The 64,353-nt window shown below is 42.9% G+C and overlaps 2 protein-coding genes across 7 annotated transcripts in view; one reads left to right on the top strand and one right to left on the bottom strand.

Moving 5' to 3' along the window:
• Positions 1-7,521, top strand: part of ptprz1a (protein tyrosine phosphatase receptor type Z1a) — a 94,039-nt gene extending 86,518 nt beyond the window's left edge. For all 5 annotated transcript variants that reach the window (XM_084017762.1, XM_084017763.1, XM_084017765.1 and 2 more), the window contains 11 exons: positions 619-753; positions 1,237-1,400; positions 1,496-1,631; positions 2,739-2,885; positions 3,416-3,509; positions 3,644-3,717; positions 3,938-4,069; positions 4,744-4,890; positions 6,004-6,146; positions 6,251-6,386; positions 6,583-7,521. In XM_084017762.1, coding sequence (XP_083873888.1) covers positions 619-753; positions 1,237-1,400; positions 1,496-1,631; positions 2,739-2,885; positions 3,416-3,509; positions 3,644-3,717; positions 3,938-4,069; positions 4,744-4,890; positions 6,004-6,146; positions 6,251-6,386; positions 6,583-6,726 — 1,452 coding nt within the window. In that variant the 3' untranslated portion in view covers positions 6,727-7,521. The remainder of the gene's footprint in view (positions 1-618; positions 754-1,236; positions 1,401-1,495; positions 1,632-2,738; positions 2,886-3,415; positions 3,510-3,643; positions 3,718-3,937; positions 4,070-4,743; positions 4,891-6,003; positions 6,147-6,250; positions 6,387-6,582) is intronic.
• A 4,869-nt stretch (positions 7,522-12,390) lies between these two features.
• aass (aminoadipate-semialdehyde synthase) lies at positions 12,391-56,055 on the bottom strand. 2 transcript variants are annotated; one of them, XM_084018142.1, is made up of 24 exons: positions 55,919-56,055; positions 51,509-51,740; positions 48,963-49,139; positions 48,630-48,714; positions 47,161-47,228; positions 46,921-47,067; positions 46,748-46,826; positions 45,975-46,102; positions 45,302-45,450; positions 40,673-40,795; positions 39,493-39,604; positions 39,335-39,394; positions 37,611-37,678; positions 23,267-23,388; positions 21,085-21,214; positions 20,341-20,451; positions 19,686-19,794; positions 18,777-18,917; positions 18,536-18,703; positions 17,866-17,961; positions 17,091-17,206; positions 15,164-15,252; positions 14,897-15,073; positions 12,391-14,815 (listed from the first exon to the last, which is right to left on the bottom strand). In XM_084018142.1, the coding sequence occupies exons 2-24, from the start codon at positions 51,725-51,727 to the stop codon at positions 14,697-14,699; spliced, it is 2,793 nt and encodes a 930-aa protein (XP_083874268.1). In that variant the 5' UTR covers positions 51,728-51,740; positions 55,919-56,055; the 3' UTR covers positions 12,391-14,696. The 2 variants fall into 2 exon arrangements, with proteins under 2 accessions (XP_083874268.1, XP_083874269.1); XM_084018143.1 differs by having other exon boundaries at positions 51,509-51,743; positions 55,919-56,023.
• Positions 56,056-64,353: the final 8,298 nt, after the last annotated feature.

Here is a 64,353-nt window from a genome sequence, read left to right on the forward strand (position 1 = left end):
TGCTGATGTATGGCTTGGATGCAGCTGATCGCCATGGAAACCCATTCCATGAAGCTCTCTACACTGTTCTTGAGCTAATCTGATGGCCACATGAAGTATGGAGGTCTGCAGAAAGTCGGTGAACTCTGTGCACTATGTGCCTCAGCATCTGCTGACCTCACTCTGTCATTTTACGTGGCCTACCACTTTGGCTGAGTAACTGTCGTTCTCAATCACTTCCACTTTGTTATAACCCCACTGACAGTTGACTGTGGATTATTTAGGAGTGAGGAAGTTTCACAACTTGTTGCACAGGTCGCATCCTGGAATTCACTGAGCTCCTGAGAGCGACCCATTCTTTCACACATGTTTGTAGAAACAGTCTGCATGTCTAGGTGCTTGCTTTTATACACCTGTGGCCATGGAAGTGATTGGAACACCTGATTTCAATTATTTGGATGGGTGAGTGAATACTTTTGGCAATATAGTGTATGTAATAAATAAAACGGGTGCAACCATTGCATGCTGGCAGACAGTTTGTTTAACCTGAAAAAACAGAAACTATTTTTTATTTACAGGGAATAAAGACAGGAATCTTGTAATGGTTTATAATTGGTGGTATGTGCCTTGTGTCCTCAGAGGAAGTGTGATCAGTACTGGCCGGCGGAGCTGCAGGAGGAGTACGGAGGCTTCCTGGTGACGGTGAAGAGCAGCAGGGTGCTGGCTTACTACACCCAGAGGACCTTCACCGTCAGGAACACCCACACCAAGAAGGTCAGCCAACAGCCAATCAGCTCACAGAGTCACTGCAGTAATATTATCATCTGTGAGGTCATTCTGCCCCTCAGATAGAACCACTAATGCAGATTACTTCAATGGGAACATGGTTTGCTTCACCAAAATGATTGATTGATTAGTCGTCAACTATTAAAATTAGCCAAAGCTTCTTCCAGCTTCTTAAATGTGAATATTTAATTTATATTTCAGAACGTCATCTTGATCATCGGGAAACACTGGTCAACATTTTTCACCATTTTCTGACATTAATAGACCAAACAACAAATCAATTAATTTCAATTAATTAAAACGTTTTATTCAACAAACAATTGTAAGTTCTTATTATAAAGACACATATGACATATTATAAAGACACATGACATATTATAAAGACACATACAACATTTTATAAAGTATTAAACATATTATAACTTAGGACAGTTTATTTGCATCACTTCCTGTGTGCTCGTCCCCCTGCAGGGCTCCCAGAAGGGGCGGAGCAGCGAGCGGACGGTGACCCAGTTCCATTATACCCAGTGGCCCGACATGGGCGTCCCAGAGTTCGCGCTGCCGCTGCTCAGCTTCGTCCGCAAGTCATCCAAAGCCCAGACGGACGTCATGGGACCGATGGTGGTGCACTGCAGGTAAGATCTGATCAGACTCTACAGCGAGGGTTCGTTTCAGTAAACTCTTCACTTCATTCTTTCCTGTCATTCTTCCTCATCAACCTTTCTCACAGCGCCGGCGTGGGTCGCACCGGCACCTACGTGGTCCTGGACAGCATGCTGAAGCAGATGGGAGAGGAAGGCACCGTCAACATCACTGGTTTCCTCAAACACATCCGCACGCAGAGAAACTACCTGGTTCAGACAGAGGTCAGAGGTCAACTTGTGTCACACCTACATACACTTCTTCACTTCACTCATTTCAGCTGAACCCAGCAGGCGAAACATGGCTTGTTCAAAACTTGGATCCTTAGAGTTGAACAGTGAAGTTTAACTACATGTTGAAATATAATTATTTATTTTCAGTTCTTTTCAGCCACACTAGAAGTGTAGTTCTATTGATGGTCCATCTACCATTTTGGTCACCAGAACATTTTGTACAGGCATTTGTGGTTCCCAGAGGACGTTTCCTCATGACTTTGATCAGTGTTGGAGTTAGGTGGGAGCCAGTGGGAGCTGAGCTCCCAGAGAGTGAGGACTGGCTCCCATGAACACAGCTCAAATATGTGTGGCAGCCCTGAAAATACAGCAGCATAATAAGCTTGACATGACGAGTAATAAGAGTAGCCTAAACTTGTAGTAAAGCATCGTGAATGCAGCATGACTGCACTACACCACCACGGCACTACCCGTACTATCAATTTGAGAGCTTTTCAACAAAAAATAAAAAGATCAGTTTGTATGCATATACCCCCACAGAGATGAAATCATTACTCCAACCCCGACTTCGATGATTCCCTGACTTTTCCTGCAGCACGATACATTGTAGTAGTGTTGGTGATCTGTTTGCATGCTACCAAGCTGAACACGTGATTGTGAGCGCCAAGGGGCCATGAGGCAGCAGGAGACACAAAAGCTTATTATTACAAAGTAAATAACAAGTGTTTTTTTTCTCCTGCTGCTTCTTGATGTGTGAATGTGTCCAAGGGAGAAATCTGCCCGTTTTTAATGGTTGCCACTTTGCACCATTTTGTTCTTTTAATCCTCAAGTTTAACGGCCAGCGTTTCCTTACTTTCATTTAAAGCCTCATCCAACCTTGAAAAAAAGAAAGTTACAAACTGAAACCTCAACACAACAGTGAGGGAAAAAACTTTGTCAAGCTGGATTTTACTTAAAACCCTCGAGGTTTGAAATGTTTGTAGGAGTTGAAAAAAATTAAGAGCAAATGGTTAAAAATAACATACCGGTATCACACATAAGTGACACCAGTATTATTTTTATTTTTACATTAATGTTAAATTACTGGTTATATGCAGGAACAGTACGTCTTCATCCACGACGCCTTGGTGGAAGCCATCTTGTCCGGAGACACGGAGGTGATGGCGGCTCAGCTGCACCGCTACGTGGACGAGCTGCTGATCCCGGGTCCGGCTGGGAGGACGCGCCTCGACAAGCAGTTCAAGGTGAGCAGCTCATCCTACGTTTCCCACTGTGTTCGTCTAACGGCTCATTTAGACCAACGTCTCAGAAACGTGGCTGTATTCATTTTTACTGAATAAAACCACAAATAATCTGTTATAGAATATACATTTTTAATTGTTTTATGACATTTTTCAAAACCAATTTGGCTTATTTGCAACATTGGCTATGGTATATTTTCACCAGCTAACCGCTGTTCAACAGGAAATAGTTCCCTCCCCAAAACATACTCAACATCACCAAAATAATTTAAGACTAAGGAAACAATTATAGAATAAACACTCGATAAAATTGTTTGTGTGAATAAAAAAGTAAAACAAGTTCTGGTTGTTTAAGTGGAAAGAACTGGGACGATTTAAAAGGTTCTGGAAAGAAAGGATTTGATGTTTTCTGTTTTTATCGTTACCCGGACGAAAGTACTTTTAAAAACACCCAAATAAAGAACCAAGAAATTAAGTTAACATTCAGTGGAGGGTTTGGCAGCTCTGACAGATGTTTTGGTGTTTCCCCACAGCTGGTTGCTCACCCTGGAGTGAAGCAGTGCGACTTCTCTGCAGCTCTGCAGGACGACAACCGCAGCAAGAACCGGAGCTGCTCCATGGTTCCCGGTGAGGCGGCCATGTTGGAGCTGCACCGCTCATAATGAAGACGTTAATGTTTAATTTGTCTCTTCAGCTACAGTTTGCAAACGTTAGATGATGAAAGACGATGTTGACACTTTTTCTTCCATCTGTGTTTGCAGTCGAGAGGTCGCGAGTTCGCCTGTCCGAAATGGCAGGGGAAACGTCGGACTATATCAACGCGTCGTACATCACAGTAAGATCATCCTGTCCAGGTTTACATGAGGAGACGGTCCAGGTGCAGGGCCAGCCGAGACAATGGCTTCCTGCACCGTTAGCATCCTGTTAGCGACTAGCTAACTCTACAGCTGTAATTTGATTGTGAACAAAAGGGAAATGTATCATCTTAATGTGCATTTGTAATCAGCCTCATGTGGAAGTGAAACAAAAAATGGAACCCCGTTGTGTTCTTGCAGGGTTACAGACAGAGCAGCGAGTTCATCATTACCCAGAGTCCTTTGCCCGGCACTGTAAAGGACTTCTGGAGGATGATATGGGACCACAACGCCCAGGTCATTGTTTCGCTGCCGGGGACACCTTCAGGCGAGGTGAGGAATTTTAGTTTCTTACCTGTAAAATCTGGACTCCGACCTTAAAAGAATGAACGAGACTTTTTGGGACATGGACTTGTTTTTGTGTCAGAGAGTGAGACGCTCCGGTGGAGGTCAATGTCATGTCTGTGTGGTAAATACAGAGCTGGAGACTGGAAGGCTAGCTGTTTCCCCCTGCTTCCAGTCTTTGTGCTAAGCTAGGCTAACCCCAACCTAACTCCAGCTGTGTTTAGTTCAGCCTCTGGGTTTTATTACAATTTGGAAAATTCTGACCGACATGTAAAGAACTACAGGAATTGTAAACAGATGGTAAAATAGCAACAATATCCACCATTGCTGGTTGCCAAAATAAAATCCACTTGAAAACACTTGAATAATAAATTCAGTTGGTTGACTTTGTATCTGGTTTCACTTGTTGACAAAATGCTCCGGAAAGATAAAACAGTGAGAGCAGCTAATTTTGCAGGTGACCATGTGGCTACTAACGAGGCTGACCATTTTTATGCCATTTTTATTAAATACTGAACTATAATTTTACCTGGTTTTACTCAATGATGACATTTCATGGCATAATATACTATTATCATATACTATACTACCACATCTTCATGATTTTACTGGCAAAACTATACTATGCCTTTTTAATACTTTTTTATTCCATATTCCACTAGGGGGAGGAGCTGTGTCTCGCCTGGCCCCGTAAAGGTCAGCCAATCAGCTATGAGATGTTCACAGTGACCCAGAGGAGTGAGAACCACATCTGTCTGGCCAATGAGGACATGCTGGTGGTCCAGGACTACGTACTGGAGGCCACACAGGTGAGTGCAGCCGGGAACATGACAGCTTCACATATTTCTCAACGTGTGTGATGATTTTTTTATGGTATCGGCGTTTTCATGACGTTTTAATGTCATTATGACATTTTTCAAAGCAATTCACAATTTCTATTATTGTAAATACTATACTTTCATTCTTTTTTGTGACTTTTTTTCGACGTACTATGCTATGACATTTTTTAACCCCTTTTTATAATATTTAACAAAACATACTGTAGCTTTTTTTTAAGATTTCATTACATTTGACTATTTTCGACATGCACAACACAACAAACATATATATATATATATATATATATATATATATATATATATATATTACGTTTGACTATTTTCGACATGCACAACACAACAAACAAAATATCTCATTTGATGTAAAAAGATGCCTTTTCCCCTTTTTTCCCCATTTGGCTCGGTGCCAATAAATACAAAGGTTTAGGAAAGTTTTGTTAGTTGAGTGAAACATCTCAGGGCAGTACAGCGTTATATATATATATATTATATATATACACAATTACTTTTTTCATCAAACTATAATATGGATTTTTAACATACTTTACGAGGACTTTTAAATTACGTTTTCATACATTTTTTTTTACATCCTGCAACTTTTTTCAACATACTACACTTATTTCATGACATCCTAGCCAACATTTTAAAATCATCTACAACACAACAAAGTGTACGAAACAGTGTCTGTATTGTGTTAAGGGGTAAGAGTAGTCTGGTTTTCACCATACTAAGGTCAATCTTTTAAGATTGAACATTAGTCTGGGGAAGCTGCGCTTTGTTTCTACTGCTCAAGAGGCGGGATCAATGGGCATCGTTCAAATGACTCCGTACGCAATTGGATAGTCCTACAACCAATCAGAGCGTGCCAGGAGAGAATGGCCGTTTCTGATTGGAGCCAAAGATTCTGGCAATGTAACAGCGAAAGTAAGCCTGAGGGTGTCCAGCCTAAACTGCCGAGCGAAATCCAAATTTCCCGGAAGTTCAGGCAGGGTTCACCCAGCCTAGGGTAAGAGGTAAAAAAAAAAAAAAACTCACTGATTTTTTGTGACGGATGTCGAATCTCTTCCATCCTTATCTCAACAGGACGACTATGTTCTGGAGGTGAAACACTATCGCGCCCCCCGCTGGCCAAATCCTGACAGTCCCATCAGCAACACCTTTGAGCTCCTCAACTTGGTGAAGGAGGAGAGTACCCCCAACGACAGCCCCATTGTGGTCCACGATGAGTAAGACCTTCACCGAGTAGTGAACATGAACCATTAGAATATAAAAATTTGTTCTGAATATTTTACAGTGAAAATCAGCAAGGGTTTGAATTTTCTTTCACTAGTGTGGGTGGAGCCACGGCCGGAACATTCTGTGCTCTATCATCTCTGACTCGTCAGCTGGAGGCCGAAGGATCAGTCGATGTCTTCCAAGTGGCCAAGCTGACAAACCTCATGAGACCAGGAACCTTCAGTGACATCGTAAGGCTGTTTTCTGTCTCACAATATGCTGATGATAACATACTGTCTGTCACACAGCTTGTCACTTATACTATTAATAATTTCCCTCTGTTACAACATGGGTGTTATTTTGTATTCACCAAGTTCCATGTCAGACAAACATATTTACTTTACACCATGCAATATCAATCAATCAGTTACTCGCGTTGCTTCACAGGAGCAGTACCAGTTCCTGTACAAAGCCATGCTGAGTCTCATCGGGACACAAGAAGATGAGAAAACCTTCCAGTCTTCTGACAACAATGGTTCCATTGTGGTGGGAACTGCCAGCACTGCCGAGAGCCTTGAATCCCTGGTGTAACTGCCCCCCCCCCCCCCCCAAACAACACAAAGAACTCTTTTTTAACTTTTACAACAACAAAAAAAGCAACAGCATTTTGTCCTCCGACTTCAATAAGAACAGAACTTCTCCTGATTCCAGACTCATCTACTAAATAAAAAACTTCGGCGTTTGTGCCCCGTACACACTGAACAAGTTTCTTCTTCACTGGATCTGGACTGCCTGCGGTTTTGTAATGTGTGCCTTTTTGTATTTTTCATCCTGTACTTTTAACGTTGATACAAGGTGTAGACTAATTGTCTGATGTTTTAACGCTGTACTGCCCTGAGATGTTTCACTCAACTTACAAAACTTTCCTAAACCTTTGTATTTATTGGCACCGAGCCAAATGGGGAAAAAAGGGGAAAAGGCATCTTTTTACATCAAATGAGATATTTTGTTAGCTTGTCTTTTTTAGAGCTCCTGCACTGAACTCTTTTCTGTAAATACCATCTCAATGGTAGCAGCGTTGTGCTATTGAATTCAATTACAAAATAAGGGCCTGGAATAATAAATAATAATAATCTAATGTATATAATATAACTTGATGGACCAAATTTCTATTTATACTTTTAGATTTTTATATTTTACCATTTTTAGTGCATTCAAATTGTATGGGTTATTTCTAATTGCTTAGTTGGAGAACATTAATGCTTTTATATTCTGGATTTTGTAACAGACTAAATGTGATGCATGGGGTACTGACATGTTTGTTTTTTAGCTGGACACAAAACACTGCTGGATTATTAGCTAGGGGATTAAATAAGTGAATACCAAAGAAAAGGCCTGTTGGAGTGTTTTGTTACTGTGTGTTAACATTACCAACAAAAAGATTCATGTTACTAAATGACAAATACTTAGGTCTCTCTGTGTGTTAGGTACCAGGATGTAACGTTACTCACACTAACAACAGGTCTCTCTCTGTGTTCAGTACCAGAATGTAACGTTACTCACACTAACAACAGGTCTCTCTGTGTGTTCGGTACCAGGATGTAATGTTACTATCACAATAGGTCTCTCTGTGTGTTGGGTACCAGGATGTAACGTTACTATAACAACAGGTCTTCTGTACATTTACATTTAGGTCATTTAGCAGACGCTTTTGTCCAAAGCGACTTACAATAAGTACATTTGTCAAAAGAAGGAAACAAGGAAACCACAACGTATCATTGCCGATAAAGTAAGAGCTAAAAATAGAACAAGTGTTAGGTCCTCATCTGAGTAAACTAGTACTTCAAGAGCAACAGTGCTACGATCAGAGTGCTATAGGTAAGGTTTTTTTTTGTTAGTGGGTCATGCTAGTCGAGGTGAAGTCTGAACAGGTGAGTCTTGAGCCTTTTTCGGAACCTGACATTAGTCGGGAGTTCGTTCCACCACTGAGGCGCCAGAACAGAGAAGAGTCTGGACTTTGCTGAGCGACATTTGTTTGATTTCAGCGATGGTGGTACCAGCCGGCCAGCTGAAGTAGAGGAGCGAAGTGCTCGCTTCGGGGCATGAGGTTTGACCAGTGTTTGAAGGTAGATGGGTGCTGTTCCATTGATGGCCCTGAAGGCCAGTGTCATCGTCTTGAATTGGATGCGTGCTGCAACAGGGAGCCAGTGGAGGTCACGGAGGAGGGGGGTCACATGGGAGAATTTGGGTAGATTGAAGATAAGGCGTGTTGCAGCGTTCTGGATATGCTGCAATGGTTTAATCGCAGAGGCCGGGAGTCCGACCAGGAGAGAGTTGCAGTAGTCAAGGCGGGAGATGACCAGTGCTTGGACCAAGAGTTGCGTTGCATCCTTTGTGAGGAAGGTCCGAATCCTGCGGATGTTGTAGAGGGCAAATCTGCAGGATCGGGCCACAGCAGTGATGTTGGGGGTGCAGGACAGTTGGTCATCGAGGATTACACCCAGGTTCCTCGCAGTTGACGACGGCAATACTGTGATGCCCTCGACAGTGACCGACAGGTCCATGCGAGGGCAGTCTTTCCCTGGGATGAAGAGGAGTTCGGTTTTATTCAGGTTAAGCTTGAGGTGATGTGCAGTTGTCCAGACAGAGATGTCAGCCAGACAGTCCGAGATGCGAGTTGCAATGTGAGTGTCAGAGGACGGGGGAAAAGAGAGGAACAGCTGGGTGTCATCTGCGTAGCAATGGTAGGAGAATCCATGCGATGTGATAACAGAACCTAGTGATCTGGTGTATAGTGAGAACAGAAGCGGTCCTAATACTGAGCCTTGAGGGACACCCGTGTCCAGAGAACAGGGTTTGGACATAGAGCCATTCCATGTGACCTGAAAGGTGCGATTTGTCAGGTATAATGTAAACCAGGTGAGAGCAGAGTCAGTTATGCCAAGTTCAGCCAGAGTGGAGAGGAGGATTTGGTGGTTGACTGTGTCGAACGCAGCAGATAGGTCGAGGAGAACGAGAACGGAGGAGTGGGACGAGGCTCTGGCGTCTCGCAGGGACTCGGTCACTGTGAGGAGGGCCGTCTCAGTGGAGTGAGCAGTCCTGAATCCTGATTGATTAGGGTCTAGGAGGTTGTTCAGCGAGAGATAGGATGACAGTTGGTTGTAGGCGGCACGTTCCAAGGTTTTAGAGAGGAATGAAAGAAGAGATACAGGTCTGTAGCTTTGGATGTCAGTAGCGTCTAGGGTGGGTTTTTTAAGGAGAGACTTCACGGTAGCTGTCTTAAAATCCGCTGGAATGACACCTGAGGTGAGGGAGGAGTTGATCAGGGTGGTGAGGAATGGCAAGATGTCGTGTGAGATGTCTTGGAGAAGAGAGGAGGGAATAGGGTCGAGGGAGCAGGTGGTGGCACGGTTAGATGTAACAAGTGCGTGAACGTCTTCAGAGGTGAGGGGGTAAAGCTGGTAAGACCATCCGAGTTGAGAGTTGGGGGAGATGTCTTCTGGGAGGGAATAGGTGTGAATGAGGAGCTGATGTCATTTACTTTCTTGGTAAAGTAAGTAGCAAAGTCATCGGCAGTAAGGAAGGAAGGAAGGGGGGGAGGGGTAGGAGGGGTGAGGAGGGAGGAGAACACGGAGAAGAGTTTCCTGGGGTTGGAGGCAGAAGAGTTGATCTTTGCCAGGTAGAAGGCAGATTTAGCTGCCGAAACAGTTGAGGTGAAGTCAGAGAGGAGGTGGTGGTAGTGAGCAAGTCCTCGTGCTGGCCCGATTTCTTCCATTTTCTCTCTGACGCTCGCAACAATGATCTGTTGGTTCGCAGAGGTTCAGACAGCCAGGGAGGGGAGGGAGATGATCGCGCAGGTCGTGAGATTGGGGGACAGAGAGTGTCCAAAGAAAAGGAGAGTGATGTAACGATGTAACGTTACTCACACTAACAACAGGTCTCTGTGTGTGTTGGGTACCAGGATGTAACGTTACTCACACTAACAACAGGTCTCTGTGTGTGTTCGGTACCAGGATGTAACATTACTCACACTAACAACAGGTCTCTCTGTGTGTTCGGTACCAGGATGTTACATTACTCACACTAACAACAGGTCTCTGTGTGCACACAAAACTTACTACGACAAACTGAAAACTTTCGTGATGTGAAAAATTATCTTTTAAATTGACAAATGGAATCAAACAATTATTTTGTCTCTAATTATTGACTACCGTACATATTTTTTCCAAAATAAGGTTGGGACACAGGAAGGGGTGCAACTTAGCCTATCTATATGTAACTTACCATGTTTCATGGATGCAGGCCAAAGCAACTAACGAGGTTACACAATCTTTGCGCACACATCACCGAGGCTAATGTGGTCGACAATAAGGCCACTAGCTGAACTACACAGCAGCTACACCAGCAACAGAATCTGTCCGTCTCTCTTTCTCAAATGCAATGTTCAACTGACGCCCGACACCTGTCGCTGCGTCTTTTTACAATGAAGCGACCGGTCATTTCCACCTTAAATAAAAATGCCGTTGAATGCAGAGAAAGCAGGTTACACATATTTCCTTTAGCTGGTATATTGATTCAGAGTGACTCACGGCAGCAGAATGAGCCTGAGCTCCTCCATCGTCGGCCTCACAGACGCCAACAGGAAGGTCAGAGGTCACAACGGCAAGTCTTGTGCGCCTGACAGGAGAGAGGTTTTGATGACAAACACAACATTAGAGAAAATACGTGCTCTGGTGAAAACCAAGTGCTGTCCCGAATTGTGGATTATATATTTTCCCTTTATGGAGTCATGCTTTAATCCCTGCACTGAACCGGTTATTCAAATTGATTTCCCATGTGTTAATCCGGGCTAAGACTCTGCAAGAAACGCGCCTTTTCAGGACAGAAACTAGGTCAAGTGTCCCAGACGTCATCTTGACCTGCCCCGTATCCACACCTTCATTTGCATTTTTGACTTTTTACAATTACATGCCCAATTATCCTCTGCTTGGTGGCCTAGTTTGCATGGCTGCCTCCAAGTTGCGAGGAAGGAAACAGGCTGATTGTCTTCTTTTTTTTTTTTTTTTTTTGGAGCAGATGAGCTGGCGGCCAAGAAAATCCAGGGTTCCAGGGTCTGGTTCACAAAACCTTTGACTAATCACTTGAATCTGAGAGTCAGATTTTAGATAGTCAGAAGATAAGGATTTGGATACTACAACTGTGTACTCAATTACAAGTTAAAGTTACATGTATATTTTAACTTTGATTAAGTACTTGTATACTTTTGGGCAGTTTCATTTACAAATTTTCCTGTTTAATATATCCACCTTAAGTAACAACAGTTGTCACACAAATTAAGCGGGAAAAAGGACAAATGAACAAATCAAAATTCTCAGGTATCTCAGCACTGAACTTTATTATTTCATTATTTACAAAATAGCAGGCAGCATAAGAACTGAAACACAGACAGGAGCTTCAGAGATGATTAGAAATTAGTAAAAATAAAAAATAAAAAAAATAAAAAAAAAAATCTAAAAAAGAAGTTCACACAAAAAGCATCAGAAAAAAGAAGCAACTTACCTCCACTGGGTTGCCATCATGCAGATAGTTTAGATATAATTTGTAGGTTTAAAATGAGATGAGCTGCAGCTGGAATCAGGTTTATTCTGCTTAAATCTTTAAAAAAAAAGGCCAATTACCACATGAAATGTATCCTATCTCATGAGGTAAATACACCTATATGGAAGCTCTGATGTGCCAACAGACTAATGAAAGATTGTGGCTGTGTCTGAAATCAACCACCATCCAGTGAGTTCTATGTAGAGGGCTGTATAGTAAGTTCATCTGTCACATGAAAAAACACTTTCAGACACTAGTTGAGTCGTTTTCGCTCATATGTTGTTGTATTATACATATTTTAAGTTAATTTGTTGTCATTTTAGTTCGCCTGGTAAACAGTGATGCTGCATGTCTAAGGCTTTTATTGTGAAAGGTAGGAATGAAAGGAGTGCTGTCGAGGCAACAAGCATATTTTTCTCAATGAATGCAAAGTTATTTGTGACCATCTGTGTTGCAACGCCTTTCTCACATTAAATATATTATTTTCATGGCAAAGAGATTTTGAATTAATTATATTGAATCAATACATAAAAAATACTTCTTTAAAAAAAATGTAAATCAGATTTGCATTGAAGAGATACATTAATAAACATTGTGATTAAAAATGCAGATTTGCAAATCAACAATGTTTTGTGATGAATTGATGAAAGCAGAAAGAACTTGACAGATTTTTTAAATTCTTTTCTTATACATATTTTTAGACAGCAAAAATCAAGTGTTGTGTACAAACAAATGCGTGTTTAGTAATCATGAATGCAATAAACATGAAGCTGAAACAAAAGAGAAAACAATGGCTCCACCAAAGATTAATCAAACCTAATCAAGATCACGAACATGCTACATGTGAAGTTTCACCTGAATTTATAAAAATGTGATTCTTTTTTAATATGATGAGGGTCAAATCTACCAAGACATCAAACAGCATAATGCTGTTTAAACCCATGAATAAACTAACTCTTGTCTACATATGGATATTATTAAAAAATAGATCTCAGGCATGTATAAAATAACTTTGTAGATAGATATTTTTTTTAAACTTTCAAACTTATTAAAACACGTAACAAACCGTTGAAAAGGTCACCACATTGCCCCACAATAAGTCAAATAAATATTGCTCAGGTGTTAGACCATAAATACTCTGGGAAACTTTACACAAATACAGAACCTCTTAAAACATTCTTTAAAATGTCTCAATTCTAAATATCCACCTTTGAGTTCAACATAAGCGGTAATTGATCATGTTTCATTTAATGTATCAAGATTGTGAGTTAATGACACATATTCTGAGGATAACACATTTTAGTGGTTATTTTAGGTGAAATGATCTGAGAATTTTTTTTTGACATTTCTATTTAATATTGCAATTTAAATTGAACTCCTGGGATGAAAAACAATATCAACGATGTTGAACTATATACGTTTGAAATTATTTGTCATTTATTTAATTGTTGTTTTTGACGTTAGCTTCACAGACGGAGAGGAAAAGCTAATGTTAGCTTCACAGACTGACAGGACAAGCTAACAATAGTTTCGCTCTCACAAACTGACAGGTCACGCTTATGTTAGCTTCACAGACCGACAGGACAAGCTAACGATAGTTTCGCTCAAAGTGACAGGACACGCTAATGTAAGCTTCACAGACTGACAGGACAAGGTAACATTAGCTTCAGAAATTTACAGGACAAGCTAACGTTAGCTTCACAGACTGACTGACCGAACAAACTAACGTTAGCATCACAGACTGACAGGAGAAGCTAATGTTAGCTTCACAGACTGACGGAACAAGCAAACTTTAGCTTCACAGACTGACAGGACAAGCTAACAATAGTTTCGCTTCACAAACTGACAGGACAAGCTAATGTTAGCTTCACAGACTGACAGGACAAGCTAATGTTAGCTTCACAGACTGACAGAACAAGGCAACATTAGCTTCACAGACTGACAGGACCAGCTAACATTATCTTCGCAGACCAACAGAAAAAACTAACATTAGCTGCAGCGTACATGTTGATACAATCACGATGGTGTTTCAGAGCAAATAATGTTCAAATCCGCCACAAGGGGGCTCCAATGTATATGAATTAATGCTAAAGCTCTTAATGTAACATGTGATCATAAGATAATGAACTGTTGTACTTTGAGTTGTTAATTTCAACAGAAAACACTTACAAATCAAGTGTTTTAACATTATTATTAATACTTGAGATATTGAGGCCGAGAGACAGAAACATGAACCTGGATCAAAAAAATAAAACGATTAACTCATGATCTTGTACAAACCAGCTGAGGACTCATCATCACCAGCCAACAACATCTCATGATATAACGACTCAAGGTCGCTGCAGTGTTGAGCTGGTTCGTGAGATTTTAATCAATACAGAAATCAGATGCTGTTTGAGGTGATGAAGGGGAAAAAAAGGTTCAGCATGATGTTGATTTGTAACCAAACGACACTTTGTGGTGAATAAAAACATGCAGATTTATGTTTGCGTGAAGCATTAAACTCGTCTGCAGTGAGCGTCGCTCTGATGGCTGATTGAACACTTGGATCAGGATGCGTTTTTAGACTTGATCCTAAGGTCTCCAGGAACTGTCTCCAGGTGTCTCCACCTGGTTTCTACAGTAGTTTTACCTCATTAGTGACATGTTTTCTCTGAAGAATAGTGATCAGTGGAGCTTCGACTCATCTTCACAGAAGAACTTTCTCTGGTTGACACCAGTGAAACGATTCCAGTTCAGCAGCAGAAGAGCTAAATAAGCAAAAGTCAGGATGCTAACATTCATATGCATATGACCACCAGCTGCCTTTTCCTCTTTTTGCCATTAAATTTACAAACGGGTACAAAACAGTTTGAAAATAAATTGTTCAGAATTTCATTCCGCAGTAGCTTCTTGGAATCCCGGTTTTGTTCCTTTATTTACTTCCATATACTTATTTGAGAAACTGCTGTGAGGGCTGGGCTCTACTCCTGCAGGGTGCTCTTGGACATGAAGTGAAGCCCCTCCTCCTTCAGCCGGGCCAACGCCGGCCCGTAAAAGTCCTTCGTCACCGGAACCACAAGGCCTTTTGTGCTGATTTCACCTGCAGACAGGAAGTGCACAGATTTAGGGTTTTATTTTATTTGACTTAACAGAGACAATCTTCCTGACCGTCGCAACTTACCGTCGAGGACCATGCGGGCAGCAATGGCTGCTGGATATCCTACGGTCTTGGCCATGGCGGAGAAGCCGCTGGGGTCGCCGTACACCGCCAGACTAATGTGTTTGGTCTCCAGCTCGCCAGTCGGGTGGCGAAGCCCAATGTCATTCCTCATGATGATCATGTCTCGCTCACCCTTACCTGACCAACAGAAGGGAAGTCATTAGTACTTGATGTACTAGTACTACATCTGGTACTGATGTGTGGTACTAATAGGAGACAACGTCTTACCGAAGGAGAGTTTGACTTCCAGGTGTTTCGCCAGAGATGCCAGCACGCTGACAGCGTGAGGTGCCGACTCGTCGCTCAGCATCCCAAACCTGAAGAACACACGGGGAGAGAGAAAGAGAGAGAGCAAAAGCGAGAGCGATAAAGACTTTTCCTCACAATAGAATAACCTTCACAAAGCTGTTTCAAAAGGTTTCAAAGAGAATGACTGTGCTTTAATAACCCGACAGCCAGCGGCGCTGGCCCACACATCCTTGGCTAAATCTAAAGAGATGAGCAGTTGCTTTTTGTCGCTGCTTTGCTGGTGAATTGAATAAATGAACAACAAGTCATTCAATTGGAGCTGCGAGCGCGTTGGCTTTTTACTCTTTTAACTGCATGGATGGAATTTTTCCAACAGTTCACTTTTTAGCGGTGGAGGAATTCACGTTTCAATGCCAACACGGGCCAGCAGCAGCAGAAGAACAATGGCGGCACAGAGCCTTGGTCTGAAGAGACCTTTGGAAAAGTTTATTTAAATTGAAGAGCGTGCGCGCTACACCACTTCAAGCATCCTCATTAAGGAGAGAAGTGAAAATTGTGCAGAAGAGGAGCAGCCTCGGCCTTGTTCTCAGGCTGCCATCCATACCGCCGACGCCGCCGAAGAGCAGCAGATGCCTGCTGGGAGCCGAGGAGAACCTCACACATGGTGAACTTCCTCACAACCAGAGGGGAAGGAGGATGTGGGCCATTTATTAGCAGCAAACAACCACAGTGCTTCCCCCAGGCTGACTGTTTTGGGTGGGTGTGGGGGGGCTAGACAACTTAAACTAGGTGTGACTGCAAATTCATTCATGTGATTTCATGTGGATACTCTACCTTAAAATAACATTTTAATGATTTGCTTTCTAGATTCACACTATAATAATTTACTATAAGAAATATAATAATTCTTATGAAGTATGGGCTTTAAAGCAACACTTAAGAACTTTTCCTCTTCGGTCCCCCTACAGGTTGGAAGGGAACTGCTGTTGTAAATAATTTAGCCTACCGCAGCCTACCGTCGCACGCACGTAACTTGTTTGTATGCAGAACTGGCTCTGGAAACGATGAAAGATTTAAACGATGTCCAGTGACAAGGTAGACTAGCTAAGGCCTTAGCTAAGATTAGCTAACATGAGCCAATAAAATAATCGACAATGTATTGTACACAGATGCACACTGTTGGAAAAAAAAATGATTACTGGTATTATTTACAAGTCCAGCAGCAACAAAGCCAAGTCACCATCCGTCTTGCATTTTGTAGCTTCCTTCAGCTCTCGCAAACAAGAGTGAGCCGGTATGATATTCACTCTCGTACGTGCTCGTTCTTTGTCATGCTCCCGGTTTCTTTTCTTTGCCTCATCGGGCATTATACTCCTCCTTTTCTTTGCAGGCTCTGCCATGACGCCAATTTAAAAACTACCTAGCTGCAAGGTATCTTCCACGCACCTGCCGGGTGTTCTCCCACTGATCTCTATGCAGAGCCTCCACCTACCGGCTTTTGTAACGCTTGCTGTGAAGCAGGTCAAATTGGTAGTCTCATTAGAACTAAAAAAACCACTACCCGACGAGGCAAAGTTACATAGTGCGGTTACAGCCGATAGAGGGCTGCAGAGTAAATGCTGAAGTGCCGTTCACCGGTTTTGAGGTGATGAACCACTGAAACTATTTTGGAAACATTATTTTAAGGCACTAAATACTCTTTAGTGTTGCTTTAATGATCTTTGTTGGAGCTGCGAAACTGCGTTTCAATCAACCTGAAAACCCTTTTTATTTGCTATAATTACTGCACTCTGCTATTGGTCATGTTCCCAGGTATCCCTGACGTTCTACGAAGCTTCAGCTTCAGAGATAAACTGTTTACATTTCCCGGTGCAGCAGGAATCCCGACCAGTGTTTCCAGTCTCACCATCTCAGGGTGTCCATCGTGAAGTCGTCCTGTCCTATTCGTTCGTACACGGCTTCTTCAAAGGCATCGTGAGAGACGGAAGAGGACAATCCCATCTGCTTACAGAGGAGAGTTTTCTGTGGAGAGAAGACGGACCACACTCTAGTTTTACCACAGGTCCTTCATCCTCCTAACACCATCCATTCAAAACACTCTCAATGGTGAGCTGATTCCTCCTATACCCAAGATGTCTCCTCCTAGGTCTGTTTCCTCTCCTAGCTCCTCTTTAGCTCCTAGACTGTCTCCTAGCTCCTCTTAGCTCCTAGACTGTCTCCTAGCTCCTAGACTGTCTCCTAGCTCCTCTTTAGCTCCTAGCCCATCTCCTAGCTCCTCTTTTCATGCACATTAGACATGTTGAGAGACGTTTTGCAGATGCATCTCGTTCCCACACAAAGAAAGACAAGTGGCAGGTTTAACTGTGTTAATCGTGCTTTCATTTCTGATGAACGTATCGTGAACATGCAGCTTGTTGTGCTGAAAGGGATAAAGAGGGCAAACATCGCTTGCTGTAAACTCTCATCATCTCAACAGCCTTGGCTCACTGCAGCCTTGATGTTGACAAGCAGCTATTGACAGCAATCAACTCTTAAGCAAAGCCACTTCCACGGATGCGTCGAGAGGAAGAGCTGCAAAACAACTTGTTTTCTGAAGCTGAATGACAGACGGGGACAGAAGGCTGCTGCCTCTCAGCCATCGTCCCTGTTGCACCGAAGGGATCCTCGGGGGAGCTACTTACCCAGGAAACAGGAGAGGAAGTGGGCTGCAGGACGGGACAGGACTCGCTGTCGATCAGACCCAGTTTGACGAACCCACTCATGGCCTTGGTGAAGCCCTGTGGGACGAGACCAGAATCACAGAGAACGCGTTTACAGACAGGAAACCAGGAAGTCAGAGGTGGAATGCAAACGAGTATAGACTTGAAGTATTTTGAACTCTGAGTGTTTCCATTTAACGTGACATTACACTTCTACTCCACTTTATTTATCTGACATACACCTCATAGAATATGAAGCATCGCTCTAGACAAGCCAACAGTAAAAGTATAAAATATGCAGCAGTATTATTCATCTAGAAGCATTAGATATTTTACTGCATAATGAGTGAATTTAGCTGATGAATCTCGATAAAAGTTTTAGTAATTTTCCAAACATGACATTGACTCTGTCTCAATTATATGATGATGTATATTATTATTATTATTATTATTATTATTATTATTATTATTACTGTTTCCTGATGCACATTTCTCACTACAGCAAAAACAATTGAATATTGATTGATCATAACTCATTCATTGAGAAAATGAATCGGCACTTTTAAGGCTATAATTCTTAAGCAACACTGTGTGTGTGTGTGTGTGTGTGTGTGTGTGTGTGTGTGTGTGTGTGTGTGTGTGTGTGTGGTACCTTGAAACGCAGCGTTCCTCTGATCAGTGTGTGTGCCGTCTGGATGCCGTAAGACTCCGCGTACTTGGTGCTGTCGCGGTTTGGGAACCCCTCTAGGTTGAAACCAGGAAAGAAGTCCATGGGGGCGCTGGACTCCATCAGAGATCCGCCGGCCGGGATGCTCACCACCTGCACACGCACACCGAAGTTCAGGTTTCCCTCTGGATCTAAGGTGGTAATAATATCGATAATAACGTCGTACCTGGTGGTCTCGGAGGAAGATGGCGGGGCTGATGGTGTTGAGGAGGACACCGTATGGACTCCAGCTGAACTTGTAGCGAAGGGGATTGTCTGAGCATTCAGGAGCAGGGAGACCGCCACAGAATGAGCTGTAGGACTCCACCTGGACAACACATCATTCATATCGTCAAATCACAGAATAATACACTCACTGTTTTCTACAGTGTTCATCATTCATTTGTAGTTTTCAGAGATCAAATCTCGAAAACAGACCCAGCTCTAGGTCTGATAGCTGGACTAAGACCTTCTTTTAAGTGTGCTGCTCATTGAGATGTGAGTTGGAGCTGAGAGACGACGTCTAAGTGGCCAGCAAACAAGCTGCTTTTAAACCACTGAAAATCCAGACCATCATCAGATGATAGCCAGAGGGTTCAGACTTTACCTGCACAAGACTGCAACAACGTGATTGGTCGACGGAAACCACAACGCTGAGCCAAGATCTGGAGCTGGAGATTTATTTTTTAAACTTGTAATATTAAAATTTTTAAACAAGTCATTTGTTCACCTACTTAACAATAAACACCAAATAATATGAAAAAAAATAAAATAAATGTCTTCGTATTTTTAATAACAAAATCAAGATATATGTAGGGCTCTACAAACACTATTTTTAGGATACTGAAATACATTTAAAACACACTTAGTGGGTTTTCATCTACCCATTTAAATGTCATTTCTGCAATTCATGCAATGAGTGAAATTTAAAAACAGAATTTTTTTTTTTTTAAATTGTGTGTCCAGCCAGATAAATGAGCTAAACATGTTTAAAATAAGTTCTTCAGCAGGTTGGGCTGAACTTCGGTCGCCACATTAAGCGATGTGAACATGTGGACTCTCTTTAATGGATCAATGACACACAGTGCTGACTCACGGTGCAGCCGTCGGCTTTGGCCTGGTCAATACACTCCATGGCCAGCATGTGATCGATACCCGGGTCCAGTCCCATCTCATTCACTATGGTGATGCCTGCCTCCTCCGCACTGTGTGAGAGAGAGAGAGAGAGAGAGAGAGAGAGAGAGAGAGAGAGAGAGAGAGAGAGACAGAGACACACACACACACACACACACACACACAATGCAGCATTTTAACTCAGCATTTTAATTTTCTTACGAGGTTACACTCGGTGGTTAATTAAATAATATATCATTAATGTGGAAAATATAATTACATTCTGTAATATGTGAACATAATAGAGAGCATAGCTGCACGAGGAACAGCAGCATAACTGTTTTTATTATTTATCATTTCAGAGAGTGAAGGTTAGTTGAGTACTAAGTAAGTACATGCACATGCTATAAAAAGAAACATAGCACACAGGGACTAGTAGAGGGGGAGTGAAATGTCTAGTTCTCTAAATTAGAGAACATGATTAATCCAGGTGGGTGGCGTGTGGAAAAACTGTGTTTAATCTTCCATGTTTTTTCACAGACCTCCTCTAGATGAATTTACAGAAATGAGGAAAGACTTTGCTTTAAACAATGAGTTGTTTCTGACTATTTACATCGTTAAACATTCTTCAAACTAACCTGCTCTGCAGCTCCTTCATGGCCGGACTTGTGTAGCTGGCCGTCACCATGTTCACCTTCCTCCTGATGCAGTGTTTGGCGATGAGTGGGTGAAGAGAGTATGGCAGCAGGCTGAGGAGGAGACAGGTCAGGACACGCTTTTAGTGCCACAGGGAAACTGAAGATTTTCATTAGTATAATTGATCATAACGAAAATTGGGAGCAGTTCTTGGCTGCTGAAGTCACTACAGCCATGTCTTTTTTTTTTTTTACACAAATGCCTCTTCTCCACTGCCCAGCACGGCTCAACTCAACTCTAAACTTTATTTAATAACATAGACAAACTGAAGACAGCTATCTGATGCCAGTACCACAGCGATTATAGCAGAAGCTCATTTGCAACAATTGTTTGGTACCATCTCAGTCTAGGGGGGTGAGCAGCTACTAGAAGGTGGGGTTAAAATACTGCAGAACGCCGATTGGGCAAAGACAAATGTCACTTGCATGAGTTGCAACTTTTTTCATTCACTCAACCCAGATTTTTTAAAATGTCTGCCAGCAAAACAGCACCATGCATTATGTACACTACGGCGTACCCTGAGGGGGGAGGCTACAATCTGAAACAAACAGAAAAGGACCTGGTACCAAAAGTAAGTTGAGTCTAGCAGTATAGCTTTAAATACTAGTAGTCAACTAGAAGCCTATCCATCCACATATTTAACAGTACAATACTCTGGTGTACAGTGTGACTGGTCCATGCTGCACCTGAGAACCAGGTCGTGATCTTTGATGAGCGAGTCCAGGTGTCCCTCCTGGCTGCTGGCGTCCAGCATCACAGGGATGGTGTTGGGATACGTGGCTGCCAGCTCCTCCGCCTGCTTCAGCACCATCGAGGCTGAGAGACCAAGAAACACAGGAAACAGTCAGGAGACACAGGAAACAGTCAGGAGAAGGCCATACATATACATTCTGTAAAGTGCCTTTGTCTCCAAAAAAGCACCATTTAATTCCTATTATTATTATTACATATTTAGCTAGCTATTTCTTTGGATGTACTGATGGGTAAGGACAGAGATTTTATATCTGATCCTGAGTGAAACAGGAAGCCAGTGAAGTGAATGAAGGATGGGTGTTATGTGATCAGAATCCTAGCGGCATTGTTTTTGAAGGCTCTTGCTAGGAATCCCAATGAGGAGAGCGTTGCAGTCGTCCAGTCTTGAGGAGATAAAGGCATGGATGAGTTTCTCAGCATCTGATGGACTGAGTGTGGGACGGAGTTTAGCAAAGTTTTTGAGGTGGAAAAAGGAGGTCTTGCAAAGATATTTAATGTGGGTGTCAAATGTGAGATTGGTGTCAAATTTTACACCCAGGTTAGGAGAAGGTGATGTAGGTTATGGGGACGCGGGACCTATTTGCGGCGCTCCGCGTCTGGTATGAACTACACTATCGCTTAACAAGGGCGCCGAAAGGAAGCGGGCTCCGCTACGTGCCTATTCGCGGCGCTTCCGCGGCCGGTGTGAACGCTGTACTCACTCCGGTCGCATTATTGTAATGGTTTGGTCTAGTGCGGCCCCCGTCCATACAGCGCGAATCACACGAGGGTGTCGGTCACAGCGCCCCCACTGGCCAGGGGCTTGAATCGATTCAGAAGATTGCTGAATCGATATTGAATTGCGGGGAAAAGAATCGCAATGCATTGCTGAATCGATATTTTTACCCATCCCTATCAGCGTAGCAATGGAATGCTATTCCATGCTGGCTGATGATGTGGCCAAAGGGAAGAGTGTAGAGGGTGAACAGGGTGGGGCCGAGAACCGACCCTTGACACCACAGATGACGATGTGTGTCTTGGACTTTGCACCTCCCAAGGAGACGTATTCTGTTCTTCCACACAGGTAGAACTGGAACCAGCTCAGGGTGGAGTCAGAGAGTCCGATGGCGTTATGGAGGCGATGGAGGAGGATTTTATGGTTAAGCGTGTTGAAAGCTGCAGACAGATCCAGGACGATGAGGAGTGATGGTGATCCGGTGTCAGCCGTCATCAGCACGTCATTGGTGACTCTGACCAGTGCGTTTCGGTGCTGTGGGCGGAGCGGAACCCAGACTGGAATTTTTCAAAGAGGGAGTGTGAGTTTAGTACTCTGGACAGGAATGAGATGTTGGAGATGGGCCTGTAGTTGCAGAGGACTTCTGGATATAAGGTTGGGTTCTTGAGGTGGGGTCTGATGACAGCAGTTTGAGTGCAGATGGAACATAACCAGCCTGGAGTGAGTGGTTGATGACTTGGGTGATTAGGGGCCTTAAAGTGCAGAGGTTTGATTTTACCAGGGCTGAGGGAAAGGGGTCCAGGGCACAGGTGGAATGTTTCATCCTGGTGATGATGTCCTCAGTCTGTTGCTGCGATATGTCTGTGAAGCAGCTGAGAGGCTGAAGAATCTCAGTTTCAGATCACTGCGGTGTGTAACAGCCACCATGACCACCATGACCACCATGACCAGTGCGGCGGGCTCTCTTCAGATAATTATAGCCAGGGGGACAGGCTTCATTTAAAACAAAACAAGTGAGCTTTTAAAAGAGTATTTCTACATAGTATAGCTACTTTTACAAAAGCAAAACATGAGTACTTCGCCCATCAGACAGGACAGGAAAAGGCTGCAAAACTGTCATCTGCAACTAACTAAAGCAAGTAGTGGAGTAAAAAGTACAATATTTACCTCTGAGATGTAGTGAGAAGTATAAAGTACAAGTACCTCAAATGTGTACTTAAGTAAGTTGTCTGAGTAAATGTACTTAGTTACATAACAATGACCAAACATAACAGATCTTTGGCATTTCAATGAGAATGTGACTGAATTGTATGAGACTCAGGGAATCAAAGTGGACCTTTGAACTACGATCACGTTGTTTTATATATACACACATACACACTTTGATATGGCAGACTCACCCACAGTGACCTGGGTCCTCTCGTCGCGGGTTAGATACTCCACCACGGGTCCAGAGACGTATCCTGAACCCAGCAGCAGGACCCGCTTCATCCCAGACTTCTTCATGATCTGAGCCTTCTCCCTGCAGGATTAGACCACGCCGACTCAGAACCACGTCACAATAAAACCTTCATAACATATATGGACAGGCTCAGAGCTACGCAGATTTACAAAACACGGACAAACAATGTGTGGTTTTACAGATGGAAACACCAAAGAAAGCTGTGATTTGAATTGTATGATCGGCTCGAAATGTTATCAAAATGTGGTGCTTAAAAACAGATGATTCCAGATGACATACCATTTTATTTTTGATTCAAGCTTTCTCTTAATTAATGAATGAATTTGGACTGTAAAGAAAATGTTTAATTACGCATGACTTCAGTGGAAAATAAAAAAATAGAAAATGGAGACGCTGATACGGTACAAATGGAAAATGGACCTGCATTTATACAGCGCCTTTCTAGTTAACTAGCTACCCAAGGCGTTTTACACTACATTAAGTCAGTTTTACCCGTGCACACACACACACACATTCATGATTCGCTGATGGCAGAGGAGCCACCTGCACATCAGGATGCAACACATTCATACACATTCACACGCTGATGGCCCCACACGTACTACCTGTGAAATATGAAGTTCAATAACAGAGAAAAATAAATTTTGCCCAAAAAGCATATCCATCTGTTTTACACACACATTACTGAAATACAATTTAAAATGACTCTTATTAAAAGAATATACGGTGAAGAACAGGAGATTTATGAATGAATTTGCTAATATTTTAGCTCTCTAACAACACTGTTGTAACAATGCATTATGTACAGTCTGGCACTCTCATTTCAAACCCAGACTGCATTTGGGCCTTTACGTCCCCACACAAACTGTTACATTCAGCCAAAGCTGCTCAAACGTTATAGGTGAACACTCGTTCATTTTCATTTAGGCCGACTAGAACCATCCATCCATCGTCTACCGCTTATCCTGTATTCAGGGTTGTGGGGGGGCTGGAGCCGATCCCAGGACACCCAGTACACCCTGGACAGGTAACCTATCACAGAGACAGACAACCATTCACACCAACGGGACATTTCGACTCATCAATGAACCTATCCCCATCCTACATGTCTTTGGACTGTGGGAGGAAGCCAGAGAACCTGGAGAGAACCTACGCTTACACGGGGAGAACATGCGAACACACAGAAGGAACCCGAACCCAACTCGGGAATCGAACCCAGGACCCTCTCGCTGCCCACTACACCACCGTGGCCCTAGGCTGACTAGAAATGTTTTTCTCATGATGAATGTAGCCTAAATACTGAATAGCCTATAGAAACAAGTTGCATCATATTATACTAAACAATGTATCAATTTCAATGCTAGCATTTTCGCCCAACCGCCCGATCAATAAAACCCCCATAAGATGACAATTTGACCCATATCAATAAAATCAACAATAACCATTAACAGTTTTTATCCTACGGACATTAACGAGGCGTTGTCACACGTGATATTGTAATTAGAAAAATAAATGTGTAGATACTTGGGGTGACAATGCTAGCATAAATGCCGGTTGTTAGCATCATATTTTACTGTATAAAACACGAACGTTAATAAATTGACAAAGCAAAATAATTTAAACAGAAGAATATCGACTATTATACACATCATACACGGCCAGTGAGTTTTATTCTCTCATAAATATATTTCTTTATAATATTGTTTATTTCGATTTTATAATCTCGTAAATTTGCAACTTTTCTCTTAGAATATTGCCCCCCTCTGCTCAATTCTGTTCCCTTTTTTTTTGCCTACAATGGGCTTAATACACTGTCGTATTAATAATATGCTGTCATATGAATAGATATATATTATACACGTCATACTATACATATATATTAACCCCTCCCCCCAAATCAGACATCTATGTTACTGTCAGGACTGTGTATTAATATAATTAATGTATATTCATGAGAAATTACGGTATTCACAGATGAAATGAAAAGAAATGTACCTGAATGATGTTTCACATGTGACATCTTATGTTTCATATGTGAAATATTATCAATAGTTAATATTGATGTTACAATTTTGTTAAATATGTACTGTTAGTAAAAATGTACTTGTTCTCCACCTTTTCTCAGCAGACAGCCAAGAACTCAACCTACAAATATTAAATATATTTTAAACTGAACTGAGTGGCATTAAATTAAATATTACAGAATAAACAGGTTGGAATCTGACTGAGCATTCACTGCTGGTTTCAGTTAGCTGCCTGTGTTACAGACACATATATATATGTATATACTCATATACTTATGTAAATATACTTATATACCTAATGATAAGACCATATGTAACCAGAGTGATAAAGAAAGCCATGTGAGGCCTCCAAACAACTGGATTTAGTTTTTCTTTTCTTTTTTTAAAAGTCTGTGATTTTGCATGCTGGATTATCTTAACACCATAATAACAATAGCAACTATAATGGGGGCATCGCCACGAGTGACCCTGTGGTATTAATATCCCCACCACCAACCGCCTCAAGCCCCCAGGAGTCAGACCCCCGGACTCGTTAGCTTTGGTCTAATTGGACGCGACACAATGCACGAGTCGCAGCGGGGCTGGCTGGAGGTCCGACTGGCCGTCCGGCGCTGAGCCACCCCTTTTAATTAAAAAGAAGAGAGACGTTCCCTGAGGAGGATTCCTCCCTCCGTTTACATATCTTAAGGAGCCAAACTCAATCAAAAGGATTAAGTTTGGTGGCATGGCTTGTCTGGAAAAATGATACTTAAGATCAATTAGGAGGAAAACTCATCAAGTCTTAGAGGTGGCCTAAATATGATTAACAGACGTCTTCTGTGTGAAAAACACTAAGAAGAGCTGAAATCTGTTTATGAGCCTGAATGTTAATGTGATGAAACAAACAGCATTATGGGTTACGGAGCCAGAAAACATGTGACAAGCTGATTAAAATGCTTTCAACAGCAACATTGACTGAAGCTGCAGATAAACAGCAATGTTAAATAAGCAGTATGCTGATGAGGATTTCGAGTAAATGATAAACATGCAGATGAATAATTTGTTATCCGTCTCATCCAACGTCAGAGGAGAAGATACAGACTGAGGTCAAGGGTAAGGTTAGCCTAGCTTATCACAAAAGTGGAAAAACTAGCTCAATCTAGGGATGCACGATATTGTATTTTTTGCCGATATCCGATATGCCGATATTTTATAACTCATTTGGCCGATAACCGATACCGATATATATATACACAAACTTGTAATGGATGACAGTTCTTCAAATGGACAATAAAAGTGCAGTCTGCAAGTCTGGCAGATCGATTCACATTTTGAATGTTTACAACACTCACGCGCCCCCCCTCTACCACGAGCTCCTCCGCTCCCTCCCATCGAGTGCTTGCGTGTGCACCAGATTCTGTGAACGCGTTGGTGTCTTCTCTCATCGATAAACGGCATGGAGTACACGTACAATTTTTGTAGGTTTTACAGCACACAGCGTCACAGTTTTACTGATATTCTACCAAATAATTAACTAATAATCTATTTAAGATTTTATCTGAACTATTTTAACAGTGCATTTCTATGAATAACATCCCCCGCACGCTCAGCTCAGATCAGCGGAGCAAACCCGTTTCTTGGCCGCTTCTTCATGAAGCGTCCGTCGACTCAGCGTGCGCACACAAAAGGTGCGTGTCCACAGGCAGCGGTGTTTCCCCGCGTCCCATTCATTGTCTATGTGAAAAGCTGTGCAATAAAGTAGATTTGACTTCAACTTTATGCAAATGAGAAGCGGCCAACTCGCGCGCCGTCTCTCGACATTCGCCGCGACGCTAACAGAATGCATTGCACAGCTTTTCACATAGACAATGAATGGGACGCGGGGAAACACCGCTGACTGTGGACACGCACCTTTATCACGCCGACGAGAGCTGCAGGTGTCTGAGGGGGCGGGCTCTAAAAGAGACGGCAGCCAAACGCCGTCAAGTCGGACAACAAAGTCAACGTGACTATGGTGCTCAAGCGATAGAACGGCAGCAAACCAAAGAGGATATGTTATATATACACTCAACAAAAATATAAACGCAACACTTTTGTTTTTGCTCCCATTTTTCATGAGATGGACTTAAAGATCTAAAATTCATTCCAGATACACAATATTACCATTTCTCTCAAACATTGTTCACAAATCTGTCTAAATGTGTGATAGTGAGCACTTCTGCTTTGCTGAGATAATCCATCCCACCTCACAGGTGTGCCACATTAAGATGCTGATCTGACATCATGATTAGTGCACAGGTGTACCTTATACTGCCCACAATAAAAGGCCACTCTAAAATGTGCAGTTTTGTCTCACAGCAAAATGCCACAGATGCCACAAGCATTGAGGGAGCGTGCAATTGGCATGCTGACAGCAGGAATGTCAACCAGATCTGTTGCTCGTGCATTGAATGTTCATTTCTCCACCATAAGCCGTCTCCAAAGGCGTTTCAGAGAATATGGCAGTACATCCAACCGGCCTCACAACCGCAGACCACGTGTAACCACACCAGCCCAGGACCTCCACATCCAGCAGGTTCACCTCCAAGATCGTCTGAGACCAGCCACTCAGACAGCTGCTGAAACAATTGGTTTGCATAACCAAACAATTTCTGCACAAACTGTCAGAAACCGTCTCAGGGAAGCTCAACTGCATGCTCGTCGTCCTCATAGGGGTCTTGACCTGACTCCAGCTCGTCGCCGTAACAGACTTGAGTGGGCAAATGCTCACATTCGATGGCGTCTGGCACGTTGGAGAGGTGTTCTCTTCACGGATGAATCTCGGTTAACATTGTTGTGACGCCGCAGCTCGTGTCCGCGTCGGCGCACGTCCGTAGTTGGCCGCACCAAACTTTTTATATGCAGGTTTAATCATTAATGGACGTGTGTTCATAATTTGCATGTTTCCCCCCCATCAATATACATTCTCATGGACGGTGTTAAAGTGTGGGGTTTGCGTGTGTTTAAACAGATGGGTGCACACATTTTGTGAAACCATGCCAAACTTTTCACCCACATTTTATTCATTCTTTCAATCATTCAATCGAGATATAATTCCGTTTTGTTACTATGAAATATTGATCACACCTGGAAGTTTAAGGTTTGTACATAATGGGGCGTAAGAAAATTTGTGATTGTTGTACTAGCTGTGTTTATTCATTGTGTTAAAAGCACAACACGCCTTACCGTTGTATGAGTCGTTCTCTTCCTGCTGTGTTAGGAAGCGGGCGCCCGTGCTGGGACGGCTTTATGGTTCGGGCGCGTTCATGACTGAAGCACGCGCATCGGCGCTAAATCAATTATCGGTATTTAAATATGAACTGTGCATGTAGTGGCATGTGTCCATGCATAAATATTAATTGTAAGGCCTGATCTAGGGATATTTATTGTAGGTACCTTTTTAACTCTGTTTAACGCATATTGGTGTGATAAAACGTAAACACCCCTGTCTGATATGAGGGCAATGGTATGAACCAATTGGGAATGTTCTGTCTACCTTTATAAAAGGGATGTGTTTTAGTGGTGGAGGGGGGCTCTCTTGATGGAGGAAGCAAAGCTATGCTTACCTGTACCCTCAGCGAAATGAGGTGTTTTGTCACTTAAAGCGGAAGTGATAGAAGTGCTTTGATTTAGCTCATCATAGCTCTAGTCTTTGTATAAAAAGTATTTTTTTTTTTTCTTGTTATTTTCTTTTTTCTCTTTTTTCCCATTTTTGCATTATTTTCCGTATGGATATCCTAAAACACCTGGTGGTAAAAAATAAATTGCAGAATAAAACATAACTTTTGCCTCACTGCTGATTTTTGTGCCAACCCTTGAGACCGTCGACACACCACCTTTTAACATTTGGTGGCAGTGGTGGGATTCAGTGGTCCATAAGGGTTAGGCACTGAAGAGCAACAATGTCACTACAGACACATCAAACAACTGCTGCGGCACCAAGAGGAGCCACCGGTGGTACAACGTCGGAAGCCGCTTCCGCCCCAGACGACACCGCCCAGCCGAGGCCGCAGTCAGCGCCCCCAGATGACCGCGTATACAGGCTCGAGTCTGCAGTAAGGTCCTTCATCCAGTCCCAGCTAACTAGGGAGGAGCGATGGGAGCGGGAGGCACAACAGCAAAACCAGAGATGGCAGACACTGCATCACCAGTTCCATCAACTGCAGTCGCTGGTGAGCACCCAAAGCCTCGATCGTCAGTCCCCAGAGGAGGAGGAAGACGCACGCCACCCGCCAGGCTTCGCTCCATTGCCAAACCCTCATCTTGACACACGGCAGACGGCATCACTTCCCGCTAGCAACGCGCCCAGACCAGACAACGTGTCACATTCGTCTAGCCCTCACTCAGACGCTCTAGGGCCCTACCTACCAACAGCACCGTTCCGATGGAGTCCACCCAAGATGACCCCATACAAGGAAGATGAGGACGTGGAACATTATTTGACCACGTTCGAGAGGATTGCTTTCGCGAATGAGTGGCCAATGGACAGTTGGGCCCTGTATCTTGTCCCCCTGCTGTCAGGGAAGGCCCGTGCTGCCTATGTGGCAATGGACATCCTAGATGCCAGAGACTATGTCAAAGTAAAACAAGCGATACTGACAAAATATGAAATTGACCCAGAGGCCTATCGCCACAGATTCCGTTCCATGACTGTCCTGGGCGATGAAACGGCGAAGGAGCTTCAATCAAGGCTTGCTGACCTCTACCAAAAGTGGATATGCCCCTCGGAGAAGACTAAAGAGCAGATAGGAGATACTATTGTCCTGGAGCAGTTTCTCCGTATGCTGAACCCGGAGCTGAGGGTGTGGGTTAAGGAACATAATCCACAGTCATCCAAGCAAGCCGCTGACCTGGCGGAGGCCTTCATCGCTGCCCGACGTCACAGGAAAGGCTACCAGCTCGGGAATCAAGAGGCATCCAACCGACGCACCCAAGGCGCTCCGCGGGACTTTGACAGAAAGCCTTCTGGTAAGTCTGTGGGTGGTGGTCGTGAGTTCAGGAGATCTAGTAGCCCCAATAGCAAGCCCAGCCAGCCTTATCAGCCATCTAAGCCTAAATATAAAAGATAATAGGGGGAAAAGATAAGAAACCCAAGTCAGCTAAAAGGAGGGAAAAGGTTTTAGGAACTCCAGTCCAGGAGCAGCTTCCCCTACCGCCACTAGATGTTGATGTGGTTGACATTACTGACTTTGGACAGGTTCAGAAAGATGACACTTCATTGAGTGCCTATTTCAATAGAGTGAGGAGTGAAGAGGACATCTCTAGGGCTGCTTTGTGTGGGAAAGAGTGCTTTGTGTTGAGAGAGGGAAAGCTTGTGCGTGTAAGTGCTGAGGGAGAGCAACTAGTACTCCCTAAGTCCTTGCGTACAAAAGTATTGAACCTAGCTCACAGCATCCCCTGGTCAGGCCACTTAGGACAACAGAAAACCCTAGATAGGATTGCTAGGCGTTTTTATTGGCCTGGTGTATACCAGGAAGTTGTAGCTTTCTGTAAATCCTGCCCAACCTGCCAGCTCACTTCCCGTTCAAAGAGAGGCATGAAGGCTCCCCTTATTAACCTGCCCATTATTGAAGTCCCCTTCACTAGGATTGCCATGGATGTTGTAGGCCCCCTAGACAAGAGTAGGGCTGGCCACAGGTACATCTTGGTGATATGCGACTACGCTACTCGGTATCCTGAGGCTTTCCCCTTGAGAAACACCAAGGCTGGACAGGTAGCGAATAGCCTAATCCAGCTATGTTCACGGGTGGGGGTCCCTAGAGAGATCATAACAGATCAGGGCACAAACTTCAACTCCCGGTTTATGAAGCAAGTGTACTCCCTGTTAGGGATCAGAGGCATTAGGACTACGCCTTACCACCCACAGACTGATGGAATGGTGGAACGCTTCAACCAAACTCTCAAGGCAATGCTGCGGAAGTTTGTGAGTGACACTGGAGCTGACTGGGACCAGTGGCTGCCCTATCTCCTCTTCGCTTACAGAGAAGTCCTGCAAGCATCCACCGGCTTCTCTCCCTTCGAGCTGCTCTACGGACGTCAGGTGAGGGGTCCGCTAGATGTCCTGAGAGAGTCCTGGATGGGAGGGAGTCCTCAGTCGCCGACTAACATCGTGAGCTACGTACTCAAGATGAGAGACAAGCTGGAGGAGCTGAGCAGTCTAGCCCACGACAACCTGGCGCAGGCCCAGTTGAACCAAAAGACCTGGTACGACAAGACTGCCCGCAGTCGTACTTTCAACCCAGGCCAAAAGGTACTCCTGCTGCTCCCTTCCTCAGAAAGCAGCCTGCTTGCTAAGTGGCAGGGTCCCTTTGAAGTGCTACGCAAGATGGGTCCGGTGACCTACCAGGTTGCCATGCCGGATCGACGAAAGACAACGCAGGTGTTCCACATTAACCTGCTCAAGGAGTGGAAATCCAGACCAGGAGCCGCTAGTGACCTGATGTGGGCCCGCAGAGTTGAGGAGGAGGAGGAGCTGAAGGAGCAGTACTTCCCTACCGCCGGAGGCGAGGACTCGCTTCCCTCTGTGGATCACCTTTCCCACCATCAGCAGGGGGAGCTCCTGCAGATTGTTCCTGAGGGTCTATTCCGGGAGGAGCCCGGGCGGACGACGCTAATGAACCACAACATCAAGCTGACGTCTCCAGGCCCAATCCGCCAGACTTCGCTGAGGGTCCCTGCAAAGCTGATTCCAGCGTTGAAGCAGGAGGCTCTGTCAATGTTGGAGATGGGTGTCATTGTGCCATCACGCAGCGAATGGTGTAGTCCTGTGGTGCTCGTCCCAAAGAAGGATGGAGGGCTGCGCTTCTGCGTGGATTTCTCAAAGCTCAACGCCATCTCTGCCTTTGACCCTTACCCTATGCCGAGGGTAGACGAGCTGGTGGAACGGCTCGGCAAAGCCCCGTATCTAAGCACACTGGACCTGTGCAAAGGATACTGGCAGGTTCCACTAACACCTGAAGCCCAGGAGCTAACCGCCTTCAGGACTCCAACCGGGCTGTTCCACTTCACTACCATGCCGTTCGGATTACATGGCGCTGCGGCAACCTTTCAGCGTCTAATGGACCAGGTGCTGAGGGGGGCTGAAGACTACGCTGCTGCCTACATCGATGATGTGGTCATCCATAGCTCATCATGGACTGAGCATTTGACCCACCTGGCTGACGTGTTCCAGAGGATCAAGGCTGCCGGGCTGGTGGTCAATGCCAGCAAGTGTCAGCTGGCCAGACCTGAGGTCTGCTACCTGGGGTATGTTCTTGGAGGTGGGAACATTAAACCTCAGGTGGGCAAGGTAGATGCTGTCCGGAGCTGCCCGGCACCCACAACCAAGAAGGGAGTGCGTTCCTTCCTGGGCTTGGTGGGGTGGTACCGGCGGTTCGTACCCAACTTCTCCACCAGGGCTGCTGTGCTGACCAACCTTACCCGCAAATCAAGTGCCAACAAGGTGACTTGGACAGAGGAATGCGAACAGGCTTTTCAGGACCTAAAAGGCAGCCTTTGTCATGGTCCAGTTCTGCAGAGCCCCAACTTTGACCTTCCCTTCACTGTCCAGACGGATGCCTCAGGGGTGGGCCTGGGGGCCGTCCTGTTGCAGGGCGAGGGTGAGGAAAGGAGGCCAATCCAGTACATTAGCCGTAAACTCTTCCCCAGAGAGACCAGGTATTCCAAGGTAGAGAAGGAGTGTCTAGCCATCAAGTGGGCGCTAGACACTCTGAAGTACTACTTGATGGGGAAAGACTTTGTGCTGGAGACTGACCACCGGGCACTGCAATGGATGCACCGCATGAGAGACAATAATGCCCGGATTACACGGTGGTACTTGTCATTGCAGCCGTATAAGTTTACTGTCAGGTACAAAGCTGGAAAGGACAATGTAACGGCCGACTTCTTGTCCCGCCTCTACGAGGAGGGCCAAGCTTAAGGAGGGGGATGTGTGACGCCGCAGCTCGTGTCCACGTCGGCGCGCGTCCGTAGTTGGCCGCACCAAACTTTTTATATGCAGGTTTAATCATTAATGGACGTGTGTTCATAATTTGCATGTTTCCCCCCCATCAATATACATTCTCATGGACGGTGTTAAAGTGTGGGGTTTGCGTGTGTTTAAACAGATGGGTGCACACATTTTGTGAAACCATGCCAAACTTTTAACCCACATTTTATTCATTCTTTCAATCATTCAATCGAGATATAATTCCGTTTTGTTACTATGAAATATTGATCACACCTGGAAGTTTAAGGTTTGTACATAATGGGGCGTAAGAAAATTTGTGATTGTTGTACTAGCTGTGTTTATTCATTGTGTTAAAAGCACAACACGCCTTACCGTTGTATGAGTCGTTCTCTTCCTGCTGTGTTAGGAAGCGGGCGCCCGTGCTGGGACGGCTTTATGGTTCGGGCGCGTTCATGACTGAAGCACGCGCATCGGCGCTAAATCAATTATCGGTATTTAAATATGAACTGTGAATGTAGTGGCATGTGTCCATGCATAAATATTAATTGTAAGGCCTGATCTAGGGATATTTATTGTAGGTACCTTTTTAACTCTGTTTAACGCATATTGGTGTGATAAAATGTAAACACCCCTGTCTGATATGAGGGCAATGGTATGAACCAATTGGGAATGTTCTGTCTACCTTTATAAAAGGGATGTGTTTTAGTGGTGGAGGGGGGCTCTCTTGATGGAGGAAGCAAAGCTATGCTTACCTGTACCCTCAGCGAAATGAGGTGTTTTGTCACTTAATGCGGAAGTGATAGAAGTGCTTTGATTTAGCTTATCATAGCTCTAGTCTTTGTATAAAAAGTATTTTTTTTCTTGTTATTTTCTTTTTTCTCTTTTTTTCCCATTTTTGCATTATTTTCCGTATGGATATCCTAAAACACCTGGTGGTAAAAAATAAATTGCAGCATAAAACATAACTTTTGCCTCACTGCTGATTTTTGTGCCAACCCTTGAGACCGTCGACACACCACCTTTTAACAATTGTTCAGGGCAGATGGCAGACAGCGTGTGTGGCGTCGTGTGGGTGAGCGCTTTGCTGATGTCAATGTTGTGGATCGAGTGGCCCATGGTGGTGGTGGGGTTATGGTATGGGCAGGCATCTGTTATGGACGAAGAACACAGGTGCATTTTATTGATGGCATTTTGAATGCACAGAGATACCGTGATGAGATCCTGAGGCCCATTGTTGTGCCATACATCCATGAACATCACCTCATGTTTCAGCAAGATAATGCACGGCCCCATGTTGCAAGGATCTGTACACAATTCTTGGAAGCTGAAAATGTCCCAGTTCTTGCATGGCCAGCATACTCACAGGACATGTCACCCATTGAGCATGTTTGGGATGTGCTTGACCGGCGTATACGACAGCGTGTACCAGTTCCCACTAATATCCAGCAACTTCGCACAGCCATTGAAGAGGAGTGGACCAACATTCCACAGGCCACAATTGACAATCTGATAAACTCTATGCGAAGAAGATGTGTTGCACTGCATGAGGCAAATGGTGGTCACACCAGATACTGACTGGTTCTGAGTCCCCAGACCCCCAATAAAGCAAAAAAATGCACATTTCAGGGTGGCCTTTTATTGTGGACAGTCTAAGGCACATCTGTGCACTAATCATGATGTCAGATCAGCATCTTGATGTGGCACACCTGTGAGGTGGGATGGATTATCTCAGCAAAGCAGAAGTGCTCACTATCACACATTTAGACAGATTTGTGAACAATGTTTGAGAGAAATGGTAATATTGTGTATCTGGAATTAATTTTAGATCTTTAAGTCCATCTCATGAAAAATGGGAGCAAAAACAAAAGTGTTGCGTTTATATTTTTGTTGAGTGTATATATATATATTACACACACACACACACACACACACACACACACACACACACACACACACACACACACACACACACACACACACACACACACACACACACACACACACACACACACACACGGCAACATGTGGAAGGCATTCTTTTTTTTCCAGTATATTTGTATTATCATTCTATGTTTGTATTAACCAGACCTCACAAATAAATAGGCCTACTCACAGCACAATGCACAGAACTTAAGATCAAGCCATGAGATCAATGCGACCAAAATAAAAAGGCAAATCATTAAATCTTTTCACCACAAGGTGGCCGCCGAGTGCGGACCTGAACACACGTCATTGAACTTTTAACCAATGAGAACCATTCCGCTGTAGCGGAGGTGTGGACAAGCCAGTTGCAGCCACCGTAGACCGCGCTGCCAAGCGCTGCAAGAAGCGGCTCTTAAAAACTTGTTCCCGCGATGTTTTGGGCCACGTGATATGGTCGCGACCCTGTGACGTCTTTGCAGTCGGCTGCTAAGTCGGACACAATTCTAGCCATCATGCATCGCTTTCAACCCACAATACATCACGTTAGGTAGCGCGCTGCAGGCGGCTACATCAAGTCGAATTCGCCTAATGAATGGGACGCGGGGAAACACCGCTGCCTGTGGACACGCACCTTGACTCGCCGCATAGTGTCGGCTTCAGTGAATATGATCAAACAAATGTTGCCGACTGCGACTTACGTGTTGAAAGAATGCGTGTTGGCTCCTCCTCGCATCACCGACGCTGAACAATCGTTGCAAATACAAACTTGGCTATCCGTTTCCGACACCTTAAAAAACGTACACACAGCTGACATTTTAAAGTTCTCCCTCGCTCTGCTGCAAGTTGAAGTAGGTGATGTGTCGCGTCGCGATGCGCACGCAATCCTCGCGCCCTCGGGCATTAAATCAAGGAAGCAGCCGTCTTTATTTATCGGTTTAATATATCGGCGTGTTAGCCGATAACCGATAATACGTTTTAACGTCAATATCGGCCGATACCGATACCTTGCCGATAATATCGTGCATCCCTAGCTCAATCCAAAATAAAAAGCACGGCATTGGGTGTTTCTTTTCATGCTCGATTTAAGTGCTCTTGTGTCATATTGTAGCAGCTAGTCATGCTGCCTAACTGGTTACTTGTTAGCTAACAAGCTAACTCCAATCCACCATACCCTGCTGCCAGATTGGACTGGTTTGGGCTACTTTTGATGACATTGGGTTGGGAGATGAAATTTGTGCTGCTTTTATCAACATTTATCAACATGAAAGTAACTGCAAAAAAGCAGTCCTGGCAGCAGTATTGCTCTTTTTAATTAGCTGAATCAACGGCATTCCTGTTAATATAAGATGAATTCAGACTTTGCAGCCATTTTGCAGAGTCATGGCACGAGAGTAGATTTTTGTTCTCTTTGTGCTAAACTAGGCTAACCAAGTATTGGACGTTTCTCTGGATGTTCTCCCGTTCTCCTCTGACTCCGGTAAAACTTATGAATTGAATGTGTAAATTAGGCGAAAACAAGACAGACTGAAGTGACAGAAAAGGGTGACGGGATTCGTTTTTTTGCATAAAGTGAGAGGAAAATATGTTTCTACCCCTTGATACCCGGGGGTCCAGCGTCTGACGTTGGCTAGCAGCTTCAGCTTATTAGCGTGCTAGCCATGCAAGGTATTAATGCAGATGCGGGTTGGCAGAGCGAACACCAGAGGGCAGCGCTGTGCAGGAACAACCACAAGGTGACATTAGTCGCTACAAGCTTACTAAAACATCACAAACTGCAGCCCTGAAGGAGGAACACCGCAAACAGGAGGCTACAGAGCACAAACATGACTAAGCTTCTATTAGCTGCTATCAAGTGTGTCTCAATACAGTTTAGACAGTTAGCAGAGCTGAGCTACGTTAAAACACGACACACACACTTTACCTGGCTTGTAATCTTTACACATTTCATCCATAGATCGGTTGCATTAACTCAAAGATGAAACAGGCACATGCCAAAGTATTTTTTTTTTTTTTAAGAATAGTTCAAATGAGAATCATCTCCACACACAAATATAACACTACTAATTTTACAAAAACATCATTTTAAAAACATAGCCTCCTCTATGCAACAAATACAGCACATGAAAGGGAAAATTCGCCACCTTTTATGCTGATGTGCAATCAGTGTTGATGCTAAATGTAGTCGATTTAAGAAATAAATCCTGATGCACGCAATGCATCCTGGTACATGTTGGCACTGCCGGCACGGCTCTGTCAATAAAGCAGTGCTGAGGAATTTATTGCTGAAACTACATTTCCCATCAACACTGATGGGACATCCACATAAACAGATAAACAGGAGGCCCTGCTTTACGTGAAATCATTCTTACCTTCTTTCTCGAAGTTTTTCAATGTACTCAAACTTTGGGGTGAGGACTCCGTTCGAGGTGATGATGGCCTTCAGGTAAAAAAATATGACATTAAATCTTAAAATATTGAGTATTTTTAATCATTTGCACAAAGCCTTGTCAAATAAATAAATACAGATGGTAGGTAATACATGCTACTTCCTGGCTGTATTTAAAGAAATAAAACACCCAAGTGCTTAATGAGCTGTACCTTTAAAATCACTTCACTTTTGATCTGGGTTAATTTGAGTGAAACCTAGAAGAATGGCCTCATGTTCTGTTTACAATTCTGAATTTAACACCTGGGGCCTGTACTACGAAGCAGGATTTGTGCTTAGCGAGGTAACTTAAGCGTTAACTCTGGGTTTTCCGTCCTACGACGCTGGTTCACTTCTTACCGGGGTAGATCGCCATGGTAACTAACGCCGTGGAGCTAACCTGCAGGTTATGTTCCTGATAAGAGATCAACATGGAGAATCACACCGCCTACTGACCAATCAGCTGTCTTGGAGCGCGGATAAAAAAAAGAAGCTCGGTGGATCGTGAGAGGTTCTCGTAGGAGAACTATAGAGAGACCGGCAGAGACCCTTTTTCTGTCCCTGACGATGTTTTATATGAGAGATACAGATTCTCATCGGAGGGAAAGACTTTTCTGTGTCAGCGTACAGCTTACTTACCACTTTGAATTATGTTTTTATATTTATTTGATTTGCTCCCAAGTCCGTTTTACTGCAACGCTGCAAGGAGCTTCGTAACATGGGGCGGTAACTCTACCACTAAGCTATCAGCGAAGTGGGGCAGTCATATTATACTACTTATACTATTAATACGACTTCCGCATTCACACCGTCTGTGAGTTTTTGCCAGCTGTCCTGCCTGCATTTGGCAGATGAAACTGTTGCCTTTTGCCTGTATTATATGTTTAACTTCTTCGTATTTCTGTAAGATTATGGTTCGCTCCTCGTACGTGAAATACGCCGCTCCGCTGCCGTAGACTGATCCATGTATGTGATTGTTCAAATGCTGCAAACGCCTCTTTCATGTGCACGCGCTCATAGCTGGACAGGTAAACCCTGGGTTGACTTAACGAGTTGATAACCAGCTTCGTGTGACCGCTTATCTCCGATTGCCTTTGTTAGGGTTACTTAAGCTGGATCTCTGAAAGATACCCTGGGTATGTTGAACTTGCTTCGTAGTACAGGTCCCTGGTTCATGTGTCTGGTGTGCTTCTCCATGGCAGCGGATACAAAGGCTCATGGGTATTGTAGTATGCAGAGGTGTCACCAAAATGACGATTCCTCAGAAATGAAGTTGAAAATATTAAAACTGTTGATCAAAGCAGAAACCTGTGGGATTGTTAATTTAAGAGTACTGAATTTTGACTGTATGTTAACACTGAGGACAAAACAAACAAACCTATCTGTCCCAGATGACCTCTGGACCCCTTGGCTGACGGTGAAGGGACCCCCTAATAAATATCGTATAAATATTCTAAGTCGCTTTGGCTAAAAGCGTCTCCTGAATCCCCTAAATGTAAATGTAATACAGACGTGGCTTTCGCCGCAAATTTATGTAAAACCTTTGATCTGAATTCTCTTGCAGAGTTATGGTATCCCCTAAAGTTAAGAATTAACAGATCTAAAAACAACAGCAACCTGCTGCTGTAGAAAACAGACATTCTGCACCACTAAAATCTCATGACTTACGTCTCTGACTTGTGGGCTAAAGTCTTCTTCGTCCAGCGGTCTGGTGGCGTCTGAAGGCAGCTGGTGATGACACAACACTATATTTAAACTGCAGTCTGTCAGAGAAAGGGGGGGGCAAATGAAGCCGGTTGCAGGCAGGAAGCAGGAGGTCGTCTTACCATCTCCCAGAGGTAGGGGAAGAGGCGATCTCCAAAGTACTCTGTGGCTCCGATGGGAAGCTGAGCTGGAAGGTTGTCGATGGAGCACATGAGGATCCCGGTTCCTTCCACACTGCCGGACCACAACCATTTATCTTTTATATATATATATATATATATACATATATATACACACATACACATAAATATATATACACACACACAGTGTTGTGCCTGAATGCGTTCATTGAACTATAGTTCATGAACTTTTTCACATTTTGGGCGAACGTGAACTGAACGTACTGTATTTCTGCCTGATGAACGTTACTGTGAACACGTTCATTCTGGTGTCTGTGAACAGCACACTCTCTCAGTTTAACTTCATTCAATAGGGTGCCAGATTTGTATAGAGCCTTCCAGGCAAAACACACCATAAACAGGCCTTAATATGTTGCATAAAAAAACACCCAATCTGGCAACACCAGCCGCCAGTGTCGCACCGCCGCATACGTCATCAAAACAAAACAGCAGAGAGGCGACAGCAACGTGAAGGGGACAAAGTACCAAGGAGGCGTCGTATTCTCGTTTAAACGATTCTCATGACAAGGTCGGTGAGGATGGGAACAATCTTAGATTTCTCTGCAAACTTTGCCCGCTGGCTTTCAAAAAAAAAAAAATCTGCACTTCAGTTGCATCAACAGCAAACGAAGATGAAATCCGACGCATAGTTCAGTGTTAGAACTGATAAAATAATTGCTGCCTGTGGTTCTATATAGGCTGTGGCAATAATTTTGAAAAATAATAGCTTGCAGCAACATACTGAAAAAAAGAACTATGAACTAGTTTATTTATGGACCTATAGATAACAATAAAAACTTAAAAAGATGACGTTTAGAATTTTTGATAGTTAACACTTCGACACGGTTGAAATGACGAAAGTGCCCCGGTGAGGGCGGAGTCTTGCTGTCAATTCAAGTTCTGAGATAGAAAATCGGCATCAGCAGATATAAAAGGTCAGACTTTTAAAAATTGGTATCAGCCATGAAAATTGCAACCGGTGCGTCTCTACGCCGATGACTGACAGCAGATCAGCTGAGTGAAGGTCAAAGTGTTAAGTGGAGACTCGCGGATGCTGCTGGTGAGGTCACAGATTTTAGCAGCGTAACAGATGTTAGCACCATCACAGATGTTAGCACCGTACCTGTCGTGATCTATGTGCTGGTCGGCGTCGTACATGCAGAAGGGCTTATCGATGGTGGTGCACTCGTTCATGAAGTCTATGGAGCCGCCGGTGTCTGCAGATATGTCACAGATGGCCAACAGTCTGCAGACGGAGAGGAGAGGCAGCGTTAAAGAAGTCTCACACAGAAACACATTGACCTTTCTGGAGATACAAACAGCTGCCACGCTGCACTTCATTCATGCACCAGTCAATTCAGGAGAATATAACATCCAGCCACCATTGTGTCGGGTCACATCCCATCTACTGTCCGACAGGTTTATTCACCTTTTACTGAGATAAAAACAGATCCTCTCCTGTGAGGATGCAATACTCACTGGGGGGGAAGATCTTTTATTTTATACACTGTTAATATTGCAAAAACTGATTCAACCTTTGGAACAGCTTTTTCAGTCCACAAGATGGTTCGCCAGAGGTTTTTACAAAAGACTTCAAGAGGTTGCCTTTTGGCCTGGAATGTGAAGGGATGTGAAACAGTTCGTAAAATGTTGTTTTGAAATGCCAGCGGCTGAAAGCAGATAACCGAAAATCTGCCGGAAAACTCCAGCAGTCGAAGATAACAAAACCCATTTCTATGTTGTGTGTTGACATCATGGGTCCTTGGTCCACTTTGTCTTGTCTTGGTCTTTGAGGATTATTTCACTCGATGGGTGGAACTTTTCCCTCTCCAAACTGCCACGGCCCAGATCATTGCTCGTATTCTCCAAAAGGAAATCTTCACCAGATGGGGGGTCGCAGACTTAATTTGGTCATTTTGTGTTTCCCAATTTGTTTCAGCTGTCTTCAAGGAGATCTGTAAGCAGTGGATTTGGGGGACTTCTCTTTACCTGATACCCTCAGTGTAAGATTCATAATACATTTACATATTATGAATAGGTTCACATTTAATCTGAGTTATTAAGTGTCTGCTTCTCCAGGCGAGGCAAGGTCACAAACAAGACACTAGCGAGTCTCTCATGACAAACCACACAGTTCTTACCTTTAACCCAGACATAATACTGGCTCACTCTCACGGTTCCTAGTGCACGCTCAGAACTAAGCAAAACTGCAATCCTTTTTTATGCCTAATACCTGTAACGCTCTGCAACAAACACTCAAGTTAGAGGTGCTCCCCTCTGGTCCCGTTTTTAAGCAATTTGTGTCAAATCTCTGCTCATCAAATTGCAACTGTTTTTAGTTATTTGTTTCTATTAGTATTGTTAATGCTTATCCTTTGTAATATAAACTCATCGTCATTGAAAATGAGGGAAACCTCAATGTCTCACGAGTATAAATAAAGGTTTGATGATACAGACGCCGTGGCTTCATCCTCAAGATAACTTAGACTTTGAGGCTTTCCCAGGAGGCAGAATTGGGGACGGCACTGCACTGTTGAGTTCATAGCTGTTGTACTGCTCAAACCTTGATTCTCACGATGATCATCAAGCATCAATAAATATTGCTGCATAAGACACTACCATTTCCAATGGTCTCCTTGCTTCGACCCATAGATATTTCCATCACAGTGGACAGTGACACAAAAACTTACCACTGCCTACCATCCCCAGACAAACATGACAGAATGTATAAATCGTACATTAAAATGCATGATTGCTTCCTTTGTGGAAGATAATCATAGATAAATTCATCATGGACAAATTCATGGCTAAGTTGGCAGCAAAGTTGAAGGGCCCTTACAGAGTTGTTACTCAACTAGGACCCCTGAATTATCAGGTCGTAAGACAAGAGACAGGTGAAGATATTCAAACAGTCAATGGCCGCGTTTCCCAGATTCGTTAAGAAGCTCTTAAGTGCTAAGATCGTCTTTGGAGCGCTCTTAAGAACGCTGTGAAAGAAGGATGTGTTTCCCAGAGTCGCTCTTAGCCTAAGAAGATCTTTCACTAAGAAGGAAACGTAAGATCGAGCTGACCCACTCTTAACAGCCTTCTTAGCGACGAAATGCTCAGTGATCAAGCCGCGTCAGGGAAATTTATATTCTCCACTTTTCGAAATAATAAACAAACAATGCTCAATGTTGTAATGCGCTAAAAAAAAAAGAAAACTTTTCATTGAATTACACGTTTAAGTTTTCCACACACATCTGCATATATGAGTTTATAGTACTACACATAAAAACATCAACAACCCTGTGGCATCAGATATCAAGGAAACAGATGTAATTGAACTCAGCTGAACCTCATCCAGAGAGGCTCCACCTGCTACTCTATATAAAGGCGTTGCCAAAGTCCGCGCGTGTGAGAAACCATGGCTGCAATACAGCACATTCTCGCTGCGAACCAACAGCGTCGCCGTGCGCGAAGCCAGACGGTTTACATAAATGCTTACGTGCGTCAGCACTTCTCGCCACTGGACGTGCTGTCAGACCGGGCTGTCCAGACAAAGTACCGGCTGCCCCGTGCGGAGATCCAACAGCTGATCACTTTGGTGTCTCCACACATCCAGAGAGCAACCCGCTGCAATTTTGCCCTCAGCCCGGAGGTGCAGCTCATGGCTGCGCTGCGCAGTGGGGAGCTTCCTGGAGGTGGTGGGGGACGGCACCGGCCTCAGCAAGGCATCGGTGTCACGGAGTGTGGCAGCTGTGACACCGATTCTCCTGCGCCATGCCCGGACCCACATAAAGATGCCCACCACACGGGACGATGTCCGCCAAGTCCACCAAGGGTTCCACGCAGTGGCTGGGATCCCCCGGGTGATCGGTGTGGTGGATGGCACCCTCATTCCTTTCTCACATGTGTGTGCCTATATTCACGGGGGTATATATGCGCTAATGGGCTTGATTACTACTTGGATACAGCTGTTGGTACAAACACACACACACACACACACAATACATGCGTAGCCTAATTGCACCTGTGTGAGGCGACCACGGGGCGCTGTGTGTGACTTATGCGCTGATAAAGAGGTGGGTGATCGATTAGCCTGGCATCGATTGATTCAGTTTCAGCACCACAGCTCAGTGGACAGTGGACAGCTCCCACTAAGAGCTTCTTAAGAAGCTTCTTTGGCTTGATCTAAGGTTCTCCTAAGAAGGCAGTTAAGAACGCGTCTGGGAAACACCCGTATCTTAGCGCTCCTTCTTAGCCGAACCCTTCTTAAGAGCCTCCTTAAGTCCTTAAGAACGATCGAATCTGGGAAACGCGGCCAATGTCTGTAACCTGAAAACATTTTATCCTAGTGCTGAGGACGTGGAGAACAAGGGGAGACAAATTATTCTGGAAATCTTTCAGGACTCTTCTGGAGATGAGGAATACATGGGCTTCTCTGACTAAACACTGGAAACCAAAACCAAACAAACAAACAGGAAGTGGAAAGGAAGTAGGGCAAGGGAGGTGATTAGTAGAGACCTGCGAGCTGCAGGAGAAGAGGAGTCAAACAAAGCCAGAGTGGAAGAGGATAGACAGAGGAGTCAGAGGAAAAAGAGAGACACCTTTTCTGTGTATCTTTGCTACGATATCGGTTGGCAGTGATTGTTTGATGATAAACATCTACCTCTTGAGTTGATTATTGATGGTGATTTGAGTTATTGAAAAATGAAATGATTTGCAGTCAAATTGATGAATTCTGTTTTTCTAATTGTTTCCTTGCCCCTGTCTGGCACATTATTTTTGAATCTGGGTTTTGAAATTCAAATAAACCTACTACATTGAGGCCATGCCCCCTAAATGCACTGTGCATTCGCCCATTACATGCACAGAAGATTTCTAGAACCCCAGACTATTGAAGCCACACATTTGAGCCCGTGAACATCATAAAGTGAAGTACATTTTGATGATATTATGGGGTAAATATATTTGATGTGTGGTATTGTTTAACTTGCAAATATCACATGAAAATGTATTCATAAGCTATAGCTGGCACCATGTCATTGACCATTTAAAAGGCTATTTTGATTATCTATGATGCTAGCTAACTCAAATGTGATGCTGCTTTTATGCCTCCTGCAAGATCATTTTTGGTATTGTGTTAATTGTAAAATATTTTGAAAACCATTCCAGTTGTTTGGCATAGTTAACTATTTATATATTTAAATTTATTTAAATATTTCCAAAATTCCCCAGCTTAACTTCCCATGGGAAGTTTCCACCCCTTTGCAACCCTAGGCAAAACAGATGTTGACAAACTGATTTAAATAGGAAAAACAAGTGTCACAATAAAGCAGCCTAGAAGAAGCTGGGAGTATAAATGACAGTTAAACTTACACCATTCACCTACATAGGTTTGCTAGGGCTCCTGAATGTGGACATTACTAATTCATTTAGGAGGGTAATGAATTAAATGGTGTATAATTAGATGTATTGACTTGTATTCCCAGTAGCTACTGAATTATCATGCCAGCACTGTGTTTGCCCCTGACATCAGATTCAATGAGCCAACCTCACGTCTCGGACTCCATCAATGAACACAAACATAATGACGAGACAAACATGATGTTAATGGAGGTGAGTGCACTCTCAGTGATTCAAACTGCTGCTTGGAAAAGGAAAGACTCATGGCTTTCTCTGCATGAACAGACCCAACAGGAGAGAAACAGCCAGAGAGTCTGAAAATACCCAGGTGATTGGCGATGTTCCAGCAACGCTGCGCTCTTACTTGTAAGGCAGTCCTGGTGATCCGTCGGTGACCGCGGGCTCCGTTTTGAGTGGTTTCATCAGCTTCTGGGCGTCCAGTCGTCTGAGGAGTCGGGGGGTGTGGGGGTCCCAGTAGATACCGTTGATCAGACAGGTTGTGTAGGGCGCCACCTGTGGTTAAGAGGACACAACATTTTGATGCACTTTGAGCATGAGGTCACAGAAGACAGCTGATGATGTGTATCACGTTGTTGCTAGGAAAACCAAACTCATGACCTTCACTAACAGACACATTACAAAAGCAAAAGTGACACAAATCTCTACACTCAAAGTGGAGATGTAATTAAAACATGTCACCATTTATGTATCTGGGTTTTTGGCTGGATGCGAATCAGTTGTATAAATCTCACATAGAGAACCTTGTGAAAAAGCTGAAACCAAGGTTAGGATTTTATTTCGGAAATAAGGGTTGCTTCACCCCGTACAGGATACTCTAAGATATGTTCGGTACAAGACGATCGGTTGGATATGCGACATCCTTTCGATACACGGTCTGTGATCCCAACAGCTGTTTGTGTTCTACTACCGTTTGTGTTCCAGCAGCATTTTAAACGTCTTATCAAAGTTGAAACATTAATTAAACCGGTCAATGTAAACCGGGACGGTGATGGTGGTCTAGAGGCTGGCAGACTCACGCTGGTCCTGAAGTGCGAGGTGTAAAGCTCCGGGTGGTTCTCGTACTCCATGGGGTCATAGATGCCGTCGCTCTTCCTCATCAGGTGGTGATGTCGGCTCAGAACGGTAGCGTACACTCTGGTCATGTCTAACAGGAAAACAACATCACACTGTAAACCATCATGTAGGCACTTATTTCACCATCTTGTCAATTAAAGTCATATTTTTATAATATATTGATATGTTCCCTATCTGCTGTCTAGCGCAAAATTAACAGAACAGTTTCAGGTGAATCAGTAGAATCAAGTAATCAGATAATAAGGACAATAGTTTGATTTAAATATACTGGAGACCCCACAAACAGAATGTTTATCAATTGACATTAATTCAATTAGTATGTGCTTGTTATTACCAATTCAGACAACATGATTGTGCATTAGCATATCGACCCGCCCTAAATATAAAAGATGAGAGAACTAGAGGATACATCTGATGCTACTCATACACCGACAGGCGGCTAAATACAGCTAAATATAGTACGCACAGTTTACTAAGATCATAAACTTATCAGTTGTGGCTGCAGACCCCGTACTCAAACTTTGAAGCTGCCAGACGCACATCTGTAGAAGTGGATGATTTCAAAAAGCAAACGAGACCTTTGGTGTTTTCAAATGTATCTTCCCTCTGCAGGTCTTCAACAGGCAGTTGGTGAATAACGGAAGAACCCGCCCCTCACATGACATGACATGACATGACATGACATGACAGTATAACAACACTGAACATTTCATACCTCCCGTTTCAGAGACGTCCTTCATCTCATGAGGTTCAACGTATTCAACAGGAAGCTCGTTCAGGATGTCTTGGGCTCCCTGCAGCAACAAACGAGGATAATAAAGTCGAATCCCATAACACTGTGACACCGTTGTATGTATCTTTCTTGTTCTCTGTTGAACCTGGTCGTACCTTGGAGACGTTGCCGGTACCGGTGAAACAAAACGTCACAGGGCCGATCGATTTGGGCATGAGCCCCATGGAGATCTCATACCCACAATCCCTCACTGCCTGGATCGCCTGGCTGACGTTCCTGTAGTTATGAGCCATGCCGATGTGCTGTGAAGAGAAGACGAAGTGACGAGATGAGTATCACATTGAGGCACAATTTTTTCATATTTTATCATATTCATGAAGGAAATGTGATCTTGCCATGAAAGGAGTGTGGTGGCCGAGAGCCAGGAAGCGCAGCCCCAATCCATGCAAGATGTTAATCATTCCTACAAGAACAAACAAAGAAATACATATTTACTCTGAAACACTATTGAAATGAAGAACTTGCTTGAAGCCCAATTTATCAGCGTGTTCCTGGATTAAAGTAACAGGCCGGATGTTTAGAAGTGGGGGTCAAAGTTGAAGTATTTAACCTCCAGTAGATTGCGGAGTAACACCGACTTTTAAGCTTTATGAAGGACTTGGACATCAACAGGTTTTTTTAATATACACAAATATCTCAACTCCAACCTTTTGGTTGAAGGACTGAAACAGGCAGGCTGTGTTCGCACGCTAAAAGAAGTTTGTCTCTGGTGGAAAACTTTAAAAAAAAAAACATAATGATACAAAGTAGCAATGTCGCATGAGCAGCTCCTGGCTTGGCTATATTAGCTTATAGTGACATGGTGGAGGGACATATCGTATAAAATTGTGTTGATTATTAAAGCAGGTATGTATAACAGTGCTTTGTAATGATGTATGTATACAATGCTTAGTCATTCAAATAATTGCTGATTTAAATTATATATTAGCATTTCAACATCACTTTTAACAATTAAGAAACAGGAAGATTTCTACTTGCTTATGATAGGTTGTAGTAGTGTAACGATTCATGCGATGCATCGATGAATCGATTGTCAGTCCTACCGATTCAACTAAATCGATCTGCTAAAATAAATAATAGAATGAATCGTTTTGGCTTCACCAATAATCAATATAAATGCGTTAAATCTTATGAATTGCGATTCCTAATTATGATTAATGTTTTAAGACACTCTCTCCCCTGCCAGCATGTAGCCTATTGAAAAATTTTCAAAATAGCTGAGCAATGTTTAATTACATTTTTGTAGTCCTGCATAAAATATTATGCAGGACTACTTTTTTATAGAATAAATATGTTTAGTAACTAGAACTTCTGTTGTCTGTTTATTTTTTCACCTTTCAGAAGAATACATATAGGCTCACTCACATTACTGCATGTTTATTTCATGGATATAGAATTTGGGTTAAAAGTTACTGAATCGAATCGTGGTTTACAGAATCGAATCGTTCCAAAAACAAATATTTGTCCTTGAATCGAATCGCCAACTTCCTAATCATTAATCGAATCGAAGTGAAGCCAAACATTCACATCCCTAATGGGTTGTATTCATGTTAATGTGTATTTTTGGACATATGGTGCTTACATTTTTGAAAGAAAAAAGGTTTGAGAAATATATAATATAAAATCATTTCGGGGACCCCCTGTAGACCTACAACAAGGTATTCTGGGTAAAATGACTGTTGTCAGTGGAGTCTGGTGGCTTTGAAGAGAGGGTTGTGTGACGGCGAGGAAAGCGGTGCATTGCTTCGCTCCTGTGCTGCTGCCAAATGCCACAACAACAGTTTTAAGTATTGCATTTTCGTACCTGCGATACCGGCCCAGTGACCGAACGCTACAATCCGGAAACCGTTGGCATCGACCATCTTCTCATAGTCGATCAGACGAACCTCCTGAGAAGATCGAATTCATTTTGTTATAGTTTTGGTAGAAAGAGTTGGTAGAAAGACAGTCACAGACTTATATATATATATATATATATTTACTTTATTATTACAAATAATTATAATAAACTACAGAAGTCAGTTTCGTCTATACTAAATTTAAAACTGGTACACAAGCAGCTTTAGAAAACATTTATATTACAAGGGTACTGTACTGGAATCAGGACCACTTTACTGGATCTTTTGAGCGCTCTCACCTTGTTCAGCAGGTCCTCCAGGAGCCCCATGTTGGCCTCCTGAGCCTTGATGGTGTGGGAGAAGAACGCGTACGTCTTCCTGGGAATTATCTTCTCCTCGGGTGGCCTCTTCACCCCGATGATCAGAGACGCCTCGGAGAGGTCCTCCTGAACGATGGCGCCCGCCCTCATGTAGTACTGCAGACACAGCACAGGCTCAATACGACAGCTAGCAGCACCCGCATTTTTTAACATGTTGATTTGTGTCATCAAATCAACAAAATGTAGTAAGTCTTTATTTATGCCCAGGGGGAACTATTATTATTATAGTTATTATTAATAATAATAATAATAATAATAATAATAATGTATATATATACAGTATATATATACAGTATACAGTATACAGTATATATATTAGAGGTGTAATGATTCATTCGATTAATCGATGAATCGATTGTCAGTCCTATAGATTCTACTAAATCGATCTGCTAAAATAAATAAATAGAATGAAATGTTTTAGCTTCACCAATAATCGATATAAATGCATTTAATCGGATGAATCGTGACTTATTTATGATTAATGTTTTAATATGTTTAAGACACTCTCTCCCCTGCCAGCATGTAGTCTACTGAAAATGTTAAAAAAAATAACTGAGCAATGTTTAATTACATTTTAGTATTCAGCATAAAATTTTATGCAGAACTACTTTTTTATAGAATAAATATGTTATTTTTCACATTTCAGAAGAATACAGATAGTCTCACTCGCATTATTGCATGTTTATTTAATGGATATAGAATTTTGTTTACAAGTTACTGAATCGAATCGTGGTTTACAGAATCGAATCGAATCGTTACAAAAAAAAGAAATCGTCATTGAATCGAATCGCCAACTACTGTATCGTTAATCAAAGTGAAGCCAAAATTCACACCCCTAATATATATATATATATATGCCCAGGAGGAACTATTATTATTATTATTATTATTATTATTATTATTATTATTATTATTAATAATAATAATAATAATAATAATAATAATTTATATATATACACATATATATATATATATCGATACGGTAATATATCGCGATACTTTGCTGCCCAATACAATATCGATTTTTTTAACTTAGAAAAAAAGATTCATGTTTAGACGCATTGTGAATGCAGTACTTTATCCTTTTTCATTTTATTTTCAATATTTATTCCAGTGAATTTCATGGGAATTAATAAAATGGAGAGGCTGTATTGAATTAAATAGTTTTGACTCAATTTGTCCTCTGATCAATATCATCTGATGTACATAATACGGGTACTCGTGGTTTCATCTTTATTGCAATATCATGATATCATGATACGTATCGTATCGTGACCAAAGTATCCTGATACGTATCGTATCGTGAGGTTCTTGCCAATACTCACCCCTAGTTCTTAATAATACCATTACAGTTCTAACAGTAACTCTGAAAACATTCAGTTTGCAGTAGGGATATTAGACGTGACCTGGAGGCTATCTGTAGTTTGCGACCACATTCTCATTTATTTATATTTGTTCATAAATATCTGTGGAAATCAGAATAATTTAGTAACCCCTCTGGAAATTGTATAGCTGCAGTTGCTTTATAAGAGAAAGAGAAGAAAGGGTCAAATAAGTATTAAAATATAAAGTATAAAATAATGCCACTTAATAGAAGTAATGTATGAACATAATGTATGTATATCAAAATCTATACGGTACAGTAGTGTATTTGCTGTTGAGGTAGGATCATATTATCTAGTGCACATAAGTAAAGTTTGACAGTTATACTGTATTAAATGTGTATCTGTTTTTTTTTTATGTCTGCCTTTTAAAGCACACCGTACGGTAATTGCTTGTTTTGATAAGGGCTATATAAATAACCTCTTTTATTATGATTAGTATTAATATTATCAACCACATGAGATGTTTGTTAACAGATTTAACTCTAAATGCACAACGTGAGACTAACAGCCCACGATCTAGCGTTAGATATTAGACTCACACAGGAAATTTGCATTTTCTACTAAATGTGCTGTTTGTTGTTAAAACTAAGAGCCAATCAACTCGTAGATGAGGCGAAAGCCAGACGTTTCCCATCATGCCCCGGGGGGCTTGCAGTCGGTTGAGAGCAACTGCGGCGCCTGGCTCTAACAACTGCGGAGCTCTAAAAACTGCATCTGCTTTGATCTCGTGAGATTATCGTTGCCCACTTGTTCATGACGTCAGAGCAAGTGGGGATCAAGTCGGACACAAAACAAACCGGCATGCATTGTGCAGCGATCAATTCTGCGCAGGCCTGGCTCATCTCGAACGAGCCTACTATCAGCTGGCTGACAACAAGGGACCTGGGTTGTGTCTAGTTGTTCCATTTATTGTCTCTCTGTTTTTAAATTTAGTGATATTGTTAACGTACACATAGAGTGCTTTTACTTACTTTAATTATTAGATTACTATGTAAACAATAATATAATATAAACTCATGGAAAGTAGTAAAATAATAACAATAATAATAATTAATAATATTATATTAATGTGTGCCTCACCTTCTCGTGGATGGCTCTGCGGTTGGACGGTTGAACCAGGACTTTGACGCCAGCGTTGGTGAGCTCCTTGACATGTTTCGGGGAAAGTGGCGCCCTCCTCTCCCAGGGGTTGATGTCCTCGCGGCGGATGGCCATGATGGCCCTGTGGTGCTCATGGCGGCGCTGACCTGTGAGGCAGGTCTGCGTCCTCCTACCTTGGCGACCGAGGAGTCTGAACATGACTTCCACCCCCCTGCTTTGAGACAACAAGGACACGGAGACACAAACTGCTGATCAGTGACCAACGCGTAGTGTTTTAACATGTTGGATCATGACTCATTCAGCCGAGAAGTGGTACAAACTATTTCCAAGTAAATACATGAAAGCCGGCTGATACTAGCAGAGAAGGAGAGGGAGGGAGGATATGACGGTAAGAAGGAGAAGTCGGAGGTCAAATTAAGTTTTTCTGCTGGGAAGGAGCAGCTGGTTTTGACAGACAGGAACAACGCTGATGAGACAGAACTGCAGCAACGCTACAACAAGTTTATTCAGCACCACCACATGAAAGGTTTGTTAATTTAACACGTCAATACTAGTCTGATATCATCTTTTTCTTAAAACAACTAAGCTGTTTATAAAACATTTGTCTGGATGCCCTTATAAAACATCATGCTCAAATTGTGAAACAAATATTCTCCTCCCTCAACGGAAGAAACACAGTTAGACAACACTGCTTCTCCTTTCAATCCTACAAGTTGGGCAACCTACTAGGCTTGGGCCGGTTTAAACATTTTCAAACCAGTCTGATACCAAGTCAAAACCGACCTTTTGCACTAGGCGCCGCACTTGCCATAGCAGACCCTCCCGAGTGATACACAGTGTTGGTAATAACGGCGTTAGAGTATAACGGCGTTACTAACAGCGTTATTATTTCAGTAACTAGTAATCTAATTAATTACTATTCCCATCGTTGCAACGCGATGATGGGTGGGCGAATCATGCCCCGCTCACGCTGTCTCACTGCACCCTGACCACCAGACACAAGACAGCGACAATGGCAACGGGCCAGGGCAATGCAAAGGCAGCGTTCTCGAACTGGAAGTACCGGCACTACTTCTCACTCATTGAACTTAAAGGCAAGAATGTTTATGTCACATGCAAACTATGCCCAGGAAAAAAGACTTTATCCACGTCTGCCTCAAGCAACTCCAATCTTATGAAGCACCTCACATCAACACATGCTAAGTATGCTTGAATGCAAAGTGTGTGAATTAGAGTTGGGCGGTGTCCAAACTTTGATACCGTCAAACCTCCTCCCTATTTTACCCCGGTATACGGGATTACCGTGACTAATTATGACGTAAGGCTCAGACGACGTCACCAAACTCATTAGAGTTTAGCTTCTCTGCCCGGGCCCGACCCGGGCCTTTAAACAAGCGTTTGTGTTCATTCGTTCTTTTTTTTTTCTATCATTGCATTTATGCCTAGCCTTCTCCCCTAATCTGAGGAGAAGGCTAGGCATAAACATTAAATATTATTGGTTATATGTTTAGCAGAGTAGGTCTACGTAAGAAATGTGTACAAACTTACACAAAGTAAAAAAAAAAAAAAAAAAGACGCTACACATAGTGCGCAAACATCATTCATAACGGTTCCGCTCTGTGCAGCTAAATCAAAGAATAAAGGAGTTACGCTAAAGTGCAACATGGAACTTGGATACATAAAGGATAAATTAAAAACAGGACAATTAACATTGAGCAAGTCATCAGGAAAGTCCGAGGTATGGGATCATTTCAAGTGACTAGTGGGAGAAGGCGATAACATACGTGTCGAACTAAGCTCTACTTCTCATTAGGTCGTGTTCTTCTTTGAGACCAGGTCACTCGGTGCGCGACTTGCCATCTCTCTCTCTCTCTCTCTCTCTCTCTCTCTCTCTCTCTCTCTCTCTCTCTCTCTCTCTCTCTCTGACGGTATTGAAACTGATACCGTTGCTATTTTTAAGACCCGTGGTATACCGTATTACCGTATTACCGCCCAAGCCTAGTGTGAATATTATTTTATTTTCAATATTTAATATTGTTACTTTACGGAATATAGGATATAGGAGTAGGATAGTGTTCTGTTTATTGTGCAGTAGGTCTAATATACAGTTTGCACTACTTAATGGCCAGATTTTCCTTTGTTTCTTTTCACCCAAGTTTACATTTGTGTGTCTTAAATTTGCACTTGAATTTTATTTTCAATATTTATTTTTTATATATTTTTATTTATATGCATATCATATGGCAGGCTGCAATCTATTGAGTTCAAATAAATACCAAATGTTCTAAAATACTGTATATAGTGTTTTTATTCTTCAATCAGATAATATAAACATCTTTGACGTTAAAGATGTTATAGAACGTAATAGCGTTATAGAACATAAAAAAATAACATCAGTTACTTTGCTGAGTAACTAATTACTTTTATAATGTGCCAACTGAGTTACTAACTCAATTACTTTTTAGGAGAAGTCATTTGTAACTGTAACTAATTACTTTTTTAAAGTAAGATGACCAACACCGGTGATACATTCGTTTTGACACAGAAGTGACGTATTCAATGAGCGTCGGAATTCCGGCTTCAAAACAACTGTGAAAGGTGAACTTGTGCACGTCTTGCATATTTACACGACTCTTGGCTGTGCATCATAAACATGTCGATGATACAACGGTGGCGTCGTGGGAGCAACTTCTGGCTTTTATCTTCTTTTTGATCTACGTTCTCATTCCGTTATTTCGCCTAGCAACATGTTTTCAAAACGTCAATGTAAACAGTAAACAAGGTACTGCGCGTGCATCTCCCCTCCCCACCTCGACTGAAATGTGATCTCGCAGCTGGGCAGCTGCACTTTACGCACCGGCCAACACACACACTGGCCGATCCATTTCTACAAAAACACAAAATTATTTTAATCACTTGTCCTTATTGCTGCTTATGAAAGACACGTTGGATTTAGTTGGACACTGTCGGCACATATCGCTGATGTTTTTAACTTTCCAGAAGGTGTCATAAGGACAAATGCCAATTAAAACGGTTTGCATAAATCGAACCCGGTTTCATTCACCAAACCGAACCGTTGAAACCGGATATTGGCACAACCCTACCACCTACGTTATTAATGTGGTTTGATGAGTTACTGTCGAGTCTTCCCTACGAAAAGGTTGGTCAATATTTAGTGTACATGTGTGGTCCCCACTTCGCACACACTTTGGTAACGAATGGCCAAGGGACATTGCAGCGAATTTGGCCGATTCCGGAGAGAACAACCGACTCAATACGATGAGCTGATTTGCGTTGTGATGCACAAATCAAATCTATCACATCATCCAAATCAGGGAGCTGTTTTCTCCTGAATCAGCCCAATTCTGTCTTACAAAGTCCGGATGCTGATGATGACATGGTGATTCAGAGCTAGCATTGCCAGTATTTTTTTGTATTTATTTATTTAGCAAACATTAAATGGTGCAAGGAGGGAACGAAGCCGAATAGGCTTGTACAAAGCTCCACCCCTTTAAGTATTAGTATCTCTATATTACTTACTCAGATTGCAAAATTATAATTTGATTAGGTCATCCACTGCAGGCATGATACACTGTGAGTTTTTCCCCCGCAAGTTTATGACTTTATAATCTCTGACAATTTTCTTTTATTTTTCTTGGAAATGTACCACTTAAATCTCGGAAAATAAAAAAGTTTTTTTTCTCATCAATGAAAGAGTTTTTTTCTCAGAGTATTGCCCTAATAGGCCGTCGTACTTATTCACTTCCTGATGGAAAGAGAAGATCAATGCCATACAGGATGTTAGTGTCATTAGTCAGCTTCAGTTGTTGGTTTGTTTGTTTTTTTTATCATTGGACAGTTTTCCTTTCGTTATGCTAAGCTAAGCTAGCTAGCTGCTTGCAATAACGGTTTTGAGCTTCTCAGCCATATTTAAGGAAGCAAATGTGTGAAAAAATGGTCAAACTCCTCAGATTTCTCCTCCAGGTCTTTTGAGGGGCCCCAAACCTCCAGTTGGAAACCACTGGTTGTACAGTAAATATGGACACACTGTGATTTACATGAGACTTGCATAAACTGAATGTGAGGTGAGTGAGGTACTAACAGAAGTACTATATATAGAGGTAATATGACACCTGTTGAGTACAATAACTCACTGTAAACTAAAGCAACAATCACTATAAGCGCGGTACAGACGCATATCTTAAATCCGTTACAATATGAATGGAGTCTGGTGCGGCTCGTAGTCGTCCGTTTGGTTTTAACCTACAATGCTACCACATGGGTCGGTTCCGGGGATGTGGTCAACACTCGCTCCCTCTCGTTATGACAAAACGTCAATCAAGTTGTCTATATGTGGTCAATAAGCGGCGCCGGGCCGGTCGAACTCACCGTTTCCGACCGGTTTCTGTTCACTACGCCGGCTCCGGACGAAGAAATGCGACGTCCGTTCTCCGGTTTCAGCTGAGTGTCACGCAGAGGTGAGCGCGAGCAGCAACTTCGCACAGAGAGTGGAGTTCACACGCGCGTGATGGAAACTAATCCGTTTCCGTCCGGGATTTCAAAATAAAACGTCGGAAATACGTCGGAATCTATGCTTACAAGTACACGTTTGCCTTTTATTCTGAAGGAGAAAACATCGGGTTCCCGTTACCTAAAGACAAGCCCCCACCACCACCAAGATGTAGTTTTCCGTAAAGATACACAAGACTTTCTTTTTGTGTGCAGCGTGTGTAGGCGGTGTCGGTGCTGTGCGTACGTCCACGTTAAGATCGATACTTTATACGCGTGCACACCTACGTCTGGGTTAGTTTTAACTTCAGGAGAAAGGAAGTGGAGTCTAAAGTGACGCTTCAGCAGTGACCACTAGTAGGTGTGTCTGTAGATCCGGCCTGAGGTCTCTCCACCAATCATCTGTCAGAGCTGAGGAGCAACCTCCTGCTCAGCCCGTCGCACCATGATGACCTCGAGGAAAGCTATACATGGATGGATTGCCGAACAGGGAAGTATTCCAGAAAGCAGGTTTTGCTGAAACTGAGTTTGTTAACCCTGAGAAGAGGGATACTCTGAATTTTACATTCCAGAGAGTGAACTCAACCTTTAGGTCAGTTACCATAGTCGCTGACTCTGTGAACCTCACCTGATCACTGGCAGGTTTGCTTCAACAAACCCTTAGTTTCTCCTACATGTCTCCGCCTTTTTCCGGAATCTGAACCAACTCTGAAAAAAATTGCTCCTTTCCTCGTCAAATAATCTAACCAAAATCTAACTGATATGGAAATGAAAGTGATTCTAGCAGCTTTATGTCAGGAGAGGATTTTAAATACTTAGTAGAAAATTACCGTTTTTCCTACCAAACACATATCAAAACAGTATTCCCCAACATTTAATCCTCATTATCACATAATCTGTGACCAGATTCTTTGCAGAGCTCTTTCGATTTTTTGTGAAGGGGAGTTTTCTGAAATGTTTGAGGACATTAATGTGTTGAAATTGCAGCTTATATTTACTGTTTAATATGTGAAATATGATTAAAACCATATGCCTTAGTCTACGTATTTGCGCAATATTCTTATACATAATTTTCTGCTGCACCCACTTTATTTTTGTGCCTGTGGGATTACACCTACATGGAAATGATTATTTCTACAGTCCGCTACTTCATGAACCACAGGAGTTGAAACCCTGTTGCATGCACCATTGGTAGCGTTGCTAACCGTTACACCACAGAGTCACTCTGCAGACCTGAAAATAAAACATCACCTTTAGATCAATCGACCGTTTCATTCAGTTATACTCATTAAGTCAGGCGGTAAATGTCTCCTATGCCAACTGTCTCTACTTTGATGTAGTTACGTTGCTCCGCTTTCTAAGGATGAGCTCGTTTTCTCCGTAAACATGAAGTAATATCTCTTAAAGCTCTCCCGGTTGCCATGGTGAATCGCAGTATCGGAGCTCCATTGATGATGGCTTTGTAGAGTCGGCAGGCACGTGCGTAACTCAGAGTTTACATACTCTTTTTTTTTTTTTACAAAAAAGTGCAGACAAATTCAATATAATGTGGCCAGAATATGAGTTTAAATAAATAAACCAGTTATTATTAACTTAAAGGTTGTATCAGTAATTCTGGGCCAAAACATAAATGACCACATTCATCTGTTTTTACCTCACGATCCGCTAGCTGCGTCTCTCTAGGCAGCCTCCGAGATCGCACACAAAAACAAATGGTATACCAACACCTCAAAAGCAAAATAAACAGTGTTCCAACCAATCACAGACAAGGGGTGGGTGGCACGTTCATGAAAATGCGCGTCTATGATCATTTTCAAAACACGGGAGGGAGGGGCTAGCTGGCTCTGTTTGTTTTGGATCTCGCAACGGAAGTGACGGCAACCAGAATCGCTGATACAACCTTTAAATGTGATCATAAATCTTAGTTTCCCTTCACTTCATAGTGGAAGCGGTAGAGAGTCAGAGTCAGTGCGTCGTTATCCAGTCCATTCCACTTGTTCATATAGAGCACGCCCCCATCACTGAAATCCAGTCCACGTTTTCCCTGCAACCTAGGTTGCACTCGGTACCTGGGTACCTGCAGTGTGTGTACTGGGAGTGGAGAACACAGAACCGACTAGAGCAGCATTAGGAGAAGAACGTGAACAAGAATGGATATACAGAATTTTTATACGGAAAAAGAGAGTAAGTATTCATCACTGCTGATAGTAACAATAAGTTAGCTGCAGCCCCCCAGCTAACAGCAGAAAGTCCCACGTAATTGCCAAATGCTCCCTGTTTGACAAATAAAAACCTGGCTTGCACACTCTGTAGCTGAGAGCCCCCTGTACAGGAGGCAGCATGAGATGCGTGCTGTATATCTCTGTGCACGTCTTACCTTTGTTGTTTTTCGGTCAAAAGTTACATTTCAGCTCAAAAAGAACTCTGCTACAGTAGCTAGTAGAAATGCAATGTGAAGGTCCTGGTTGTTTATAGAGTTAGGTGTGCACTCTTCATATTATCTTTGGGGTGACTTCCTTCTGGAGCATCAGCTCCAGCATCAGATGCACACCGTGAAACAGCTCATTCACGTATGATTATGTGGATAATAATAATAATGACAATAATAATGATGATGATAATACGGTAATAATAATAATAATAATACACTAATAATAATCACTCCACCACTATTGACCTGTAGGAGTCAGGGCAGAGGAGCAGAGAGAGTGAGAGGGGAGAAACCTCTACTGGAAAGGTGAGTCAAAGGATTTCACAGGATAGAGTCATTTGTGATGCAGGCGGTCTTGGAATTTTATGGGGTGACATCTGGATTATCAGGTGTGTTTCTCACTTTACGCATGGATGCACACAGTGAAACGAGCTGAGCACATCTTAATGAATAAGAAGCATTGGTTAAATATGGCACTGTAACTATGTGGATTTTTTTTCATTTTTTGTTGTTGTTAATGCTGTAAACATACAGTACTTCCTGTGTTTGTTGTTGTACTGTGAACAATGTAATGGTGGCCTAAAACATTTACACAGTAAAGTATCTCTGTTAAATCTGTCCAAAACGTGCAATTTCTCAGTTTTTGTTAGCTGTTTGTGAAATGAAACGTTCGCTCACATTCTGTGCATCTCCTGGGGGCTAAGCCCCCCAGTCCTTAAAACCTAGTGACGCCCCTGACGCCGGTTATGTGTTGTCGTGTCAACTGGGAGAAACAGGGTTTTAGGTTCTCAAGCGTCACATTATGCGCCAGAAAATGCTTAACGTCATGTGACATGAACGAACCTCGCGCCATATTGGTTGTTTTGAAAGGAAAAGGAAGTTGCTCGTGTTATTCGTTGTTGTTGATTCTGAGGATTCTGATTTGCTTGCATGGCTTTATCCATATCCCTACACTGCCGCCCATAGGTTTGGCATAGTTGTAATGGCGCTCGACATTGATATAAATGACAACTTTTTTGAAAACGATGTTGTGTGCACAATGTTATTTTTGAAAACAGAGGGGGGAAATATTAGTTTCTCTAAATACCCTGCTATGTATAAACGTGGCCGAAGAGTTGGTTGAGCTTGCTTTCTGGAATACACCCCAGGCACAGTCATGGGGGCACAAAGTATCAGGGGGGGTTGACATCAGCTGCAAAACAAGCTCAGTGCAGCGAAACACTGAACAATCCGCATGGAGACAACATGACGCATGGAGGCGGTCACTATGAACACACTGAGAGGAAAAACATTAACATCAAACACCAACACACAAGTTACACACTTTTCATCTTTACAGTTTGAATTATTTGAGTGACTTCACACAAATCAATATTTGACATTTTTCACGTGAACATTTTTATTTTATAACATACCATTTTTTTAGGCAAGACAAGAAGGAATGAAAATCAGCAGTTCGCTTCAATAGATTATATATAAATATTTTTATTTTGTCTGTAGTAATTTACTAATGCTATTGTTGACAACAACCATGCCTCCCCCCCCCCCCCCCCCCTCCACTCTTCTCCCTCCACCAACCTGTCTTCCTTGGTCCATTTCTAAAACAAAGACTTTCTTCTCTTTCCTTATATCTCCATGTGTTTACTAACTCGTCTAAGACAAGACACCTGCTGAGGTTTTCAGCTGAAGTTGCAATCATCAGTGTTTGAAAGTCACCAGGCTGAAATCATCCTGTTTTGAATGTGAGGTTTACAGTTTTGACAGCAGTGTGTTTAGCATTTGAACAAAGTGCTGTAAATCCAGTGTTGTGTAGTTTGTGGTTAAAGTCATGAGAGAAGTTTGGAGAGTTTTGAAAACTGTGTTCAAGCTATGAAAAAGGAGTTTGAACTGCTGCGGTGCAGACTGTAGTTGGTTTTACACATGTAGCTGCATTTGTGCCCGCTGTCATTTAGCAATCGAAAAAAACTGTAAGATGGGAGAGTCTTCTGTGTGAGAAAACAGCCACACTCCAGCACGTGGCTTCTATATAAACGGTGCAGTTCGCGGCATATTTTGACTCGCCTTTCTGTGATTATGGCGGCATCGTCTGTGTAAAAAGCCCTAGTGACACCTACCTGTGACCTCCAGACTCCACTGTGATTGGTCAACTGCAATAGAGGATAGAAGAGTTGCATTTGGCCGAGCTGATTTCTGCTTCTTCCTACTGAGCAGACCAACTGTCTGTTTTTCTCCTGGGATTTCGACTAGAGCAGAGTTCTCATCTCCCTCTCCTCCTCTCCTGGACTTCACCTGAAAGGAAGTCCCCCAAGCATCCAACAAAGCTGGCTGTTGGAGCCTGCTTCAGACACAAGCAATGGTTACAGAGACCCAGTTCATCTGGTCTCCTCCTCCCAAGCAACCAAGAAAAGAAATCTCGAGACGCAGCTCACTAGAAATTCCTCCATCCACAACTTCAAGGAACGGCACTACATAATCTTAAAATTATACACACATACAGTGCTCTGGTCTCAGGACAGACATGGCCTCCCACAGAGAACCCCCACTCTCTTTAACTCGACCAACGGCTGACTGATCTCACCCACAGTCGCCATTTAGTAACACACACACACACCCACACATACACACACACAAACACACACACACACACACACACACACACACACACACTCTCGGGATGCAACAATACAGTTAGCCCACGGTTCAGCTCGGTTCTTGGGTTACAGTTTCGGTTCTGTTTCGGAACACATTTTGTGAGTAAGGAGAAAAGAAATTGATGGAGGATCATTGTCAATTTCCCTGGTGGAAGTCACTGAGGTAGTCAAACAACTCCTCAGTGGCAAAGCCCCGGGGATTGATGAGATCAGTCCAGAAATGCTGAAGGCTTTGGTGATGGAGGGGCTGTCTTGGATGACACGTCTCTTCAACAATGGTGGAAGTCAGGGACAGTGCCTAAGGAGTGGCAGACCGGGGTGGTGGTCCCCCTGTTCAAAAAGCAGGAGAGCACCAGAGAGAGTGTACCAATTACAGGGGTATCACACAGCCTCCCTGGTAAAGTCTACTCCTGCTGGAAAGGAGGGTTCGGCCGATTGTCGAACCTCTGATTGAAGACGAACAATGCCGGTTCTGTCCTGGCCGTGGAACAACGGACCAGCTCTTTACTCTTGCAAGGATCCTGGAGTGGCTCTGGGAATGTATCCATCCAGTCTACATGTGTTTTGTGGACATGGAGAAGGTGTATGACCTGGTCCCCCGGGGTCTTTTGTGGGAGGTGTTGCAGGAGTATGGGGTGAGGGGGGCACTTCTTAGGGCCCTCCAATCTCTGTACTCCCAAAGCGAGAGTTGTGTTCAGGTACTCATCAGTGAGTCAAACTTGTTTCCAGTGGGGGTTGGCCTCCACCAGGGCTGCACTTTGTCACCAATCCTGTTCATGATATTCATGGACAGGTTATCGAGGCGTAGTCGGGGGGAGGAGGGTTTGCAGTTTGGTGTGCTGCGGATCGCTGCTTTTTGCAGATGATGTGGTCCTGCTGGCATCATCGGTCCAGCACTCACTGGATTGATTTGCAGCCGTCGATTTGTGAAGCGGTTGGGATGAGGATCAGCACCTCTAAATCTGAGGCCATGGTGCTCAGCAGGAAACCGGTGGATTGCCTCCTCCGGGTAGGGAATGAGTCCTTACCCCAAGTGAAGGAGTTCAAGTATCTCGGGGTCTTGTTTGAGAGCGAGTGGACAATGTAACGTGAGATTGGCTGGAGATTTGGAGCAGCGGGTACAGTATTGCATTCGCTGTACCGCTCCATTGTGATGAAAAGAGAGCTGAGCCGGAAGGCAATGCTCTCGATCTACCGATTAATCTTGGTTCCTACCCTCACCTATGGTCATGAGGGACGGGTCATGACTGGAAGAACTAGATCGCGTGTCCCTCAGAGATAGGGTGAGAAGCTCAGTCATCCGTGAGGGACTCGGAGTAGAGCCGCTGCTCCTTTGCGTCGAAGGAGACAGTTGAGGTGGTTCGGGCATCTGGTAAGGATGCCCCCTGGGTGCCTCCCTAAGGAAGTGTTTCAGGCGCATCCAGCTGGGAGGAGGCCACGGGGAAGACCCAGGACTAGGTGGAGAGATTATATCTCTACACTGGCCTGGGAACGCCTCGGGATCCCCCAGTCAAAGTTGGCTGATATGGCCCGGGAAAGGGAAGTTTGGGGTCGCCTGTTTAAAATGCAGCCCCCGCGACCAGACACCAAATAAGCGGTAGACGATGATGATGATGAGAAATAGAATTTATATAAAAATGATTTCTTTATTTTGCTTATGAGCTAAGACATTTTTTAACATCCAGACACATTCAAGTGTATTGTATAATAAAATAAATACAAGTATGTAAAAATAAATTAATAAATAAGTTATGTTTGGCCTCTCCAACTTCCAATCATTGACTGCATTGGTCAGTTTCGCTGCCAAATGAGTGCTTGTATGACTTTCATACAGGTGACGTGTTTGGAGTACTGCTCTTTATCTCCACTCCAACATGGACCGTCACAGTGAGATAACTCTCTGTTGCCCGAGAGGTCCAACTATCCGCGGTCAGTGCTAGGCTCTGTGCTTTAGCAAGTTCCACATCGATGCCTTTCCGCGTTGTGATGGAAGCCCACATCTCTAACTACGGAAAAGTGCTGCAAATCTTTTGCAATAAACTATTTTTTCCCAAATTGTGTTTTCCGTTGACATTTTTCATAATTCTATGTCTTAGAATTAAAGAGAATGTTTTCCATCAAATGGTGTCTAATCATGTGGTTGATGAATCAAAATTCAATAAATCAAGAAGAAAATATGAGAAATGTATTGAAGAAACTTTCTTGTAGTTCTAATTCTAATTCCTTGTAATTCAGAGACCATGAGCATTAATATGCAAATGTATGTGCAATAATTTATAGAGGAGTCACAATATACCACCACTTTTACTGTGCTAGTGCAGAATGAATGATCTCAACCTCTTCTCTGCAAAGAATTCACAATTCCTGAAAAAAATTCCTGTTTGTGGGCCTACTCATATGCTAATAGTTATTAATTATTGGCATTTGAGTATAAACCCCTTTATATTGAGACTGAGTCAAGGTTCAGCTCTTTTCCCTGATTTCAGGGTGGAGCCCTGTTTTTATCAAGTATATTAATAATCCTATTAATATCAATACTTATATTGATATTAATAATTATGTATTAATAACCTAATCTGCTCCTGTCAGTGCCCCAAAAGATTATTGACATTATTAACATGATATCAGTATTTTCTTTTGTAAATATTACTTATCACCAATCAGGTGCACAGATACGGATTTCACTCCAATACTGACAGCTGGATCGGTTATTAGATAGCCTACCATGTCTAAGCTTATTAAATTACATTTCTAAATGTACCGTTTTAGGGTTAAATATTATAGTAAAATGTTTTATATTGCTTTATCCAAACAGATCCTCAGTGTATGAATAACATCTATAATTTTCAACACATCTGGTCTAACATTTAAAGTGGAATTCTTTAAAAATGTTTCCAAGAAGTAATCATAGATTTTATTTATTTTTTCTCTGTTAAGTGTCTGCAGTAAGATACCCCCCCCCCCCCCACACACACACACACACACACACACCAAAAAGACAGCAAACTTTCACAGTGACAAGAAACGTTTTTATAACAGTAATACAATTTAAAATAAATATCATAAAACACTTTGTTTTTTTACAATAATCCTGAGATTGAAATAACAACAGACGAACGGACGGGGAGAAGCCTCAGCTCCTCCTCGTCCGTCTGTCAGGACCAGAGATGTGGAGGTGAAGCTTCGAGGAGGTAAAGACTCTGTGATACGGCCACATGGACTCAGTGAGCACG

Source organism: Eutrigla gurnardus, assembly GCF_963514095.1.
Source record: "Eutrigla gurnardus genome assembly, chromosome: 9".
Taxonomy (NCBI): domain Eukaryota; kingdom Metazoa; phylum Chordata; class Actinopteri; order Perciformes; family Triglidae; genus Eutrigla; species Eutrigla gurnardus.

Excerpts from the sequence above, each read along its gene's own strand:
- aass (XM_084018142.1), bottom strand. The coding sequence starts at position 51,727 with ATGTTCAGACTCCTCGGTCGCCAAGGTAGGAGGACGCAGACCTGCCTC. Across the intron at positions 49,140-51,508 it reads GCAGAGCCATCCACGAGAAG|TACTACATGAGGGCGGGCGC; the intron begins GTGAGGCACACA and ends CTGTGTCTGCAG. Across the intron at positions 14,816-14,896 it reads TGCCCGCATGGTCCTCGACG|GTGAAATCAGCACAAAAGGC; the intron begins GTAAGTTGCGAC and ends TCCTGTCTGCAG.